This window comes from Oncorhynchus clarkii, chromosome 7, assembly GCF_045791955.1.
Source record: "Oncorhynchus clarkii lewisi isolate Uvic-CL-2024 chromosome 7, UVic_Ocla_1.0, whole genome shotgun sequence".
Taxonomy (NCBI): Eukaryota; Metazoa; Chordata; class Actinopteri; order Salmoniformes; family Salmonidae; genus Oncorhynchus; species Oncorhynchus clarkii.
The window spans coordinates 46738176-46794107 of NC_092153.1; the positions used below are offsets into that span (position 1 = coordinate 46738176).

A 55932-nucleotide genomic window follows, 5' to 3' on the forward strand; every position below is an offset into this window, starting at 1 on the left:
TATCTTCACTTTCACTCAAGTATGACAATTGAGTACTTTTTCCACCACTTCCACAACACAACACCTTCTGTCAGTGGCGAAATTACACGTATGTTCTGAGAGGGGTGCTACTTCTGTGTCTGATCTACACAGCTCCTTTTGTGTGCAAGATTTTGAATTGCCAAGGACCTTTATTCGTTTTGATAACAGGGTAGAGACGTCTCCCTCTGCCGTATTTGTTCGGAACAGCATGACGTCAGTACGTGAGGACTGAATGAAACGTCATCCTTACGGCTGCAGCTTTGGTCCTGAAGTGGTGCGTGGCCTTTCTTCCTCTCTAGCTTCAACTTAACAATTAAGCAAATTATCTTTAAGTTTAATTTTATAACCATGGCGCGAAACATCCCCTTCTTCGCCGCACCCATTTATCTGCTCCTTATCACTGTACTGTGTTATCGAGTGGCTGCGGACGGGCTGGTGAACGAGGAGGTGAAACGAACGGTGGACCTGAGCACGCACCTTGCTAAGATAACAGCAGAGATTCTTCTGTCAAATCAGGGAGACTCGGCGGTGCATAACTTTATCTTGGCGGTAGAGCCCGACCTGGCCCCCCACCTCGCTTATGTCGGTGCATCGGTAAGTGATTTCAGAATGAATTTGCTGTAAACCACATTTTGCCAGATAGCTAGTTGGCTAACTAACATTAGCTAGCCGGATAACATTAGCTAGTTAGCTAACATGAACATCTTTGTCCAGGTTCGCCCAGTCAAGGTAAGGAAGCTACAGTACTTAATCGCTAGTAAATGTCCACTTTTGTTAAATGGTGGATCTACCAAACTGTGGAAGGGCTGTAGCAAAAACATTTTAATAAGTACATTTATATGACGGTGGTGTGGAACTGTTTGAATGGGCTAGCGGGTGCACTTCCGCAACACGATTTGTTCCGTCAGTGGCTAAATGACACGTATGCGCTGAGAGGGTAGCTACTTCCGTGTCTGATCTGAACAGCCCCCTTTTGTGTGCAATATCTTTAAATTGCCTAGGACCTTAATTTATGTCAGATAGTAGGGGAAATCATTGTATATCTAGCAACTATCAGTGATTGTTTACACAATGATTGTTTTCCCGTGGGGAATGAACACTCACTCTACATTCACACCGTTGCATACTCACTCACTCATTCCTGCCTGTAAATGAATACACCTCATGTCCAGTTGTAGTTGAATTGTAGCAGAATGGACAGACATGTAAACGTGTGTCTTTGCTAGGTGAAGGGTGATGAAGAGGAGGATGCCATGCTTGAGCTCAAGCAAACAACAATCCAAGGTCAAAGGTGAGAAGTTTATAATATATTGTGCATCCCTGTTCACTAAGGTTATATTGCATTATCCATTGTATGTCATTAGACTGTAAAGTTTGTAGATATGCACATTTTCACCATGTTAAACTTCACCCCTTTTTTCCAGTGGAGTTTCTCTCACTGTTTTAGTTTGTCCCTTTGTTTTTAGAACCATATATGTTGGTGCTGGTGACCTGACCCCTCTCCTATCTGCAATCCTCTTACAGTGGGGAGTTTTACAAGGTGCAGTTACCCTCCAGTCTGGGTGTGGGTGCTAAGCTGCGGGTGAAGGTGGAGACTGTCCTGAGCCACATCCTGAGGCCCTTCCCCACCCACATCACCCAGGCTGAGCGTCAGCTGGTGGTGTTCCAGGGTAACCACTACCTGTACTCCCCCTACCCCACCCGCAGCCAGACCACCCGCGTCCGCCTCGCCTCTAAGACTGTGGAGAGCTACACCAAGCTGGGCAACCCCAGCAAGAGCGATGAAGCTATTGAGTATGGCCCCTTCCGTGATGTCGCCCCTTTCAGCGAGGTAAAGTGTCTCTGAAGTCCCTGACTGGATTTAATATAATTTTTATGTATATTTTCTGACTTTATTGAATAGATAGATAAAGAGGATGACAGTGGTGAAAGATGGACATTGTGTCAAAGGGTAGAAGGCTGGATCCTACTCATACACATGTGTAGATGTGTGCTGGAGGCTCCGGCTGAGACCGCTAGGCCATGTCCTTGAATGGTTTAAGCACTTTTGGGCCAGCTGAATAGCGGACATTGGCTTAGTGGAGTCATATTTGGTTTAGAAGCAAAAGGAGAAATGTGTTTTTTTTTGTTATTTTTAGGATGCCATGAAGGTCCATTATGAGAACAACACACCCTTCCTCACCATTAGCAGCATCACCCGCATCATCGAAGTCTCCCATTGGGGAAACATTGCTGTGGAAGAGACCATTGACATGAGGCACACAGGTGCATTCCTGAAAGGGCCTTTCTCCCGTTATGACTACCAGCGTCAGTCTGACAGTGGCATCTCATCAGTTAAATCCTTTAAGGTGTGTTGATTTTTAAAGACTCCTTTATTTCCATGGATCTTGGGGCATTTTTAAATCATGCTCGCAGGAGGACTTCTTAAGATTGTATAATAACTGCATCTCCTCACTCTCCCGAAGACCATCCTTCCTGCATCAGCCCAGGATGTGTACTACCGGGATGAGATCGGCAACATATCCACCTCCCACCTACAGATTCTGGAAGAATCTGTGGAGGTGGAGGTTCGGCCCCGCTTCCCTCTGTTTGGTGGCTGGAAGACCCACTACATTATCGGCTACAATCTGCCCAGCTATGAGTACCTCTACACTCTGGGTGAGTTGCGTTGGCTAAATTACCATGACTATTAATAACCAGAAGTCTTTAAAGAGAAATGGCCCGAAAGCTAAAAAATGCTAATGCTTGAATTCATCCCATTGGTTCTCAGGGGATCAGTATGCTCTGAAGATGAGGCTGGTTGACCATGTATATGATGACCAAGTCATCGACTCCCTCACTGTTAAACTCATACTGCCAGAAGGCGCCAGGTGAGCATGCATGATGTTCATGTGCACACACTCCTTTAGTGTCTGTGGAAATGGACAGATCTCCTGTTTCATTCTAATGATCCACATCTTTTCCTCTCAGGAACATCCATGTGGAAACCCCCTACCCCATTGACCGCATTCCAGACCAGCTGCACTACACCTACCTGGACACCTTTGGTCGTCCTGTGCTGGTGGCTTCTAAGAACAATCTGGTGGAGCAGCACATCCAGGATATAGTGGTGAGCTGCTGGGCCCTAGTGGAAGAGGGAATTGGAGACTTTAGGGGGGAGGTTCTGGGGAGAAAGGAAGGCAGTTTGTTTGTATGAGTTAACCAGAGTATGCCATTACTATGACAGGATTGTTATAAGCAGTCGCTCCAGAGATACACCACTGAAACCCTTGCAGAGAAATGTTTTAGATGCAATGTAAGATTAGGTCCCTCATTGATGGTGCAAGTTCCTCAGTGTCTCGCTCTCTCTCTCTCATCCCCCAGGTGCATTATACCTTCAATAAGATCCTGATGCTGCAGGAGCCTCTATTGGTGGTGGGGGCCTTCTACATCCTCTTCTTCACAGTCATCATCTACGTGCGCCTGGACTTCTCCATCACTAAGGTACTCCATCCTCAACATACTCTGCTGCTCTTATTATGAGGAGCACTTTAACTCTCCTGTCATTACTCCCTTCTAAGTTCATCTTCTTTTTTTCCCTGTATGCACTTCCTGACACTCCCCTTCTCTCTCCATCTTTTTATCAAGGACCCTGCTGCAGAGGTTCGTATGAAGGTGGCCTCCATCACAGAGCAGGTCCTGACTCTGGTCAACAAGCGTTTAGGGCTGTACCGCCACATGGACGAGGTGGTGAATCGCTATAAGCAATCCCGAGACACGGGGGCCCTGAACAGCGGCCGCAAGACCCTGGAGGCCGACCACCGCACCCTCACCAACGACATCAGCTCCCTGCAGGCCCGCCTCAAAACAGAGGGCTCCGACCTCGCAGATAAGGTGTGTGTATTCAATTGCGTGTACGGTATTTGTATCTACCTGTGTGTGTACACTGCTGAGCCTTACATTTCACTGTGTGTTTTTCAGGTGGGTGAGGTGCAGAAGCTGGATGGCCAGGTGAAGGACCTGGTGGGTCGCTCCTGTCAAGAGGCTGAGCGCCTGGTGGCAGGCAAGGTGAAGAAGGAGGCCTACATCGACAACGAGAAGACCCTAGCTAGCAAGAGACTGGAGCTGGTGACGCGCATTGACAGTCTGCTGGACACCCTGTAAACGCCACAATACACACATGATTGTGTGCAGTATACACACGCTATATACACACACACACATAAACACACGTGCTGCCCCAGCTACACATCTGTTGAACCGCTCTTGCACTCATTTATAATAAGGAACATCGACATTTTCACTCTTATACCCCGCAAGCTCAATGTCCATCCTCTGAGACTCAGACACAAAATAAACACACTCGCGCAAAGTAACCTGTAGGTGCATACAAACACTCGTGCCTTTGTGCCCCGCTAAAAACATGACGGCATTATGCTTAACACCACAGTGAGTGCTTGCGTCACACCTTATGTGGTAGAGTCTAGTGTGAGTTAAATTGCGCGGAAGAGTGTTGCTCAGAGTAAATGCAGCATTTTCATGTTTAAATTTGGAATCCTCTTGTATTGTTTAGTTTTCACTCTTTTGTATGATTTTTGGAGATGAACAATAAATAGTTTTACTATGGATAGTCAAGTTACTCTGTAAGGGTTGTCTCATACATGTCTCATCTGTCCCATGTCTATACTCCCTTGAGCCCTTCCAACCTGTGTGCTCCTCTAAAGGGGAAGTAGTCATCATTGCCGGTGCCCCTGAAATAAGGGGGTCCATGTGAGTCAAACAATCTCTAATTGTCTTTGTCGTATTCTTTGCACTTACAAACCACAATTGCTCCTTCCCCCTGGCCATTACATTTTGTATATTTGAACAATGTTGAAGCTCTGAAACCGTGTAGAGCCCAATTCAAAGGGTTACCGTCTTTATGTTAAGTTTCTAATTGTTCCTCTGTAAAATTTCTAACATTTGTATGATTTCTTGTTTTGTAATGGTATGTTTTCTTTGATTAGTAAATGCATGACAGGCCATGTGTGTGGGGAAGAGTATGTGGCAATCGAAGACATTGGTTGATAACGTAAGTAAATCTGTACCCGTAGTAAATTAAATGGGGGGAAAATAACCAAATTTGAAATAAATCTGGGAAAAAATACAAATTTGTGTTTTTTTTAATTTTTTATATAAAATGTGTTGAAACATTGTCTGACAGCAGTGTGAAAACCAAATGATTGATACACCTTTGAAACTCTTCAGGGAAGTAACCTAGTTCCACCAACTGAGGGCAATCTTGCTCTCCATATATTTTCCCACCTCTGTTGGTGACTGAATCATTCAGCTTTTGACTTTGGGAAGTGAGAGTACAAAGTTGAGCCTAACTTTTTAAAATTCAATATGTATACAAATATGTGCACAATCCATGTTATCTACAGTATCTATGGAGATGTGGTTTGCTGATTTTAAGTTCCTCATCACCAAGAATAATAATTGGTTATTTGATGAAGACATTTAAATAATGGCTCACGTGTCAATGAGTATGCAAGAGGGCAATGGTGGGTTGAATTCTCCGTTACATTTAAAGATATCACATACTGAATGACATTGATTACATTTCCCTTCTCTCTCCACACTCTGGGAATTTGCATGAATTTCCAACACTGATGTATCATAGTGTGCACACCAGGCCTCAGGAGGTTGATCCAAACCTCTGGAGGAGGGTGGAGACCTGCTTAAGTCTTCCAAATCAGAGAGTTGGACAAACAGGAGATATGAGACAGGTCATTCTAAGGTCGCTGCTTTCCCTTTAGGGTCATGAGAGGTTGGCTTAGTTCATTTCCTGTGCCATAATAACAAAACTCATTCTGGTTGCCATGATAACATTAACTTATTGTATGTGCCATACAATAATCATTGTGAAAATACATATTGGAGGAAGGCAAAGACAATGTCTGTTAGCACTGATGTTCTGTGGTGTTAAAAGGCTCCACAATGGCGTTTTTGTTAGTGTTTGTGCTTCAGTGGAGATTTGGAGCTGCAGGGCTGGGAGACCCTCTCATTCTCACACCAACAAACTACTGCAGACAGACTGTAGTAGACAGTTTCCCTCGCTTGTTTGCTATGTCAAACAAAATGACTGAGGTAATGTAATGCTTCTTACAATCTAATGACACCATCACATCGCAACTTGGTTACAAGATTGTCAGATATTGTATCCTTCACCAGGTTGAGTATCATCTGTATACTTTATACTACTGTATACAGTGTTTTCTTGTAATAGCTTAGTGTAATTTACTGTGTGTGGTTGGTTGATACAGTTGAAGTCGGAAGTTTACATACACTTAGGTTGGAATCATTAACTTGTTTTTCAACCACTCCACAAATTTCTTGCTAAAAAACTATAGATTTGGCAAGTCGGATAGGACTTGTACTTTGTGCATGACACAAGTCATTTTTCCAACAGATTATTTAATTTATAATTCAATGTATCACAATTACCAATTACTCAATACTAATTGAGTGTATGTAAACGTTTGACCCACTGGGAATGTGATGACAGAAATAAAAGCTGAAATAAATCATTCTCTCTACTATTATTCTGACATTTCACATTCTTAAAATAAAGTGGTGATCATAACTGACCTATGACAGGGATTTTTACTTGGATTAAATGTCAGGAATTGTGAAAAATGTAGTTGAAATGTATTTGGCTAAAGTGTATGTAAACTTCCGACTTCAACTGTATATGCAGTAGATGGACGCAACGACAACATTCTCAATGATCTTTTCCTATTTCTGTCTCCCTTCCACCTTTTCCTTCATCAATTTGAGACAAGGTTTGAATAGTGCTGCATTTTTTTTAAACAAAAATAATGTATATATGTTGCTATTAAAGTCATGGGATAACTATAGTTCTAACTATGCTTTGTGGAAAGTAACTATTTTTCCGGGGGAACAAATAGTTACTTTTGAGGTGACTACAACTATTCGAGTACAGATCTCAGAAGGTAACTACTTTTGTAAACAATTTGAAAACAGATTTGAGAACTACTTAAAAAAAACATTTGATTACATTTCTCGTGAAGTGACTACTTTTCGGAAACTTTTGGATTGGCTGCCTTCATCAAATGGCAGGGCTGTATCTGGAACTGCATGTTGAAGATAGAAATAGAATGAATAGAGCACACACAATCTCTTATACTATTCTAATCTATCTGACAGTCATATTTGAAGTTTCATTCCAGAATGCTACAGTGCCTTCAGAAAGTATTCAAACCTCTTGAGTTTTAAATCGATTAAATCAAGATTTTTTTTGTCACTGTCCTACACACAATACCCCATAATGTCAAAGTGAAATTATGTTTTTCAAAACATTTTTACAAGTGAATTATGAAAAGCTGAAAGGTCTTGAGTCAATAAGTATTCAACCCCTTTGTTATGGCAAGCCTCAATAAGTTTAACCAGTCACATAAGTTGCATGGACTCACTCTGTGTGCAATAATAGAGTGATTACCTCACCTCTGGACCCCACAAATACGTAGTCGAGCAGTGAATTTCAAACACAGATTCAACCACAAAGACCAGGGAGGTTTTCTAATGCAGGAACATTCACGGTCTTCTTGGTAAGCAACTCCAGTGTAGATTTGGCCTTGTGTTTTAGGTTATTGTCCTGCTGAAAGGTGAATTCATCTCCCAGTGACGGGTAGAAAGCAGACAGAACAAGGTTCTCCTCAAGGATTTTGCCTGTGCGTAGTTCCATTACATTTCTTTTTTTATCCTGAAAAACTCCCCAGTCCTTAACGATTACAAGCATAGCCGTAACATGATGCAGCCACCACTATGCTTGAAAATATGAAGAATGGTACTCTGTAATGTGTTGTATTGGATTTGCCCTGAACATAACACTTTGTACTCAGGACAAAGAGCTTTTCACGGTACTACTTTAGTGTCTTGTTGCAAACAGAATGCATGTATTGGAATATTTTATCCTCTTTACCAGGCTTCCTTCTTTTCACTCTGTCAATTACGTTGGAATTGTACTGTAACTTCAAGGATTTGATCCATCCTCAGTTTTCTCATGTCACAGCCATTATACTCTGTAACTGTTATAAAGTCACCATTGGCCTCATGGTGAAATCCATGAGAGATTTTCTTCCTCTTCGGCAACTGAGTTAGGAAGGATGCTTGTATCTTTGTAGTGACTGGGTGTATTGATACACCATCCAAAGTGTAATTAATAACTTCACCATGCTAAAAAGGTATTCAATGTCTGATTTTTTTTTTACCCATCTACCAATAGGTGTCCGTCCTTCTTTGCGAGGATTGGTCAAATTACAGTTTTACCTTAAATCTACTGAAAATCTATGGCAAGACCTGAAAATGTTTGTCTAGAAATGATCAACAACCAATCTGAAAGAGCTTGAAGAATTTTGAGAAGAATAATGGGCAAATGTTGCACAATTCAAGTGTGGAAAGCTCTTAGAGACTTACCCAGAAAGACTCACAGATGTAATTGCTGCCTAAGGTGCTTCTACAAAGTATTGACTCATTGGGTGTGAATACTTACTATATGTACATGAGATAAGATAAGCTAATTTATAACAAATTCTGAAAATGGATATATAGCATTTTAGAATGAGCTCTTCATTTGATCTACAAAATACATGTCTATCTGAACATTTTGCAAATGTCCATTATCCTGATTGGCTATTGCCCCAGGTGTACATAATCAAGTCAAACCAATTAACCAATTATATTTTGAACAGATTACAAGTTGTAATGCTCAACTACTGAATGACTTTTTCAACAGGCCACTGAAAAGGTTGAAATCTGCAATTAATTTTATGTTACCTGAAAATACTGCAGAATAATTCAAAGCCATTTGAAAACATTGCAAACAGCAAGTTGGATGCATAGCAAGAACAACTTCAAACCTCTTTACCCATCTGAGAGTAAGTGTTATTGTTTTAAACACACACTATACCATCTTTAAAGGGATAGTTTACTCAAAATGCAAACTAACATGATTTTCAACCTACTGTACCTTGGCTGTAGTTTATTCAAGAAGGCCGTTTTGCGATATTCTGGTTTCATTTTGACATATAATAGCCATATTGTGTTACTGTAACAAACTGTACTTGTGCCTGTTTAATCAAACTGTAATTACTTTTTGAACAATGTTTTATTAGCTTGTTGTTACATAATACTTTGGTAATTGCATACTTATTGCATATTAATGAGCTGAGAGTTTTTGTAACTTCTGCACACCAGAGGAATAGTGACTGTTCCTTATTCCACTTAGCTATGTAATAACTCTTGTAATGATCACAAAGAATTAGAATTTGATGTGAAGTGTTACTGTATTACCTTGTCTCACTCATTATGAAAATATATTTGTTAGTCAAATTGAAGCTGCAAAAGGGGTCTGCTCTAATGTTGAGGTGATTCCATGTCCTTCCTGTATCCAAGCCATGTGCTCATGATCATACATTTAGACGAATTTGTAGTTTTTGGTTCTTCATCAAATATTTGGCAGCCATCAAATCAATATTTATTTGTTTTCAAATACCCTTGCGGTAACACTTTACTTGACACCCAGTATCAGCACACGCACGCACACACACGCACGCACGCGCACACACACACACACACACACACACACACACACACACACACACACACACACACACACACACACACACACACACACACTTACTTCCTCATCTCTCTCTATCACTCCTGATTAAAGTGACAGGGGCACTTCCCATTGGCTGTGAGAGTGGCCCTCTCCTTTCCAGGGCAGCCAATTTCCCCCTACTCCAGAGCTGATAGGAAACTTTGATTGTCCACTGAGCTTATGAGAGACAAAGACATTTTTCCTCTCACACTTCACATACCACTCTATTTCATCTCTACAGTGAGACTCTCATTATTTCCGTGTTTTCTCACCCTCTTTTTTGTCAATCTGACATTAACTCTTTGTTGTCCCCTTGGTACATGGCCTTACATTGTGAACCAGATCTGACAGGCAGGAAGTGTCACCGTGCTAACACCTGGTTCCTGCACCCCAGTTAACTTACACCTCAAGCAACCTGGCGGCCTGGCAGCTTGACCCATTGTCCTCTTCCCCACAACCCCCTTAAACAAACGTATCATATACGGTGGCTGTGTGAATTCACATGAGGAGTTTGAAGGGGAACATTTCAGAGAAATAGGATGGATTCAAAAACGATAGGCCTACAAGCCCTAAAGTGGATGGGGAGTGAAGCATGGCAAAAGACAGATGGATAGGTAGACAGAAAAGTTAGAGAGAAATGTGTTGAGAGAGGGAGAGCAGCTAACAGGAAACAGCTCTCTCTCCCCACCCAGTACTAGCCCTCCCAGCAGACTCTTCCTGTCAGGACTCCACTCTCTTCCTGTCCAGCCATCGGGAATCCCAGCTGGAACATTCCAGCTGTGCAATGGCCTTTTGTATGGCCTCTCTCTCTCGCCCTCCTCTCTCTCTCTCTCTCTCTCTCTCTCTCTCTCTCTCTCTCTCTCTCTTTCTCTGAATTTATATCTGGAATTAATTTCTCTATATTTTATCTGTCTCTCTATCTCTCGCTCTCACACACACACACACACATGCACTCTCTCTCTTTCTCTCTCTCTGTGTCTCTCTCACACTGTGTCTCCATCTCCTGCATCTCTTCTCTATGACTATGAATTTCTATCTGGCATGAATTTCTCTCTAGGTTCTCTGTCTCTCTCTCTCTCTCTCTCTCACACACACACACATGCACAAAAAAAGCCTTTTAACAGACGACTTAAACTCATGCATGCGTTTTATGTACGGGTCATGGAATCTAATCCACTATTCTGGTGTCTCTAAGGTACGCACGCACACTTCTTCACTTTCCTCATTTGAATGAGTCTACATTTGAATCATCATTTTATCACTAGGGGTCGCTACATAACAGTACAATAGGGCCCGATTGCTAAAACCGAGCGCTAGCGGGTTGGTAATAACACAAATAGCCTGAGTAACCCCTACAAGCCTTGTTCTGTCTTTACATTCATTCACCATAAGTCACAGAAGATCCCTCTTTATGATGTTGATATTTTGTGGGCAGGGAAATGCTGAAGGCCATTAAGTTAATGACTGTTGGCATACGAATGAAATGGCACACGAATGCATATATGTATGTCCATGCACTCAGGGCCAGGGTGAAAATTCCAGGTTTCATGACTTTGTGTCTGACCTTTTCGGAAAGAGAGCTAATCCCGGGATATAATAGACTCTGGTGCTGATATGGAAAACTGCTGCTACGTTATCTTGGTTGTCTAGGAGACCATCAGAGCACGGGCCCGGTGGATATGCCCCATCAATACAACGTCTATTCCAAGTTGTTTCATTGAAATGACGTGAAAATAACGTTGATTCAACCAGTGTGTGCAGTGGGTCTTTATTAAAAGGGGAGGTTGTTTATACTGGATTTTTTGTTGTTGTCATAAGTGTCACATAAATTGTAGATCGTGTTCCATGCTCGATTGTGAATGTAAATCTGGTTTCTCCCACTTACAAAACATTGGACTATCTGTGCGGTCAAACGATTCATGTAGACTCTATGGCTACAGCAAAGGGCAGTCATGAGATAACTGGGTGTCCATGGTGCAGTTTTTGCGGCTAATAGTGTTTGCGAAATATGCGCTCATAAAGCCATCAATAATGAAATATCAGAGTAATATTAGGCCCATACCACACAATGTCTATCGTAACCTGTTAAGATTTTAGTTCTACTCATAAGACAGTGAAAAATAATTGTGTTTGAATTTGAATATTTTATTCTAGTGGTAAGAAAGGCATTTGTTAGAGAATACACATATACAAAAACAGCAGGAACTGCTTGTCTACTTGCACTAATAAACTTTTGGCATTTCGGAATCTTTAGTATATCTTTAGTAATACAAGCCTATTTTATTTGTTATAGTATATATTGTATGTTTAAGTCGATATTGAAGTGAACATTATTGCCATTGATAATACTGTGATTAATAGACGTAATAATTATATTTTATACCTATTATTAGGCCTATTATTATTATCATAATTATTATTATTATTATTATTAGTAGTAGTAGTAGTAGAATAGTAGGCCTGTATTATTGTTGTTGTTCTTCGTTTTACTTAGCCTAAGCTAATAATATGACAGTATTATGTTATTGTTTATTTCATTGTTATTTATGGCCATTAATATTGTCATTGTTAATTGTTATTATGTGTTAGTTATTATGTTACATTGTGTTTCAAATTTCAACGGTGATAGTTAATATAAGTTATAGGAAGTAGGCTGCCATTCAATATAGAAAGCATATCTGAAAACGCATGCATGGCTACATCCCAGGCAAAGGAGTAAAAAAAACACATTTAGCCCTACCACTTTGCCAATGTAGAGACAACAACCGAGGAGACAGGATTAATCAGTCAGATAACCATCATATCACTTCACTATGATATATGTTTAATATAGCGTGTATTGATATGTAAAGTGTGTGTACCAAAGGCCTATACTCAATAAACTAATTTAAAAACCCCAATGGAGCTAATATTGGCTCCAACACCGGGCGCGTAAAACCTGTAAATATTTGTTCATTCTCTGCATCTATCTGTCTCTATCAACCTGCGGGATCTTCCCCCCACAAATGATGCATTAGATGCATTGAATGTATTTCTTGTGCAAGTTTGAAAAGGCGGCGATAATCTGGGAATGAGAGATAAGGAACACCAATTTATTCAGCGGCACTTTGGTCCCTGCTTCCAGCTTCGTTCGGTGCTGACACCCCCAGCAGTTTGCTGATAACGATTAGGCCATTTATTATCTTCACAGAGAACAAAGATTGCCTAGTGCCGATGAAATATTACCCCTGGTAGGCTAATAATCGGAAGAAGAAGGGCCCTGGCATCTAATGCAGCATGCATATATAAATAATAACGTCTCTGCCAAGCGCCGTGCAGACACTTACGACAAAAAACCTGCTGCAGAACATGTTGAAAATGATAAGAAAGAAACATAGGCTAAATAAATGAATAAATACACAGAATACATGTTCATGTGCTTACGTGATTATGATGACCCCATGAAAAATAGTATTATTCAATTATTGTTAGGCCTATTATTATTATTAAGTCCTCCTCCTTATAATTATTGTGGTTAATCTAGAACTATAATTTCGTAGGCTATGTTGTCATTACGCTCACCTCAAGATAATTTGCTTTAACATGTTCATAATATAAACTATAGGCTAGATTTGGATGGATAATGTGACATGTCATATTGTCTATCTATGAGATATATATGTTTTATATATATTTTTTTACAGATGTTACAAATAGGATTTGAAGCTCTGGGCTGATAAACTTTAAACGGACGCTCAAACCAAGAGGCTGTTATTTTCGCTGGACAGAGATCACAAGGCTCACGCTGCTCATGCCTTTATTGATCTGTAACTAATAGGCATTCTAATTGGCTTAACGGTATGGGTATGTTGCGAAATTCTTAATTTACCCAACCATTTTTTTGGTCAAGTGATGATGGGCTACCATCTTGTAAATAAACGATAATCTAAACGAAAATAACTATTCGTGATGAGTGTTTGATCATAATTATTAACATTAACAAGTATTATCATAAACTTTGCTGTTGTTGATGATGTAACTTTATGTGGCCTAAAAGAAAGAACTGTTGCTTTTGGGGTGGATACAGTGAAAATAATGGACATTCAAATTGATCTCTTATGTCGGCTCCAAGTTCCCAAATGTTTAGTGCATTTTCAACTTCTAATTTGAATAATGGGATAACAACATCCGGACAGGGGTCGAGTTTACATTTCAAGGAAGGTATAGGCAGGCTAGAGTCACCACTGTATGCAAGGTCTAAGTCTATAATGCTCTATCCAGTTTCAACAAGAGATGGTGTCTACAATTGTGCGCGGTCATTGAATTTGATATTGTACAACAACATTTTGAAGAAAATGAAAGCCTATGCGCCATACAGGCTATTTAAAATATGGGCCTATAGGCACAAACTTTTGTATGGCGTCAAAATACAACAACCGTGTAGCCTACATTGGGGAGCTTTTTCTGCCTCCACGGAGGGTTGCCATAAAGCCATCTTAAGATAACATATAAGTTATCTCCTGTCTTTTTTTCTCCAGCTGTTATTCTTCTTTATTTTGTGAAATTCTGATATATGTAGACCAGACCGATTATTATCCGTTTATTTTTCTTTCGATTATTTAATCAACCAGGCCTTTGGGAGTGACAAATACACTAGTGACAGTGTGTATATTATTTTCTGTTGTTGTTTTTATCCAAGGTCTTATTCATGGACGCAAAACAGAGGTATTTGCAGAAGCGATTTTGAGCATTGAAATGAATGCAAGTAATTCTGTCAAAGTTCAATTTTTCTTTATTTTCTTTATGCAAGCTTGGTTTTCTCCTCTTTTTGTGTGTGTGCACTCTAGGGGACACGGCCCGGGATGCAGCAGTCCTTGCACCTGCCTGGCTTTAGCTGCAGCGCACGAGCCTAGGTCGCGTGCAGGAGATTTTGAGGCTTTGCATGTTTTAAAGTTGGTGTTAATGTGTGGGACAGAGTAAAAAGAAGATCGTGGGAGGGAGGGTCGGTCATGGGGTATACCGTATTTCAATCAAAATGAGCGGGGAAGGAATTCATTACACCGGATTGCTGTAGGCCAATTATATTGTGCATGTAGTTTTAGTTTGCTTGAGAGCCCAGCAACCCAAGATAGTCAACTAAACTCAATAACCTGATTGGGAAGATGTTTGATCCAAGTGGATTGGATGACAATAATGAAGCAGTGTCTCTTTAGGAAGCGTGTTTTTCGTATTCACTCACTTACTGGGTTACTCACCTTACACGGGTTGGTTGAGTGATGATACTGACGTGCCACTCTCTCTAACATTCCATAAGGAACTGTTCTGCTTCGACTATGAAGTGGAATTGTTGGCCGGATAAACCATATGATTAAAAGGGGTTTAAGAATGAAAACTAGATACTGTGCGCCCCCTCTTTCACAATCCATATCAAAATGCTCAAAGAAGTCACGACCCGGAAGACAAGATTGAGACTGGTTGACGCACCATAAAAACATACATTGCTCCTATGTCTATCAAGTTTTTTCCCCCTCGTTTTCAGCGGAGCTATAGAAAGAAAACGGGGGAGAGAGAGAGATAAATAGAGATAACGGGAGAGATGGAGAGAGCGAAAGGGGGGGGGGGGGGGGGGGGGGGCGATGCTAAACTGCTTGCCAACTGACATAACTCTTTTGGGACAGAGGGACATAGCTTCCACAGCAGCATCACTAACAAACGCGGATTGATTTTTAGGCAGTCCAACACCCATAACTGCGCATAAAGGGAAACGTCAGCGAGAACTACGTAGTGCCAGGCAGGCGAAACCGAGCCCCGGTTATAGGCTACCGGACTGAATCTCTCATTACTCCTCTCCCAGACAGAGCAGGACCGAGTCAGTCTGGTGGTAAGAGATATTCATTATTTACTATTTACTATTGTTGTAAGTGGAATTATTTCGACATGCTGTAAATTCCTTGCAATCGTGTTACTGGTTGGGGTACATATTTAAAGACTAGTTGTCCATCAACTGAAATGAAATATGTGAGAGTAGGCTATCCAAGCGTAAAGCTTCTTTTTTTTAACCATCTGCCTATATATAATTTACAATATACTTGCCTCATAATGATGCATCGTTGACTGCACACATTACAGGCTACAGAGAGCCCTAGTTGGCACCGCACTTGGAGTGGCACCGTCACGGAGTAGCCGTGTTAGAATGTGGGAAGAACAAGATAACATATAAACTATCATAATAATAACAATAGACTACAATTTCACTGCATTTTATGCAAACATTTTCTCATGTGTTTATGTCATTTAGTCTTTCGTTTATAAGAATTCGTTACGCAGCATGTAATCTAATTCTGCTATTATCTTCTGCTTATGCACTGCATGCACTTCCCTGTAAAATCTATAATTACTACTATCAAACACCACGGTTTTCTGGCTTGCAAAACAATAACATCATTTTTTTTATCAGACTAAATAGAATGCATAGAAACAGTATGCTATAGCTCCTTTTAGTATTCGTTATTACTTGTCTTTGTAACTATTGGGCTGTATAAACTAGGAATACAACACAATGTGATTCATTAAACATGAAGTAATCTGGTAGAGCTAAGGTCCTCCCAAAGACATACCTTCCGCACCATCGATTAGGCTATCATTTGTCCAGATTCAATTCTTCATGGTTTAACAGTGTTATTACATGGTTATTACGAATAGCCCAATCAGTTGAATGAACTGACTTCATGTGATCTGTTTTCTACTAGATGTTCGTGAAGTATTAAAAAGTTAATCATAATTGAACTTTAATTAAACGTGACAATTGCTGTGGCCGTGGGTTATGGAATTGTGGAATTGTGCAGATCTAGGCTAACCAATCACGGGTGTGAGATTAACATCAGCGTCATATTAAGATGACGATTTATGTATCCACTAATCACCTGTGCTTTCAAACGCATTAAGACTCCAGTAACCAACCCCCTTTCATCACAAGAAAGGGCAATAACGTCATGGTCTCAGTGGTCGAATAGAAACAGGGGCGGGACTGTTGTCTCGAGCAGGCAGATTTATTGCCCTCGTGAGACTGTCATCAGCTAATAAAAACGACACTTACACTCGAAACTCAGCATGTGGCCCCTTACCTATCAGTCACCTCACATGCCATACCAGTTAAGCATCCCTTTTCTGATGATCACTTAGACCTAATATAAATACACTCTCAAATGATATCAAGGCTACCAGTGAGGCCCATGGAGCCAAAATGTACAGAAGTCCATCCAATAATGGGCCATTATACTATGAACATTTCCTTTGAACATACAGTAGCCAGATTTACCAACTCAGAAAACAGTTAATGCATCTAGTTTAATATGAGGGTGAAAATGCATTGCTTTCACAACCCCATTCTGGGTTTGCACTTCCACTAGGATGGGCTGTGTGCTGGGTGCTGTCTGCTTCTATCTACTCTATAGCCCCCAGTGCCCTGTGCTCGATGTAATTACCCATGAGTAAAGGACAATAATGCTTCAGCTGGTTTGTGTCATTCTCCTCTCCCCAGCTCTGCTTATCTTCACAAACCCCTCTGTGGCTTTCTCTACCCCCCCCCCCCCCCCCCCCCCCCCCCCCCCACCCCCACCCTCACCCCTCTGAATAATGATGGATGTTGACCATAAGCAAGGGGAACAAACAGGTAGAGAAAGGCAAGCTCATTTCATAGCAGCACCTGTTAATTATTGGAATGGTCTCTGTTGCTCGTACACCGACTCTGGTTCAGTAATAACCATGTTGTGTTGTTGTCATGTTGTGTAGCTACCATGCTGTGTTGTCATGTGTTGCTGCCTTGCTGTGTTGTTGTCTTAGGTCTATCTTTATGTAGTGTTGTGTTGTCTCTCTTGTTGTGATGTGTGTTTTGTCCTATATTTTATTTGTATATTTTATTTTTAATCCCAGCCCCCGTCCCCGCAGGAGGCCTTTTGCCTTTTGGTAGGCCGTCATTGTAAATAAGAATTTGTTCTTAACTGGCTTGCCTAGTTAAATAAAGGTTAAATAATAAATAAATAATAAATAACAACCGTCCGGTCATTCACCTTACCATAGCAATGGTCATAGGGCTATCTTCAACATGAGATGTGCCTTTTGTTAAGTAAATCAGGTGTTAAATGGGGTGAAAATGAGACTGGAGTAGGACTTTAAAGCTGACCACTAGACCACTAGGTTTGTAGATAGATCTACAAACCTACGGCAGAAGAAAAGAAGCAACCTGAATTGACATGGTTTTGCTACCATCGTATTGCCTCTTATTCATAACAATGCCTGTCATTGCCATGTATAGCCAATTAACATTTCTTATGGGAATAAATGTTTTTCCTCAGCCATAGGCAGCAAGGAAGGGTTCATGTGCTTACCTCCAAGGGCTCTACCGCTCTAGTAGGATAGCATCCCCTGTGAGACAATGCTGCTATGTCCTTGAGCGAGGACCACCCCCCCCCCCCCCCCCCCCCCCCCCCCCCACACACACACACAAACCCATCATCCCATCCTTTGTTCCAGCACAGATACAAATGGGATTAATGAAGGTATAAATTACAGAGGGGTAAATCCCGTTGAGTAATCCATTTGGCAAACATGCGAAACAACAATGGAGAGGCTGCTTGCTGGGCCTGACCCACCCAGTCCCAGCCACACAGCACAGAGCAGGCTGCGGTACAGAGGAGCACAGCACTGAGGACAGACAACCACAGACAGACAAACAGCAGCGGTGATGTAAGGGGAAAAAGATGACCTGCTATGATCACTATTAGGGTTTGGTCAAGACAAGATTTGAATTCCTCTTGCTTTACATTGAAAACATGTAGTCGTTGCATTGCTGTTAAATTGATGCATCATAGTTTAGAGAGATCTCTTGTGTTGATGCTTTTTTATTATTTTTTCAGGGCAGTCCTGTACTTTTTTCATTGAAATATCTTTAGGGAATTCAAATGTATTTTGTACTTTAGACCAAAGTGCCATAGAAAACATGTAACTTGACCTGCTCAATGAATGACAATTGACAGAGTTGCAAATTATTTCAAAGAAACCTATTTATTAAGACAGATGTCCTCGCTACACCTGACATTTTCAGCTGCTACAGCTCTCATTTCAGGAGAATGTCTGTTATTTGGGTGATTACATAGGGAGACCCTTGGGTGTGTTATGACCCCACATACACTAATTTGTTGATTTTAGAAGTTGACAAGCACAGAGAGCTGAGCTCATCATGTCATGCCCTGACCAGATGCCAATGACTGAATGCCAAGCCACACACACTCTCGCTCGCTCGCGCGCAAGCACGCACGCACACAAACACACACACACCCTGCAAATATCCTCATATCAAAGCCCAAACTGTCCAATTTCCCTCGTTCTAACATTGCGTTAAGCTATTCATGCATCGTTTTTTTCACAGGTTGAGTATAGTAGTCTAAGTATGTAATTATTTTATTTAGGCTTGGCCAAAACATCACTGTATTTCTATTAGAATAAACACAACTTGGTCGTAACTGATCTCGAGGCTTTTTTGGAACAATTGTGAAGTCCATGCGCTGAGATTTTTTTCTGTGACGTCTAGTCTGGGCGTCAGAGAGGCGGCCAGTCTGGGCCCCGAGCTCCCTCCAATTATTGTCTGTCAATCACGCACGCACACACACACATTCTTTATTAAAAAAGAAATTCAAACATTTTCTTTTTAATATTTAATATCGTGATGTATGGCACGAAATGCCACATTTTTACTATAGAGGTTAAACCAGTACGTTTCGACTGGCGATTTTATCCTGGATGCTCTTTCCCCGTATTATTTTGATCAGGTACAGACAGGCCCATAGAATACCTGTGCAAAAGTGTGTAGGCTACAGTATTTCATCACATTATAATAAAATACCACTTGAAGGCTAAACCTAATAACCTCATAACAAGCGCTGGATTATAGACTACATTTTAGGAGGTTCAGTTGGTAGCCTATTATTCAATAGGCTTTTGCTTATGAGGCCTTCCAATCTATTCCTGGCTTGAAATAAATCACAGGTATTTGGGTATGTAGACAGGTATTTGGGTATGTAGAGCGGTTGTAGGAAAAAGCGCTGGTTATACCTGCGCACTTGATAAAAGGTTATTGGCGACACTCGGTCTTTATGCCTGTGGTGGACAAGCCTTCTTGTTTCAGCCATGAGGTGAATGTAAACAAGAATTAACAAAGTGTTGCTAATGGTCACCAATTGGTTTTACACAGGTGAGGCGGGCCTGACGCCCTTTCTGTACCACCAAGTGAGAAAAAGGCGACATTAACATGCAGAAAGTGGTGACTGCTCTAGATCTTAGGCAAAACCAATGTTTTCACAAGAGGAATGTCGTGACTAATAATCAAAGACAATTAGGCGCTCACAACAATGGCCCCACTTTCGAAGTCATAAAACGGATCCTCTCCTATTAATCCTAGAGGTACTGAAAATTGGGTTTATATACATTGCAGGTTCATGTGATCATTCACACTTGCAATTGGTGTTGTTCTACAAGAAATGTACATCATTGGCATATAGAATCCTTGTAGAATATGTCCAAACTGCCGATGCAGTTCTCCACAAGGGCCTATGCTGTAAAACAAAACTTGTGAAAACCAACCACTTGACTGTTGAATACAGAATAATAACCAAAAGACTGCTTAATTATTTTATGATGTTTGATAGCATTTCAATTAGCCCACTAAACATGTTGAACATCTAATCTGGTTGGTTTCATTTAACTAGCCTATACAAAATAGCATTGGCATACACTTTGAATTCAAACTTAGCATTATAATGTTGTGTTTTCTAAAGGCTAAACAATCTCAAGGTGGTATGCAAGGCTAAGTGACAACAGCCTACAGGCTACTGCGTTTGCCAGATAATGTAGGCCTAGTTGACTGTTACAGAAATTGTCAGGCTTACAATTTACAGTTTCAATTTGCCTCCATCTGGGCTGTCCGTCTCTGAGTGTTGGTAAAAGAAGACATTATCAGGGGCAAATTGCTCATTCTGCGAGCTTCACGAGAGAGAAAAGTCCCCCGAGAAATTACACCGCTGATTGATATGTCTTTTAGTTTTTTGGTCCGGGGCATTACTGTTTCGAATGGAAACTGAAAGAGCTGGGATACATGAGCCAATTGCAGCTATACTGATCTGTGATTGGCTTACAGGAGGTCACTGCTCGCCCTTGACTCCGCCCCGACGCGCTTGATATGGAATTTACTGGCGCCAGTCGCATCAGTGTACTGCCACAATTCAATAGGAAAGTGCGCCCGGGTACCTCACGGATCAGGCGTTTCAGAGATTAAATTGTGTTTGAACAGCTGATCGTAGTCATAGATCAAACTTTCAACAGGTAAATTCAGAATAAATATTTTTTTTCTCCAGTGGAATAAGATTGGATGCATGTGTTATGAGTATAACATTGCAGCAATGGTGCAATGCACTGTAAGTAGTTTTTAAAAATTACAGTTTTGTGGTGAAAGCTGTTTGTAAAAGGTCGTCAGTATGCTGGCTATACAATGCCCCTGGGATGATTGAACGTATAGGGAAAACAACAATCTCGTAAATTTAGCATACATCGTCGAAGGATGTGTGCAAAAGAGTGTGGCACCAGGTTGTGTATTAAATTATAAAATGTTGTTGTGTTTCATTGCAGGTGCCAATAAAACGGATCAAGGATTCGATTTCTGAAGCAAAGAACCTGTAAGGAGAGTGTGCCGAAAACCCGTATGACATCACTACGTCCAACCTTTTCTCCACATTTCGGGACTGTAAAAAGTGCTTAATCCAGGAGAAGGACCACATAAAGATAACTTATATTTTCAGAAAAAGTACGACGTTTCGGTGATATCTTGGATAAAGTTATCGACGATTTAGGTATGGAAGTCGCAGCCGATCAATCTCGGTGGATGGCGCATCATCACGCCGTGTTGAATGGGCAGCATCCAGACTCGCATCACCACAGCTTGGCCCACAACTACATGGAGCCCATGGCGCCGCTTTTGCCCCCAGACGAAGTGGATGTGTTTTTAAACCACTTGGACTCTCAGGGGAACCCCTACTATGCCAACTCCCGGGCCAGGGTTACATACAGCCAGGCACATGGTAAGACGCGCTCAGCCTTGTGACTAAACTGTATTAATTAAGTCTGCTTTATAGCCTTTAGGTAATTGTGAGAGGGTGCAATAAGACAACATGTATCCAACCACCCAGGCTGTTGCTTTAAAACTAATCGATGGTAGGCCTATATTATTGCCATAACTGGTTGTGTGATGTTTGATGCACAATAACATTTTCCCATTACCAGTAAAAAGTCGTCCATACAGAACCTTTTAAAAGAACCGTATTTAAAAACAAATCTAGATATGGTATTTTATTCAATATGTGAGAACATAAATGATGTCAATTGAAATATTGTAAACACATAGATATATGTCCATACGCGTGGCTGTCTCTGGCGTACGGCATTGAATCATAAAACGAGCATTTCTAGCAAGAGACAGCGAGGGGAAAGGGAAGTATGTCATTTAACCCCTCTGTTGGAGCAGGGTTTTCTAGAGAGAGAGAGAGAGAGGGGGGCACTCCCGGATATAAAATCAAAACGCAAAATTACTAATAACATTGTTTAGTCCGAGATCTGGAACTGAGCGACCAACAGGCCATTGGCAAATAGCAGTTCAGTCGAGGCCTCTACACTCCCATTTTCTCTCCGTGGATTTTTTGTCTCCCATACATGCTTTCGACAATAAGAGATTGTGTTGCAACAAGCGTAAACATTAACATCTGTAAATATTTTTGTCAAGTAGTCTATGGTACGGAGCTGTAGTAGCCTAACTATTGTTTTAGATTTCGCTGGGGACTGTCGTGGTTTTAAAGTTGGTGCCCTGTAGGCTATTTTAATAACTTTTACACTAAGAAAAATATACCTCAATGTCGAGTTTAAATAGTTTGGAATTGACATCAACAGGTGAGGAGACAGCACTTTACGCAGTGTGATAGTACTGGACACATCGCTTTCGATTTGAAAAAAAAAATCATAATATTTCTTATTTACAGCTCGCCTTGGGAGTCCGGTTTGCCGGCCACACCTCATCCACAGCCCCGGCATTCCGTGGCTTGACAGCGGGAAGGCGGCCCTCTCTGCTGCCCACCACCATAACGCATGGGCGGTCAGTCACTTCAGCAAGCCAGGAATGCATCCTGCTAGCTCCGGCTACCCTTGCAGTAGCAGCTCCAGCACTGCTCCGGTGTCTTCCCTCACCCCTGCGTCCCACTGCAGCCCGCACCATCTCTACAGTTTCCCTCCTACGCCTCCCAAAGACGTGTCTCCGGACCTCGGCCCTACTTCTCCAACCTCCACCTCGACAAGAATGGACGAAAAGGAGTCCATCAAATACCAAGTGTCACTGGCAGAGGGAATGAAAATGGAGGGTTGCAGTCCTCTCCGCAACAGCCTGGCTTCAATGAGTGCCCAAACTCCCGCAACACACCACCCCATCCCGACCTACCCATACTCTCTCCCAACACCACACGAATACGGCGGCAGTCTCTTCCACCCCGGTAGCCTGCTGGGTGGATCTTCATCCAGCTTTACGCCGAAGTGTAAAAGCAAAGCCCGGTCGTGCTCAGGTGAGTTTCATAAGTCTATTCTGCGCATAAAGAGTCTGGTATAGCCTAATTATGTACTTTTAAGGTATACAAATATTGGAAGTCAATGTTAGGGCAATATAAACCAGTGTCAGGTCTATGTTTTGTCAAAACGCTTTGGAAGTGCATGGATTTCTGTCAGGGCCCAAACAAGAATGAACATTTAGCTTGTTCTAAATGTATTTTACTTATAGGGGCTATGAATGCTTTAATCTTCAAGAAATATATTGGGTGGTCCTGTAAGTGTTTCGCTGTCGAACAGTTGCTGTAATAACTTCAGGTTGTTTTACCTACAGCGCTTCTCTCCTTCCCAAACCTGTCCCAGTGGCTCTTATCTCTGTTCCACTTGTGAACACCATCCACTTAAATGAAGTGATTAAGCATTTAACATGAAACGACTAATATTTGAAACGCAAATATTCAGGTTTGAACATGATTAAAACACTTTTGAGTCGAGGCAAGGAGATAACAGCCTAGTCAAACAATCACCAAAATTAAAATACGGAATTCAACGTGAAACATTCGTTTATTTTCAATAATTTGGCTTATAGGCTAGATGGCAGAATTATTATGAAGAGGGTTCTGAATATAATAATATTTCAATAGAATATGTAATAATAGTTATTGTGAATGTTTTTATTAGTAGGTCTGTTGAAAGTGCTACGTGACTTAGGCCTATAATAAGCATGTCAGACAGGCCTATCCAGATTTTAAAATAACGTTTTTGTTATTACAAAATTGCACGAATGCTAACCTAATCATTATTTTGAAAACATATTCTATGTGGTCGTGTTTATGTTTATCGGGCCTGGTTGGCTGGATGCTGAGAATAAATGCCACCAATGCCCTTGTTTGGCAGAAGCTTAAAAAATGTAGGAGTCACGACGCTCTGGCGACTCCTGCCATATCCTGTATACCTTGAGTGAACAAATCACGACCTCCACCGTTCACTGCTCGCCCCAATACTAACAAAGCACTGTCGTGACACGCTGTCACAGGCGACAGAGCCCTGCTGTTTGTGTTTTTAAGCATGGCCTTGGCCCAGTGCGCTGAGATAGTGAGAAATAATCAAGCCCGGGGAGATGAAAGGATGCTTAACACTAGTAGTAATGACCATATCGAAGACAACAAAGTCATAATACAATAATAATAATTGATAATAAGGTTATGATATTGTAATAATAACGTTTCTCTTATAGCAGTTTAGGTCCCCCGGAAAAGAGCACATCACCTTCAGATAAATGTATACAAATATTAGATAGTTAATTACATAGTTAATCAAGCCATCACATGAGCTCATAGGGAGACATTTATCATTACATTTGCTCAGACTAATTAACTCAAAATTAATTATGTTGTGGGCCTGGTGTCCAAAAAGTATTTGAATGTGGAGTCTCTCTAACTGTTTGTTAGTGTATAGAGAGAGATATTAGCAAGCAACTGTCTTCATTTGGGTTATCACTACAGATCAAAGTGTTATTGTCTGATGTATGCTCAGTAGTTCAATAATTTGTGGATGGTAGATTGGTTATGCAAATATTTTAATTAAAACGGTATCCACAAATCCTTTAAAGGGATTATTTTATGCAAGAGCATTGTAACTATCACAACAGAGAAAAACACATGAACTTGAATCTTCCCTTACAGATCCAGAATCAGTAACTCACATAAGGCCTGCCATTCCTTTATCAGTCCCAAAGTCTGATGGAGCCGTGATTGATTGTTGTATGAAATGCCACAATGACATTTCAGCAGTCAGCACATACCTTACACAACAGTGTGGCTTCCTGTTTAAATAACCTTAAACTAGCCCTATCCGCTCACCTACATACCTCCTCCCTGGAATGGCAATGGCCTCAGTCTCTCTACTATACTCTCGGCCAGGGGGATTTCAGTGTTCTTTCCCCAAGGAACTTCCCAAATTACACAACAATTCAACAGATTTGGTCATTCTGGAGCTGGAAGGCGATGTTGTATTGATACTGGTGCCTCTGCTGGACTGACAAAACGGGGAGAGAGAGTCAAACACTCAGAATACACTTCAAAAGGAGCGTTGCCATTGTCCAGAGCAGATCCCTTTCTCAGGTTTAGGTGGGACTATGGGTGTTGCTGACATTATAATAGGAATAAAGGCACGATGCTCTAGGGAGAGGGAAACATGAATTAAACAAGGCCATTTTGGTCGAGGTTCAGCAACGGCCCATTTGACTGAGCCTGTGCATTATACCACAGTGCAACCTGTAAGAGGAGAGAGAGAGAGACAGGCAACGCCCACTGTCTTTCTGCAGCTGAAGATGTAGAAGTGGGTGAAAAGACTTGAACCCTGAACACACCAGAAGAGGGTCACCACTAAATGGGTCACAGTAGCTGCCAGGCACACAAAGAGAAACCTATAACAATGAAAAGATTTTGTAAATAATTTCAAAAGTCATGAGTAAAGGGAAACATAGAAACCGGGCTGGTATAAAGTGATACAGAGCTATAATATGGCCACCTATTTGTTGGAGACCACAATGTGGTCAGGCCCACATTTAATACCACCACCAGCACCACACTCTTCTGTTTCCTCTCATGTGTGCCCACAGCACATGAATTATGTAGCTCTAATTTGATGGTGTCTCACATTCATCTGTTTGGACACCTTTGGACACGTCCTGGCTGTCTCTGTGTTTCCTACCCTGGATCACTTTACATACAGGTGTCTGTGTCCATGGCGATTCGCCCTGAACCAAACTGTACAAATGACAGTCATATGGGATTGTCTTTGGCTGGTACACCTGCACACTGATATGTACACTGAGACACTGTCCTCCCAGTGTGTGTTTGTGTGTGTGTGTGTGGGGGGGTGTGGGGGGGGGCGACGAAGACGACTTCATATTACACTACTAATGAAGAGTGTGTCCAGTAGGCTCATGATTTCCTCTGTGTCCTCCTGGCGGCTATTGTCTTCAATGTGAATCCATTACTGTTTAGCTTTTGTTGGAGTGTGAACTTTTTAATTATATAAATGTCCCTTTGTCTTCCCTCCACTTGAATTCTGCTCAGAGGGGCGCGAGTGTGTCAACTGCGGTGCCACCTCCACCCCGCTGTGGCGGCGGGACGGGACGGGCCACTACCTGTGCAACGCCTGCGGCCTGTACCACAAGATGAACGGCCAGAACAGACCTCTCATCAAGCCCAAACGCAGACTGGTGAGTCCCCATCTCGCTCCCGTCTACCCTTCCACATCTGAGAAAGGGGGCCAAAATAGAGCACGAAGCAGATACCGCCAGGACAATTCCAGGAAAGTTGTATTTTCCCTATGATCTTCCTGGAATTGTTTGTCCCTCTCACCCCCTGGTGATTGCCTCCACCGTCTGTTACAATACTGCTACTATTGCCATTTGAACTGCTATCATTAGTGCTGATACTGCTGATACTGTCACTGATCCCAATGCCCATGTTGCTTTGGTTATCACCACCCTGAAGTGAGTGAAAAACAGTGCACACACATAAATACTTTGTCCAGTGTTTCTGCACAGGCATTTAAGAGCAAGGATTATTCTGAGCCTTGTTATTTCTAATGCACATAAGCCTATATATTTTCCTTGTCTCAGGTGGGCTGAATTATTACTGTGTTTAATTTACAAGTTATTATTACAATACATTTTTTCCCAAATGATAATGGTTCCTGATTATATTGAAAAGGTCTATTTGTTCATTTTATATTCAGACCTCTGATTAGGATTCATCATTTTGACTGTATAGGATAGACATACTTACCATCTCGAACTTTTTAAGATATTCAAGTTGTGAGAAGTGACATCATTTCAGTGGCAGTTCAAGGCACATTCCAAATGCTAACTTTTGGGTAGCTCCAAGCATTTTCGCATTAATATGCAATGGATTTAGATTGATATAAACTTTAAATTAGATATTTACATTATGCTAAACCATATTTTACTTTATTTATATAAGGAACTTTTCTACCTTGTTTCCCTCTGAACATGTTAATGATCAGTAGGGGTTTACCCGCCATACCTCATTTCTGTATAGGCTAGATCTGAATAGTTTTGTTCTGCCATAATTAAATCATACTACTATACATAGGCCTAATGGGAATATTTCAATCAATAGCTTATATCTCGCTATCTAATTAAATGGACACTCGTTATGCAGTCATCCAGTCATGCAGTTCCAAAGACGCAATAATAGACCAAATTGTAGCCCAATTCACTCGTGTTGTTAAATGTAAATTCGTGTTATAATTTACAAGTGTAGCCTAACCCACGCGGTGGCCTATTTGAAATATCGTAATTGTTTAACACATTGCAATGGTTGCCTGAGTTTTTTATTTGTATTTATTTTATTTCACCTTTATTTAACCAGGTAGGCTAGTTGAGAACAAGTTCTCATTTGCAACTGCGACCTGGCCAAGATAAAGCATAGCAGTGTGAACAGACAACACAGAGTTACACATGGAGTAAACAATTAACAAGTCAATAACACAGTAGAAAAAAAGGAGAGTCTATATACATTGTGTGCAAAGAGTTTGTCTTTGGCTAGGTTATCTTCCATTGAGATACATGTAATGGGATGGAGAACATTGCGAATGTTGTTTTTTATTTCTATAACTCTCTTTTTGAAATATATTGTAACAGACTGTATTAGCGTTATTGCCAGCATTAGTGGAACAAGTAGGCTACAAGTCATTTTAGCGTAGCTTGGTGTAAATAAGCGCGCCTCTGACTCGTTCTCTCGATGAGAAGTCCATTACATTTTCCATTGGTCGGTCTGTGGCCGCAGCTTTGCATTTTCAACTCAAGTGTTTTCAGAGTTCTGTTCAAAGGGCATCCAGTTGTTTCCTATTCGGATATCTGCCCCGGCACGATAAGGAAGCCAGGCTCCCGGGTGTTTCCGCCTTCAACAAATACCGCTGCATTTTGTATGGACCCGGCAGGCCAGACTTTTACAGTATACTGTAAAGCGATTATCATAACACTATAGGACCCAGTTATGTGTGAAGAGAGAGAGAACGTGAGGGGCGGGATGGTGGTGGGGATTGGAAAATAAATGTATTTATGTTCTTGGTCTGTTGTTTGTTGGTCATGCACGGTTGGCACTGGCACATGCTTTATGCCCCGGAATGCGATGTGGTTTTTGTTGTAGTACTATTCTATTTTTCTGTTTTTTTAAATTCCGTCCGTCGCCATCCTAGTTTTTATTCGGGATGTTTTGCATGAACCACTGTCATAAAACCCTAAATTAATAAAAAATAAATACATAGGCCTACATGCAATGTTATTGTATTGTGAGCCTAAATGTTTCTTATTATGTATGAAGAATAGATCTGTAATGGACACAAAGCGCACTGGCAGACAGGGTCCTGATCTTATAGACGCCGGGTCGTTTGATTCTCTGGATCAAGGGAAGGGAGAATCATGCATAGAGACGGTATAAATTATTAATGTGCCCTATCTAATTTTTTTATTAAATGAAATATGACAGCAGAAATTGGTACAAGACAGAAACAACGCATTTCAGAGAAACAGCTTTTGTAGCATTGCACAAATTGGAAAATTGAATTAAGCTTGTATAAATCATAGAATATATTCAATTAAACAAATACAGATGTGACTCCCTGTAAGCAATTTCATGAGTCTAACTGGCGCTGGCCTGGCTTTGAAGTTATTTGTGAATGTAGCCCGGAGAGTGGGACATCACAATAGGCTATAAAACGAGAGGTTTTAAATTTTAAACGCAAAAATATCCTATTGGCAAAAAAATGAACATTTGAAATGTATAGGCCTAATCTATATTAGGCTATGCCTTAGGCTACGCCTACATGGCCATGGTAGTTAATTTCAATAATCGTATTCATGTCATGTTCACTTTCCTCGTTGATCTCTGTTGCCTAAGCTAATACAATCGTCAAATCAGCTAACATTTGAATGGCTTTATTCATAATGTAGCCTATTAACGTTCTGCCTTTTTCTCCACCACAGTCCGCTTCGAGACGAGCTGGCACCTGCTGCGCTAACTGTCAGACCACCACCACCACCCTTTGGAGGCGTAACGGCAATGGCGACCCGGTGTGCAACGCCTGCGGGCTCTACTATAAACTGCACAACGTAAGTAGCCTAACCGCTTACATAGAAACTGCGGGGCGAGCTGGTCAAGTGGGCGGACAGCTTGTATCGATTTAGGAGCGGGGGCGAGAGATGCAAAGCCTGCTTTCCCTGTGAAGCAGAACCCGCGGTCGTTTTTTTCCCTTTTTATTAATCCATCTTTGTTTCAATGGTGGGTGTTTCTCCCAGGAGAGGCTGGAGGGTGGGACTGTCATTCTGGGTAACGCGTCAGTTACATTGATGTCAGGGTAACACGGAACCCAAACCGGCTGCGCGCTTTTTCATCTTTGAACTTATATGGTGATTGGCATCTAAACTTTCATAGTATTACCACAACGACCGGCAAAACAGTTTGTCTTTCAATCACCCATGTGAGTATAACCAATGAGGAGATGGCACGTGGGTACCTGTTTCTATAAACCAATGAGGAGATGGGAGAGGCAGGACTTGCAGCACGATCTGTGTCACAAATAGAACTGACTTCTATTTTAGCCCTTGGCATCGCAGACGCTCGTTGACGGCGAGCAGTGTGGGTGCAATAATTGAATAACATGGATTTCTAAAATTATTTAGCGACGCTTGCGCACGCGACGTGTCCGGTCTGGTCAGCATGTAACGTGTAAGTTACATTTATGTTATGGTAACGCCGTCAGTTACATTGATGCCAGGGTAACGTGTAAGTTACATTGATGCCAGGGTAGCGCGTCAGTTACATTGATGCCATGGTAACGCCGTCAGTTACATTGATGCCAGGGTAACGTGTAAATTACATTGATGCCAGGGTAACACGTCAGTTACATTGATGCCAGGGTAACGCCGTCAGTTACATTGATGCCATGGTAACGCGTCAGTTACATTGATGCCAGGGTAGCGCGTCAGTTACATTGATGCCATGGTAACGCGTCAGTTACATTGATGCCAGGGTAACGCGTCAGTTACATTGATGCCATGGTAATGCCGTCAGTTACATTGATGCCATGGTAATGCCGTCAGTTACATTGATGCCAGGGTAACGCGTCAGTTACATTGATGCCATGGTAACGCCGTCAGTTACATTGATGCCAGGGTAACGCGTCAGTTACATTTATGCCAGGGTAACGCGTCAGTTACATTTATGTTATGGTAACGCCGTCAGTTACATTGATGCCATGGTAACGCCGTCAGTTACATTGATGCCAGGGTAACGCGTCAGTTACATTGATGCCAGGGTAACGCGTCAGTTACATTGATGCCAGGGTAACGTGTAAGTTACATTTATGTTATGGTAACGCCGTCAGTTACATTGATGCCAGGGTAACGTGTAAGTTACATTGATGCCAGGGTAGCACGTCAGTTACATTGATGCCATGGTAACGCCGTCAGTTACATTGATGCCAGGGTAACGTGTAAGTTACATTGATGCCAGGGTAACGTGTAAGTTACATTGATGCCAGGGTAGCGCGTCAGTTACATTGATGCCATGGTAATGCGTCAGTTACATTGATGCCAGGGTAGCGCGTCAGTTACATTGATGCCAGGGTAGCGCGTCAGTTACATTGATGCCATGGTAACGCGTCAGTTACATTGATGCCAGGGTAGCGCGTCAGTTACATTGATGCCATGGTAACGCGTCAGTTACATTGATGCCAGGGTAACGCGTCAGTTACATTGATGCCATGGTAATGCCGTCAGTTACATTGATGCCATGGTAATGCTGTCAGTTACATTGATGCCAGGGTAACGCGTCAGTTACATTGATGCCATGGTAACGCCGTCAGTTACATTGATGCCATGGTAACGCCGTCAGTTACATTGATGCCATGGTAACGCCGTCAGTTACATTGATGCCATGGTAACGTGTCAGTTACATTGATGCCAGGGTAACGCGTCAGTTACATTGATGCTATGGTAATGCCGTCAGTTACATTGATGCCATGGTAATGCCGTCAGTTACATTGATGCCAGGGTAGCGAGTCAGTTACATTGATGCCAGGGTAACGCGTCAGTTACATTGATGCCATGGTAACGCCGTAAGTTACATTGATGCCATGGTAACGCCGTCAGTTACATTGATGCCATGGTAACGCCGTCAGTTACATTGATGCCAGGGTAACGCATCAGTTACATTGATGCCAGGGTAACGCGTCAGTTACATTGATGCCAGGGTAACGCGTCAGTTACATTGATGCCAGGGTAACGGCGTCAGTTACATTGATGCCAGGGTAACGCGTCAGTTACATTGATGCCAGGGTAACGCCGTCAGTTACATTGATGCCAGGGTAGCGCGTCAGTTACATTGATGCCAGGGTAGCGCGTCAGTTACATTGATGCCAGGGTAATGCGTCAGTTACATTGATGCGAAATTGTCTGAGAGTAGCCCTTTCAGATCCAGCATGGCTTCCAGTCCTGTGTATTCATGTTTAGTGAGATAATTATATGCAATAGCCTTAAAGGCTCATGCCATTTATTGTGGCTTGATCATACAATGCCTGTTAAACCTGTTCCACAACATTTATGGCACATCAGATTTCCCCCCTCATGTTTATTAAGAAGGCAACATGTTTTCCATCATAGTTGTTTAGATTTTTCTAAATGATCTAAAATGACAAATTACGCTTGACATAATTGAATATAAAATCACTGAGAGTGCAAGAAAATATCCAATGACTAATCATTTAGAAAAAAAGAAACGCTGTTTAAAAAAAAACTTTATTTAACTAAGCAGGTTAGTTAAGAACAAATTCTTACTTACAATGACAGCCTACTGGGGAACAGTGGGTTAACTGCATTGTTCAGGGGTAGAACGACCGAATTTTGCCTGGTCAGTTCAGGGATTTGATCCAGCATCCTTTTGGTTACTGACCCAACACTCTAACCACTAGGCTACCTGCCACCCCCAGGTAAAAACCACATAATATTAATATGAAGCCTGTATATATATATATTATTGAACTATATTACTCCAGGCTTGTCTGACTACTCCTTAGCTAACATCCCTCCTCCTTGGCCTCTCCACAGGTCAACAGGCCAATGACCATGAAGAAGGAGGGCATCCAGACACGCAACCGCAAGATGTCCAGCAAGTCCAAGAGGGGCAGGCGTTCCGGAGATGGCTACGATGAGCTGTCCAAATGCATGCATGACAAGTCCTCCCCCTTCGGCGGTGGCCCTGGCCTGGCTGGACACATGACCCACATGGGCCACCTTCCCCCCTTCAGCCACTCCGGACACATGCTGCCCACTCCCACTCCCATCCACCCTTCGTTCGGCCATCCTCACCATCACTCCGGACGGTCGCCGGCTTGGGCTGAGCACTGAAACCTCCTGAAGCCCCTCCATCACCCCTCCACCATATCATCACCACGAATGCTTCTGTCTCTAGAGGGGTAAATTGGGCTCACTGTCAGTAGCACATTGTTTTGCCTGGCCTCATTTAGAGAATTGATTGAGAGGAGACGTGACTGAAGGGAGAGAGAACGTGAGTGTGCGAGGGTGAAGCGGAACATGGGCGTGTTGAGTTGCTCCCTTCAAGTTGCCTTTTTTTTTACTGAGTCACTTTGGTACCCCTCCCACCCTATGAGAGAAAAGATGTGAGGTATTAGGAGAACCACTGCTTTCCCCTCCTGAACCTCTGTAGTGTAATGAGACCAACCTCCCTCTTCCTGTTGTGGACAGACTGTTGACACCGTGGGTATGAGAGACTTTCTGAACCAGCCTCCCCACACATGCATACACACACACACACCACTGACCCCTCACCCCTCACATGCTGGAATACACACCACCCGCCTGGTCCCCCTGGACTTTATTGGAAAAAAGAAGCAAGCAAACAGAAAGTTTATATAAAGTTAATAATTGTTATTATTGTTGTTATAATTGATGTTATACTAGTTGTTATGATAATTTATTTTCACTCTTTTTGCTTTCTTCAGAACACAAGGATATTGTTACGATTATAGTTTCAGTGTTATTATGTAAAGAAAAGAACACAGACTTATCTTAGACGAGACATTGTTCCTAAGCTGTATGTTTTTAACATTTTGTCCATCTCACAAAATAAAGGAAATCAAGTTTTAATACTAAATAATGTCACTGAGTCCTTTAAATGTGAAATGTATCGTGTCTCTGTCTCTCTCTCGCCGTCTGTGTCTATTGGAGTGTCAGTGTGAATTCCAGTGTTGGTGAAGAGGTTTTGATTCCTGCTGTATTTCTAAGTGATATCAGATGTAATGAAGCCAACTCTATGATCCCCAAAGTGCAGTAATGGTTTTGTTGAGCTCCTCCCCTGAGTGATGTGCTGCTGTTTATAGAAGGCTTCTTTGTGGAGCTCACGCCCCAGGGTGCACCAGTGTGACCCAGACAGCAGGCTCCAAACCCAGGGTGAGCACAGGGCTTCCACGTCACACACTAACGCGTACACATGTCCTACAGAAATACACATTTTCGGTTCATATTACAGTTTTTTTCTATCGCTTTGGTGCAATTTTCACAAGTACAGTATGGGGTACATTTTCACAACACTTAGTACAAAACAAGGCAGTTGTTTAAAAACTCTAAGCACATTTTCAATTGACTAAGTACAACACACAAAAATCACAGTCCCTTTTTCACCAAACTTAATCAGTGTTACATCTCAAACTACATGTTTCACATTGGAATAGATGTTCATATAAAGTAAGTTGCTTTTCACAATGCAATGCTCCCATTACCTTTGATATGATCGTCTTCTCATTTGTTAAAATACATTTGACTATTACTTAATCCGACTGCTCTTAATTAATAATCACTTAACCATTTGGTAAACCTACAGCTTTTAAACTGGTTTGCCTGTTTCACACTGCTTCACAACAAATTGTATTGGCAAAAAGAGTACTGTAATACTTTGATATATACAATTTACGTAGAAGACGCTTTTATCCAACACGAAAACAGTCCACAACTCTGGTGTTGCTAGCGCCATGCTCTTATGAACTGAGCCACGTACCGGACCACTACCACACACAAGTACAAACAATACTGTAAAATACAATACACAGGTTCAATATAGATGGAAGATGTATGATTGCCAAACCCATGAGCGTACCACCCTCCTTCATCCCATAGACGAGGCATGCAAGGATTTCAATCCAGACCTATGTCAGGCTTTCTCCCCAGGTGCATGAACAATGAGGACATTTATGCCGATTCCGATGAGAACTCGTAGCCAAATGCTCAAGACAAGCTTGATGCAAACATTACGTTTCTTTCATTTGTTTTGTTTGAATACATTGTGAAAGATGTCTTCAGTGGAAATGTGATGTTCAGTCAATTTTAGTGGGTAGTATTGCCTAATGTGAACAGTGTAATGTACAGAAATGTACAGTGCTGTAGCAAATTGCATTCAAAGGACACTTTTTAAACATTTTCTATTTCTATATTTTCTATTGAATTAACTGGTTGTTGTGTGTTTTGGTGATTAAATCGATGTTCTTATGTTATTTTACAGTAAACTTATTGTTTGGATCAATGGCTGTGCAGTAAAAGATGTCTCATAACAAAAGTAATGCACAATAAATGGTTTTGAATATAATACTTGCTGCGTTACAAGTATTAACAGTTTGGAGTTTTGTACTAAGAGTTTGGAAAATTAACCACATATTTGTGAAAATAGCACCAAAGCGATTGAACAAAAACGTTATTCCTTCCTTATTTCCATCTCGATTCCTCGTGTCCCTCTCCCAGAATGCCCCTCTCTGGGCCACAGCGCGGTGATTGGAGTGAGAGGAAGGACAGAAGGTCTTTAGTGGGAGAGAAAAGAGGAAGGAAAGGCAATCAGGCGACCTGTGAGCAAACACATGGGAGGTTGTTTGGACCCCTCACACACAGATGTGCTTGCAGCTGAGGACTGCAGGAAATAGCTCTCAACTCTCTCTCCCTCTGTCTGCTGTTTTGTCTCTCTCTCTAGCCCTGTTTATACCTGCCGTTAACATGCTTCCTTCATCCTGGTCTTGTTCTGATCTTGTCGGTTTACACGGATCACAATCAGATCACAATGCATCTTTTAATCGTCTACACACAATCAGAATGTGGACAAGATCAGGACCTAGGCTGCATGTTAGAACCAGGTATAAACAGGACTTCTCTCTCTCTGTTTGTCTCTGTCTCTGTCTCTGTCTCTGTCTCTCTCTGTCTCTCTGTCTGTCTCTCTCTCTCTCTCTCTCTCTCTCTCTCTCTCTCTCTCTCTCTCTCTCTCTCTCTCTCTCTCTAGCTAAACGGAGGAACAGAGGAAACCATCAGCAGAGCCAGCAGCTAATGAGCCGGGCAGATTAGGGCCAATTCAAGGTCATCCTCACTGACCGCCTAGCTGCCCTCACACACCCTTGGCCATGACAAACAGGTCCTGGACAGACGCCATCAAACAGAACGAGTGCCACCCTATCCGAACTTAGACCACAGCACTACCCACCCTGTTACCCTGTGTAGTACAATCAGCTTTGTATCTATGGGAATTGGCATGTTATGTAAAATGGGCAAGAAAAAAGCCTGCATCATTACTCTATAATAAATAACGCCATGTCGCTACAAAAATGTGTTAATATATGAATGAATATAATGTACTGTATCCATAAAGGGCATTCTAAAGTGCTCAAAGTGCTTTACATTATAAGGGGGGCAGGGAATCTGACCACATACACTATCAATACATGGTGATTTCCAGTAACGTGTGTGTAAAGATGTCTGAGCCCTAGAATGAGAGCCTGAGATCCAGCCCTCCTCAATGAGGCCCTCCAGAGGGAAGGAGAAGTCCTCCCAAAAATAATACAGTAGTCTGCCAAAGTCTAAGAGACAGGAGAGACGGGAGGGAAGGAGACAGCTGCTCTGTCCTGCTGCATGGAAGGAGAGGGTTGCACTGGTATGGGTAGCAGACGCCATACTCATCGAGAGTGAGGGTTTGATCTAGTGATAGTTATAGGTTCCTCTTCAGAATTATTGGCTCCTTGACACCTTTTAAACCTGAGTGGATGTACATAATAAACAGTTTGTGAGTGGCTATGTGTATAAATCAGCATGGGGTGACATATCATCACATTGGACAGAACATTTAAGGAACTTGAATCTCTCTAAGAAAGATAATAACAGGATCAAAAGCAGTGATACACTTCAGAACAACTACAATAACCAGCAAGTATTTATAGCTAATTTTACCTTCACCCCCAAGGTAGCATTAAACTAGAGCAGCAAAGCTACATGAAGAAAGATGAAGATGGAACATGACCTTTAGATGAGGAGCATGGTGAAGATGCTGGTTGTCTTCCTCAGAGTTCTGAGAGCTTTATGAGTCTTCAACCTGGGACTTTTATGTCCCCTCTGTCCCACTCTCCCTCCCTCATCCTCCAGATCTCTTTCCTTCTGTATACCCCTCTCTGCCTTCACCCACCTCCCCCCTCTCCCACAAACCCCTCATCTGGCTCTCTACAACATCTCCACCCCTCCCACTCCCGATTATTTCTCTTCTCCCTCTCCCACTCCTTCCATATATTTGTTTTTCTATCAAATTGAATTAGCAGAATCAAAAGGTAGTTGGCATTTCCCCACACAGAGTGGAGTTAGGCAGACAGGGAGGAAAGATGAAAGGAAGTGCAGCTCGGTTCAGACAAAGTTCTCCTGGACTGGATACATGTGTGTGTGTCTTTGAGGGTTGGGTCTGACCTTCACACTAGCCTAACTGAAAAAGCACCCTCCCCTTCTCCCCCAAACCCCTAGTACGACATGAGGATGTTAAACGGGGTCTTTTCTGGACTATATTTAGAGCTTTAAGGAATGGGACACGCATCATTGAATGTTACACTTCCTATATAAATGATGTCATCTATGATTAATTCAGGTCTTACGTTTAATGTAAAAAGATGGTCTTACGTTTCATGTAAAAAGACATCACTGTAGTGGATAGATGCCGTCTTGTAGGCTCCTGAGCAATTCTGCCATTTTGTGTGTTTTTTTACATAATGTTTCCTCCATCGTTTCCTATGACCGAAAACAGAAAACACACACCTTGATTTGGATGAAGATTTCTACTTCAATGAGTCAGCATCTATGGATGTTATGCTTACGAACTGGACAAGCTTCTTTCGAGACTGTCCTATCAACGGGACCAGAAGAACTGTACTATCCTATGTTTCTCAGAGTTGTGTTTGAACAATGACATGGATAATATACACGTCATTGGCTTTTCCATGCATCGTAAAGACCGGACGGCAGCTTCTGGGTAAGCTGAGAGGGGGAGGACTGTGTCTCTTTGTTAACAGCAAATGGTGAGCGATCTCTAATGTTAAGGAGTTAGAATACCTCATGAAAAGCTGCAGAACATACTATTTACCAAAACAATTTTCATCTGCTGTACTGTATATTTTTCGTAGCTGTTTATTTACCACCACAAACAAATGCTGCCACTAAGACCACACTCAACGAGCTGTATAGAGCCATAAGCAAACAAGAACATGCACATCCAGAGGCAGCACTTCTCGTGGGGTTTTTAATGCAGAGAAACTGAAATGTATCTTACCTCCTTTTTAACAGCATGTCACCTGAGCCACTAGAGGCAACACAACTATAGATCACCTTTACTCCACACACAGAAACACAAACAAGGCTCTCTCTCGCCCTCTCCCTTTGGCAAATCTGACCATAAATATATCCTCCTGATTCCTGCTTATAAGCAAAAACTCAAACAGGAAGTACCAATGAAGGGCTCAATACGGAAGTGGTGTGATGAAGCGGAGGACAGATTTGTTAGCATCATTAATAAGTGCATCGACGACGTACATACATATACCAACCAGAAGCAATGAGTAACAGGCAACATCTGCACTGAGCTGAAGGCTAGAGCTGCCGCTTTCAAGGAGCGGGACATTAATCCAGACACTTATAAGAAATCCCGCTATGACCTCCGATGAGCTTATGTCGCTTATGCCTTGAACTGGCCCTGTTTTTACTGCATGATAAGTCATGTACTCCCCGTCACAGAATTTTGTCCCACTATGCCCCACCTCGGTACAGCTACTGCTACAGCTGCACTTAAGCTTGGTTGCACACATTCTTCCAAGCACCAAGAAAATAAAAAAAATGAGAAGTGGGAAGTTCAAAAACGAAATACTTATGCAGTATTATTAGGACTGATTGAGATCCAGAATCTGACAAAGGCAGGGTGGTACAAGATTTATAAACAGAGAGTTGGGTAGCTTACCTCATATTAATTTGTGACATATTCAATACGTTTGTATAAATCAATTTTTTAGTGATTGACAGGATAACAAGAGATCAACGATGAGAACGACAGAAGAGAACCGAAAGAGGGAAAGAAACTGAGAGTGTTTCATATCATTGAGAAGTGGTTAGTGGTAAATCCGTATTGCTGTTCCTTGTGGGTTTCGCAATGGGAAGGCCAGTAATGAAAGAGGTTGTAAAGACCATCGAAATGTTGTGCTTGTGGTCTTGGTATAGTTGGAAAGCAAATTAAGTTGTGCTCCCCTATGATTATATACTCTTCAGAATGGTGTTGGGCATCTCGTAACCCCCACTCTGCAGATAGAGACGTTATTGCTGGAATAATATAGGGCATTACAAAAACCTGGTACAAAAACCCAACATTATTCAGCTCCCTAATCACATAAACGTCATTCAATTCAGACTGACCCCATTAAGAATGAGCATCAATCATATAACTGTTTCCATTCTGCTCCATTCATGCATTCTGTTCTACTGTTGAGTGGGGTAATTCTGGGCCTGAGTAGTAGTGGCTGTTGCAAGGCGCGGACACCAAGGAAACCGCCCTCCCCTTGATCCTCTACGAAATTAGGTCAGACCTCCTCTCACCTGGGACGGGCAGCATTCACAGCATTCACCTGGGACAGGTAGTGTTCAGGTGCCATTCAGGTGTAGCGTTCAGGCAGTGTTGAGGCCCTTCTGTTCCTTTGTGAGGCAGACAAATTCATCCCTGCTGTCTGCGGACAAACAAGCCCATTCATCTGGGGCTCCCATTTACAAACCAGTGGGGAAGTTCAGTACTAATGCCTGGGAGGGCTCGGGGGAGTGGGCATCTGGACCTCTTATCCTCTTCCGCGCACCCTCACAATGCCCCCCCCCCCCCCCCCCCCCCCCCCCCCAGCTTTCACTAGCAGGTAATTGGAGAACTGGAGTGGGGGGAATCTAGGGCAGCCGGGCCCAGTGCCAGGGGTGAGGGCTGGGGGACGCAACCCAGGATCCAGCCCCTGGATGCATGGTCCCCAGGAGCCTGAGGAGGAGAGATGACGAGAGGAAAGTAGAGGAGTCACAACCCACTGAGACTTCCTTTTTCTCATTCATATTAGTTAACTGTTCAGGGTCTCTTTTGTAGAGTCCCTAAATATTGAGAGGATGAGCAGGTTTGTGGGCTTGAGAAAAAAGACTTGCAATGTAGCTGCTATGTTTCTAACTGCGACCTTGAACAATCCTTATTGACTCAGTGGCCTTACCTACACCGGTCTACACACAAAAAGAAGCACATTGGGATAACCAGCGTAGGGCGTTCAGACCAACTACACTGAGTATACAAAACATTAAGAACACCTGCTCGTTCCATGACATAGACTGCCCAGGTGAATCCACTTGTTAAATCCACTTCAATCAGTGTAGTTGAATGGGAGGAGACAAGTTAAAGTCATATTTTTAAGTCTTGAGACAATTGAGACATGCATTGTGAGGGTGAATGGGAAAGACAAAAGATTGAAGTGCCTTTGAACGCGGTATGGTAGTAGGTGTCAGGCGCACCGGTTTGTGTCAAGAACTGCAACGCTGCTGGGGTTTTCACCCTCAACAGTTTCCTGTGTGTCTCAAGAATGGTCCACCACCCAAAGTACATCCAGCCAACTTGACACAACTGTGGGAAGCATTGGAGTCAACATGGGCCAGCATTCCTGTGGAACGTTTTCGACACCTTGTAGAGTCCATGCCCCAACGAATTGAGGCTGTTCTGAGGGCAAAAGGGGGGGGGGGGGGGGGGTGTAACTCAATATTAACGTTAATATGAATGTTTTGTACACTCTGTATATGTTTTCCTGCTGTAGCAAACTGGCTCAAATTAAGATCCTACATCTGTATGGTGCTCATTGTGAGCCGGCGTCGGGAGCCAGTCGGTTAGGCATCATTACAGTCCCCCTTGGCTTGTCACTCATGCAGAAATGGTGCCTCAGGTGAGGGCATTCCTAGACAACACTGCGTATTGTTTGTCCATGGCTGTAGTTTTTGTTTTGTCTCAGCCCTCAGCACCCCAGCAAATCTATGTAAACAAATGCTATCGGATCGTCTGATCCACCCCGCACCCTCACATTGAACCCCAAAGGGCGAGAATGAGCCTGGTGTTACTTGGGACAACTCCTTGGTCCCAAGACAGAGGTCCTCTCTCCCAGTCTCACCCTCACCCTCACCCCACCATGGGGGAGGGGGGGAGTGTGTGTACCTGCGTACCAGACAGAAGCTTGCCTCCCTTGGAGACAGAGATTATCACAGCCATCACACAGAGTGAGTGGGGATATGTGGGAGGGAGAGGTGAGGGAGGTGAGACACAGCAGGCAAATCTGCTCAGGGTCGGTATGAGAAGCGTTCTGCTCACTCATTGGCTCAGTGGGATGCTGCAACTGCAGCATCTACTGGTTCTTATCTCCCTCAGGCAGACTGCGCTGTCTGATATGCATCTGGTAAAATTGGTTGGAAGTAAGAAACACTGCCGAAAAAAATAAACAAACTCCTCTGTGGTTTATGCATGCGGTTGATCATTTGCTTATACATTGTGGGTGTGACACCTCCCTGCGCAAGGGTTCAGGTGTGTTTACAAAACGTAGAACTGTCTTGTGTACATACTGTACATGTGTGTTTGCTCGGTTGTACATACTACATACGAGTAGGTCTGTCTGTACGGGTTTAAGTGTGTGTGAGTAGGAGGGTGAATAATATGATTGTCATCATTCCATCACCATCGCCATGATGACAGATACGACCATCTCCTCGTCATTGTGGCGTTACATCTTGTCCATCAGCTGATGTGGCGCTCACTGTTGCTGGGTGGGTGTCTATCAGGACTATATCTGTAGTGATAAGAGGAGAGACGGGAGGAGAGAGTGACCACAGAGCATAGCATGGCATATCTTAAGGCTCTAAAGACATAAAATGTCAAGGTCTCCTTTACTCATGCACACACGCACACACACACACACACACACACACACACACACACACACACACACACACACACACACACACACACACACACACACACACACACACACACACACACACTTCGCCAGTATAATATCCTGAAGTTTGGTTACATATTTAATCACCCATGTGAAAATAAAGACAAGACCAAATTTACTGATTTAATTATTCCATTTACTCTTGTGATTAAAACATGTCTGTACTGTCATGGTCTACTGGAGAAAGAGTAAAAAACAAAATAGGGAAATTAATTAAAAGTCAGTGATGTAAATGGCTTCATTCAACTATCAAACAAGGGGAGGGTTCAGAGTATGATAAGTAGGCTGTTCAGACAGATCAAATTAGCTTGAAGAAAAAGCATTTCATTTAGTTTGCCTGAAACTCTTTAAAGGTCAACTGCACTTCCTGATTTGGCCTTGTTTTTCCATCAATGCTCATTAAGAAATGCTAGCGACCATTACAGAAGGCCAACAAGAATAATCTTGGGTGTGTGGCTGGATGTGGGTGTTTCTTGGGTGTGTCTTTGCCATTCAATCACAACAAACAAGGCCAGTGGTACAGTGAGGTAAAATAAGCTAGCTTTTCTATGGAGAGAACAAATTTTGAAGTTGAGGACTTCTCCCCTCCTGTCTGACTGGCCTTGTCAAGATGGTCAGCTAATTCAGTTCTATGTGTAGGCTAAAGCTTGCGCTGACCTTGTGTTTAGTCAAGCTGACAGCAGCTAGCATAGCTTGGTGATAGCTTAAAAGCTGGCTTTCCAATCTCGCTGATATTTCTCTGTCAAATTAGTTACGGCAAGATAGCAAGAGCCAGTGTCTGAAATGTGTTTCATAAGACACTCGTTGTACAACGCCTTCCTACGAAAGTAGCTTGTAACTTTCATCATACCATGTAATACATGTTACCGTAGAAACGATATCAACTACTGCAAGTTTAATGCCTACGGTCTTCAGTCAGCTCAGCTGTCCAACAACACAATATTCTATAACTGGCTAGTTTGTTCTCATCTCTCTGTTCTCTGTTAGATCTTTCCTGGAGGACAAATGCCAGAATGAATATCCCTACAGGTGTAGGTTACATGTGAACATTGTACAAATGTTATCGCCCAGCTTGAGTGTAGATACATCAACTAAAATCAATGGATGTGTTCGTGTTACAAAGACAAAATATTTTCTGCTGCAAATATCATGTTGATGTGCTTATAAAGACAGTATGCCTACACTCCACCTAGCAAATCAAAATCCGCTGTGTGTCCAGTACAACTATCTAACCAGAACTAGAATGGTTTACTATTTCCATGGTCTATTTGCCCAAACTGAATGATTTTGCTGTCCAACACACTGACACACACAGCTCTCTGTCTGTCCAACACACTGACATGCACAGCTCTCTGTCTGTCCAACACACTGACATGCACAGCTCTCTGTCTGTCCAACACACTGACCTGTACAGCTCTCTGTCTGTCCAACACACTGACCTGTACAGCTCTCTGTTCTGTCCAACACACTGACACGCACAGCTCTCTGTCTGTCTAATCACACTGACCTGTACAGCTCTCTGTCTGTCCAACACACTGACACGCACAGCTCTCTGTCTGTCCAACACACTGACACGCACAGCTCTGTCTGCCCAACACACTGACACGCACAGCTCTCTGTCTGTCTAATCACACTGACCTGTACAGCTCTCTGTCTGTCCAACACACTGACACGCACAGCTCTCTGTCTGTCCAACACACTGACACGCACAGCTCTCTGTCTGCCCAACACACTGACACGCACAGCTCTCTGTCTGTCTAATCACACTGACATGTACAGCTCTCTGTCTGTCTAACCACACTGACCTGTACAGCTCTCTGTCTGTCCAACACACTGACCTGTACAGCTCTCTGTCTGTCTAACCACACTGACCTGTACAGCTCTCTGGGTGAGGTTCTGTCTTCAAGTCTCCAGTGGGGTGATGAAGTCACTTCTATCTATGTAATGTATTACAGGTTATGGACAGGTGCAGTCAGGTGGAAGGAGGGGTGGAGTGTATCACACTTCATCCTGGATATGACAGAGTTTGCCTCAATCCATGGGTCCAGCAGGCAGAGTTCAGTAACTACAGGCAGAGTTCAGTAACTACAGGCAGAGTTCAGTAACTACAGGCAGATGTGAGATGCAGGAGGATGACCATCTTCTTGTACTGTAGAAGCAGTGTTCTGCTGATATAACAATGTGCAAATATTACACTTGTCTTTCATATTTCATGTCTTTCATTCACAGCTGATACAGATACTGTACCTATTAGCATTTTGTCTGGTGGTGCTGGGGCTACCTTGCCAAACATGTCAGTCGTCATACCTTCCTGTATGGCATCCCATTTTATTGCTGAGTGCAATGTCTCTCTCCATTCAGAGACATCAGCATCAAGCCCATCTGTCCGTCTGGACTCCATCAAATCATATTGCAAGTCTCAAAGGTCCTGGCTGAATACAAGTATCTATGAACATATACACACATAGTTCTATTACCAATGGCAGCTGGAACAAGCGATATCTGACACACCAACATATACTATGTTGAAGCTTGAACAGGTCAGACTAAATCTGCCTAATTCTGTTCGGTCGACGACCGTTGGTGAGCAGGCAAGAGGTGAGGCTGGAGGTGTGGTCATTGCATGAGCCTCATTGATGGGCATAGCAGCGTAGATCAGCTCCTGGCCCCTCATCAAAGATACTGGTCGGCCGCGCACACACACACACACACACACACACACACACACACACACACACACACACACACACACACACACACACACACACACACACACACACACACACACACACACACACACACACACACACACACACACACACACACACACACAAGCACTGATTACATTATCAATGGTGGTCATGATTAGCCTGGTGGAACTAACCTTATTGTTGCATTCACTTTTCTATTTCACTTCAGAAATCATAAAATGTAAAATAGAATGGTGAAGACAGCAGTCAGGCTGGTTCCATCAGGTTAGGTTATGCCCTGGACATTATATGCATCTAATAAGTAGAAAATAAGCAACAAATAATATCAGTTTGCATAAATTCTGCTTCATAATTGGGTTATCAAATGTATCAAAGTAATGAAGCAGGTTACCTTCTGTATTTGTACAAATGATGAGCCTGTGAAAGAGGATCAACTGTTTCTTGGGACCTAGAACTAGCATCTCTGTTTTGTCCGAGTTTAAAAGTAAAAATGTGTCGCCATCCACTTTCTTACGTCTGAAACACAGGCTTTCAGGGTCGGCAATTTTGGGGCTTCACCATGTTTGATTGAAATGTACAGCTGTGGATCGTCCACATGGCAGTGGAAGTTGACATTGGTTTTCCGAATGACATCACCATGAGGTAGAATATATAGTGAAAACAATAGTGGTCCTAAAATGGAACCTTGAGGAACGCCGAAATGTACAATTGATTTGTTCAGAGGACAAACCATCCACAGAGATGAACTGATATATTTCCAACAGATAAGATATCAACCAGGCAAAAACTTGTCTGTGTAGACCAATTAGGGTTTCTAATCTCTCCAAAATAATGTGGTGATCGATGGTGTCAAAAGCAGCGCTAAGGTCTAGAAGCACGAGGACAGATCAGATCCTTGCTCTGACACCATTAAAAGGTAATTTACCACCTTCACAAGTGCAGTCTCAGTGCTATTATGTGGTCTAAATCCAAACTGAAGCATTTCGTATACATTGTTTGTCTTCAGGAAGGCAGTAAGTTGCTATGCAACAGCTTTTTCTAAAATGTTTGATAGGAATGGGAGATTCAAGATAGGCCGTTAGTTTTTTTTACATTTTTCGAGTCAATTTTTGACTTTTTCAAGAGAGGCTTTATTACTGGCACTTTTAGTGAGTTTGGCACACATCTGGTGGATAAGGAGCTGTTTATTATGTTCAACATGGGAGGGCCAATCACAGGACTTGGCTCTTTCAGTAGTGTAGTTGGAATATGGTCCAGTATGCAGCTTGATGGTTTAGAGGCCATGACTATTTTCAGGAATGTGTCAAGAGATACAGGATTAAAAAACTTGAGTGTCTCCATTGATCCTAGGTCCTGGCGGTTCTGTGCAGACTCAGGACAACTGAGCTTTCGAGAAGTACGCAGATTCAAAGTGGAGTCAGTAATTTGCTTTCTAATGATGAATTTATCACTGCTGAAGTGAAAGCTATCCTATGTTGTTGAATGCAGCTTTTTAGTTAGCTTTGCGACAGTATCAAAAATAAATGTAGGATTGTTCTTATTCTCCTAAATTAGGTTGGAAAAATAGGATGATCGAGCAGCAGTAAGGGCTCTTAGATACTGCACAGGACTGTCTTTCCAAGCTAGTAGGAAGACTTCCAATTTGGTGGAGTGTCATTTCCATTCTAATTTTCTGGAAGCTTGCTTCAGGGCTCAGGTATTTTCTATATACCAGGGAGAACATTTCTTGTGACAAATATTTTAAGTTTTTAGGGGTTCGACTGCATCTAGTGCATTACACAAGGTTCAATTAAGGTCCTCAGTTTGGTGGTTAACCAATTTTTGTACTCCGAGGTCCTTGGGTAGGTGGAGGGAGTCTGGAAGGGCATCTATGAATCTTTGGGCTGTCCGAGAATTTATAGCACGGCTTTTGAGGATCCTTGGTTAAGGAATGTTTATATGTTGATGCCATATAAGCCGTTTCAAAGGGATGAGCTGGTTTTCAGGGGCAGTCGTTCTTTAAAAGGGAAATACGTCCTTAATGAAAGGAGAGCTTCTCCATACAAGGAAAAGTCTCTCCTGAAGGTGAAGAAAGAGTATTTTACTACACCCCTCCCGCCAATAGGCAAGTTCGCTGGACACGAGTATAGCCACCCCAGGGTCACTTCCCAGAAGTCTTTGGGAAGTGACAAATCAAATCAAATTGTATTGGTCACATGCACATATTTAACACACAAGCTACAGTGGGGTGTGTAGGGACCATAGTTTCAAAGCGCAAATGGAAGGAGAGAGAGAGAAAAGCAGAGCGAGACAAAGAAAAGAGTGGAGAGAGAGCTTTCTGATTAGTTTCCTTGGCAGGAAGACAAAACCGTAAGGAATGCACGCGAGAGGGGAAAGAGAAATGATCAAGAAAAAGAGAGAAAAAAAACAAAAAGAAGGAAGAGAGGAGGAGTAAAGACTGCTGAATAAGCCAGGATGTTTAAAAAAAAAATCATTTCCATTTATCCAACCCGCTCTCCCTCTCTGTCTTTCCATCCATTATTCTCACTCTCCTTACAGCTTTACAAAGCTTCCTGTCCCTGTTCACTCTTCTTCTCCCGTCCTTCCTTAGACAGAAACAGATTTTCCCTCCATCCTGTGTGAGGAGAGGTGGAGGGGTAGCACATTCTGACTGCTGCTGGACTCACTCCAAGAGCAGAGCAGAGAAGATGGCAGAACAACTTGTCATTGTATCTGCTGTATGTGGTGTCAGAGGTGAGGATGGAGATAAAGAGCCTGGTGTGGCCATGTTTTGCTCATGTGCATGCATGTACACTGTACAAGTGAGAGTACTGTAAAGATATTTTGTGTTGAAAAATGTATTGTGTGATTTTCGTTTTAAGTGTACATGTACACAATACATTACAAAGTAAATCCATATATGGTAATAACAGACAAAAGGCATAGATAATTGAGCATGCGTACACTATTGATGCCCGGGTTGACTCATAACTCTGGTATGGTTTCTGTGCAATTCATATCTATAGGCTACATTGAGGTTTTTCTGGCATTAGTGCGTAGCCTAAGTTTTGTGTCTAACTGTAGTGAGCCAAATACACGGCAATTTGCCAAATTCTTTTAGGAACTTGGGGGGGAAAAAAAGTTCACGTCAATCCACTGAGGCAAAAAGGACAATGTTAGGAGATCATTCAATAAGAGAAAAGCTGTGAAATGGAGAGCTGAGCACAGACATCTTTTCAATGCCTAGTTTTGGCTGAGTGGTCAACGAACGTGAATTCAACGTGAAATCATCAAAACAATGTCACAATTCCCATTATGTTGATAACTTCATGCAAATCAAATCATTTCCCCACATTGTTTCGTCGTCATCACGTAGATTTTTTTGTTGTTGAAATGACGTGGAAACAACGTTGATTCCACCAGTTTTTGCCCAGTGGGGAGGGCCAGAACAGTAGTCTAATGTTTGGGAAATATTTGGTGAAGTAGTAAAAGAGGAGTGGTAACTATGTTATGCGTGATGATTGTGAGGCACTATACAAATTCGACAGTCACAAGACTTCAACATGGCAAATCAAGGGAACTGTACAGTTCAGATGCGTTAAATGGAATAGTAGCCTAACTGAAATCTGGACACTGATTGTAGGTCTATGACCTCTCACATAGCCTAATATAATATTAACTCCTTCAGATGTAAGCAGTTCTTGCAGTAAGATGATTTACCATATGCACATTTTGACTTGGGAACAGGAGTGGATAAAATTGCATTTTTTGTCAGCATCTTGTGAGAACGTTAATGTGAGGTTAGGGACCGTATGGGAAGGTGCTATCTTTATCAGCATCATAAAAGCTGATAGTATTTCATCCATATAAAATATGCATCCAAGTTGAACTGAAATCTCAGCAAAAACAAATCCGGCTTTAAACTTATTCACAACAGTATCTCGGACCTGCCTGGTGTGTTCCTTGTTCTTCATGATGCTCTCTGCGCTTTTGACGGACCTCTGAGACTATCACAGTGCAGGTGCATTTATACGGAGACTTGATTACACACAGGTGGATTGTATTTATCATCATTAGTCATTTAGGTCAACATTGGATCATTCAGAGATCCTCACTGAACTTCTGGAGAGAGTTTGCTGCACTGAAAGTAAAGGGGCTGAATAATTTTGCACGCCCAATGTTTCAGTTTTTGATTTGTTAAAAAAGTTTGAAATATCCAATAAATGGCGTTCCACTTCATGATTGTGTCCCACTTGTTGTTGATTCTTCACAAAAAAATACAGTTTTATATCTTTATGTTTGAAGCCTGAAATGTGGCAAAAGGTCGCAAAGTTCAAGGGGGCCGAATACTTTCGCAAGGCACTGTAGAAACAAGTTGACTAACAAATAGCTTAACAGAATGTTGGGAATTATAAGCACATTTTATAAAGTTTTAAAAGCAAATTTCCTGCAATTCTACACATTTTGCCATGTTAATATGACATCTGAGTGTCAATGACTAACAAACTCTATGGGGGCCCGCTGGAGTTCAGGGCCCCTGGGCATGTGCCCTGCGTGCCCGGTTGGTAATTCAGCCATGATTACTACAAGCTTAGATAGCTGGCTAGACTAACTAGACTAATTTACCAATCCCAAAATGTTTAACTGACATGGGCAAATTGACTGACTGTCAGTGAGTGACATATAACAAGAGGAAACTTTAAACCCCGACTGAGTTCCTGTTTTTAATTGGAAAAAATATAGGACCGGACCATGGTGTCCTCGTATGTAGCTACGGCCCTGTACACACGCACACACACACACACACACACACACGCACACACACACACACACACACACACACACACACACACACACACACACACACACACACACACACACACACACACACACACACACACACACACACACACACACACACACACACACACACACACACACACACACACACACACACACAGGGAAGCAGCCGCCCCTGTCCAGCCCATTTCACAGCAGCTCCTCACAACCCTGTGTTGAAGGCCTGGGGCCAGTTGTCGCTCCAGTACTAAGAAAACATTGCCACCTCTGCCTCATACACTCCCACACACACTCAGTCACTCATTTACACACAAACCCACACTGTTGAACAAGCTGTGTGATTAATGGACGGAGAACATGGGAGATGACAGCATCATGAAAGGCTGTGTGATAGAACGCCACACACAGCAGCCTCAGTTCCCCCTTCTTTAATCTGTCTCTCTGTGTCTCTCACTTTCTCTCATTTTTAAAATTTCATTTCACCTTTATTTAACCAGGTAAGCTAATTGAGAACAAGTTCTCATTTACAACTGTGACCTGGCCAAGATAAAGCAAAGCAGTGCGACACAAACAACAACACAGAGTTACACATGGAATAAACAAGCGTACAGTCAATAACACAATAGAAAAAAAGTCTATATACAGTGTGTGCAAATGGTGTGAGGAGGTAAGGCAATAAATAGGCCATAGTAGCGAAGTAATTACAATTTAGCAAATTAACACTGGAGTGATAGATGTGCAGATGATGATGTGCAAGTAGAAATACTGGTGTGCAAAAGAGTGGAAAAGTAAATAAAAACAATATGGGGATGAGGTAGGTAGATTGGACGGGCTATTTACAGATGGGCTGTGTATCATTGTATCACATTACTGGTCTTAAGTAATAAAATAAACCGGATCAAGACATATCATTGGTAGATGCTCACCTATAAGCATGACTAGGTGGTTCCACTCACCTCAATAACAGGAAATAAGAATGACAAATAATAAAGGTTAGACTACAATAAAGTTAGAGCTTCACCTTGTACCAAGTCCAAACCTGTGTCCAAAACAACCCATTTTCATTTCACAGATCTAACCATTGTAATGTACTGTTAAATGTTCTTCTGGCTGCACTTAGTGCTTATCGAATCATGTTGACCCGTGTGTCTTTTCAGTAGTAGAGAAAGTGATGTGGGTATGCTGTGTTCTGTTGTGTTCAGACGGTAGTTCTCTGGGCCTGCACAACACTGGCCCTGGTCATGAGTCATCATAATATAATAATATAATACTCTGTTGTTTGAGTGGAGTTTGGCTGCAAAATTTGTCCATCATGTGACACGAATCAGCCAGTGTACCCCCTCAGCCCAACCCACCACCACGCTCCCTTCCCATCTTCTCGTGCCTGTCTTCCCCCCTCTGACCCCCCTCCTGCTGGCGCCTACACGGTTAGTTAGGGGTTGCCACAGGGCATCATGTGAGCAGGGAGACATTTTCCAAACACACACACAAACACACTCCCACAATACACACACACAGAGAGAGAGAGAGAGAGAGAGAGAGAGAGAGAGAGAGAGAGAGAGAGAGAGAGAGAGAGAGAGAACGGAAAAAAGAAAGTGACAAAGAGGGAGAGAGAGGCAGAAGCACAAACATTTAATGTGAAGGAACCAATGTAAGCACTATTATGCGCACATACACACACACATATCAATCTGATGTTGTAACCTTCTCCGTTGAGAGGATCAGTTCTTTCATGTGGGGTGACTTTGAGGGCCAAGGAGATCTCCAACAATACTATCCATTATACTGCCAGCGTCAGGGGTTTATCTGTCTCTCTGCAAGTCAAAGAGCTGGTCAGACACACCTCAGGGCTAAATGTCAGAACAACTTTGGAGAACAACACTACTCACAGAGAAGCCCTTTGAATGCATCACGCCACATTTGGGTTTGTTGGTTTTCAGGGAGTACGTTGGTCGTATGGTTGCCTAACAAATCACATTGCAGCTCTCTAACATGTACCGCGTGTTGCATGGAAAGCCAGGCCTATAGGGGAGATCCCTTAATGACATTAGGTCTGAGATCTCAGTGTCTGGGACTTAGACAGGAAATATATTCGAAGGCTTAACTGGAATACATGCAAGACACAATTTTGCACAAATATATTTCTCTCTCTCCTCTCCTATTTACCTATCACCCCCCCCCCCCCCTACCCCCTACCCCCTGGCAGACCTCCAACGTCTGAAACCCTAGACGCCGCTGGTTCTGCACTTTCTACAACTTTTAGGAAGCCATTAGCCACATCAAATCATTACCTCGGGAAGGGAGGGAGAGAGGGATATGGAAGTGAAGGAGATCGAGAGAGAGAGAGAGAAAATCGGATTGGGAGGATGGTGAGAGAGGGAAAGATATCAGATGCCCCCTGTTTTCAGTCACTCAATTACAGTAATGTGCCATTTAACTAATGCATAATAGCACATTGATACCCATAATGAACAGTATTATACACTAAAGACTGCCCAAATACACAAACATGCACGCACACACTTACACTCTCCTCCCTACCCATTTTTCTAGCCTCCCCCTCTCTCTCTGACCATTTACTTGTTGCACTTGGAGATTAGGTATCTATCCACATTAATTCACCTGTACATCTATCACTACATGACAGCAATATCATGTCAAGGACACGCAAGAGAACAAACAGACAAAATGAAAAGGAAGTCATTCTAAAAATGACCAACTTTCCAATATAGACAAAATGGAAACATTACACCCTCAGGCAGTCTTGGACAAAGCCAACAAAGTTCAATGTAGAATGAAACATAACTTTTCTTTCACTAAACCCCATTCTTCTTCCTTCTCTCTCTCATTACTGCCACCCCAACACTAATCCAGTTCAAATGTAAACAGGCTTAGGTCTTCATTCCACACGTAAACCGTATCAAATGTATCAAAGCCGGGGCTCAGTAGCGTCCCTGGCTATAGCAGGGTCAGACTGGGGCCACGCGGGGCCACACACCCAACTCAATTAGCCTGAGAGCCAGTTAGTCTGTCCCACCAATACTGTGTGTGTGTGTGAGAGAGATAGAGCGAGAGAGAGAGAGAGAGGAGGGGGGGACTGAGAAAGAGGAGAGAGTGTTTGTGAGACTGTGTGCATGGTGGTGTGTAAGATCAGGATTTGTAATGCTGTGTGAATGCATGTGTGTGTTCGAATAGCCATGGTGGTGTGTATTGGGTTAATAGGTCAGGTCACGGTGAAAAGGAGCGTGTTAGAGTATATGTGTGTCTGTGTGTGTGTGTGTGTGTGTGTGTATGTACACGTGTGTGTGTGCGTTTCAGCACGTGTGTGTGTATGTGTGTGAAAGAGACAGAGACACTATACTTCATCAACTAAGAACTGTGAGAGGTTGTCTGCAGGCCAAGGACTATAATACGGACGCCGTATGCAGCAACATTATTTCTCTCTGAGGGAAAAAAACTCATCAAAGACCCCTCTATGGCTCCTGCAGAGATGTGACCATACTGCCCACAGAAAACAGAAGGAACAGAACAGCGAGGACAATCCTCTCTTAGATAAGAGATTTCCAAACGCGTACAACCTACCTCACATAATCTCTTGCCATTTTACTGTGACCAATTACAAAAACACATAGACAACCCAAAGTTTCAGCTCAGAGCAAGGAGGCATCAACAACAGACGAACCACCAGTGGGTCTCAAAGAAGCTGATGAGAGCCAGAGCCTGACGTGAAACAGGTCTTTGAGCTCTAGTCAATTTGGATCGCGGAAGCAGTACAGATTGAGCGATAGAAATGTAAAAGTCGTTGAGTCGATGGAGCCGTCATATGCAGCGTTTAGCGTGTGGCAGTCTCCGCCGCATTCAATTTCAATCACAATGTAATGATGAACTTCCTCGATACGGATTGAATAGAGCCCCTAATTCTCTGTTCTCTCAGCCCAGTCAAAGCTCTCCTCTGTCCTGGAACCCCAATGGTGGAACAAGCTTCCCACTGAAGCTAAGACAGCAGAGTCCCTTCCCATTATCCGAAAACAACGGAAACCCTACCTCTTCAAAGAGCATCTTAAATGTAACATCTCAGTCTTCTTTTTGTGTACTTGTCCAACTAGCACTGAGTTTGCTGATAACTTCTGTATTGAGGAAAAATGTACTTACTACGATTGTGATATGTGGTTGTCTCACCTAGCTATCTTAAGATGAATGCACTTGGGTAAAAGCGTCTGCTAAATGACTCAAATGTTAAATATGGCTGGATATTTGGGAATTGACCATGTCCTTATCCGCCACAGACTCCCCTGTCCTGCCCGATGCAGGTGGGGTCTCAGGAGACCTTCGTAAAAGCCTGTTCCCATCCGCTTCCCTAGAGCCAACCTCTTCACCTCTATCAACTGCCATATTGTGAAAGTTTAGCCCAGCTAAGTAGAGACTAGTAGAGCCCAATCAGGCAGCCCAGCTTAAACCCAGACAGCATAATTGTGCTAAGTACATCTCACTCCACTGCACCCAACCCAATTCAATGAACCTATTTACCAATGCGCAATGCATCTCCCAAATGTATTCCTCCCAACCAGAAGGGGCAATTCAGCTTCAATCAAGCAATCATCAGGATCATCAGGGTCATCCTAATGTTTGGAGGTCACTGGTTCTCCCACAGGTTTCCAGTAAGGGTACGCTACCCTCCCGGCTCCAGTCCCAAGCCCATCACTCTTATTCAGCCACCCGAACTGTCAATATGGCCCTGATCTGGGAACAGTGTCTTATCTGATCCCTTAGGACTCTCCTGGGGATGGTGCATCCCAGCCAAGCCAAGCCAAGCCACGCCATGCTTCTTCATGCCTCCTGCCTCTCCATACACACACCACTCTACCTACCCCCTAAACATCAACTCCAAACATTCCCCTGGAGGTTACTGACCGTACTCCTCCAGAACCTAAACATTACATCACAACTACCTGCATTGTCTTGTGTTTAATGCAACAATTTGTGGACAAACTGTCCAATGACTGCAGTTGTATAGGTGTGTGTGTGTGACTCCTTGGTGTCATAGGGTAGCCTTTGTGCATTTTCGTTTGCATGTACAGTACCCGTCAGAAGTTTGGACACACCTACTCATTCAAGGGGTTTTCTTTATTTGGACTATTTTCTACATTGTAGAATAATATTGAAGACATCACAACTATGAAATAACACATATGGAATCATGTAGTAACCAAAAAAGTGTTAAACAAATCAAAATATATTTTAGATTTTAGATTCCTCTAAGTAGACACCCTTTGCCTTCAGGACAGCTTTGTACACTCTTGGCATTCTCTCAACCAGCTTCACCTGGAATGCTTTTCCAACATTCTTAAGGAGTTCCCACATATGCTGAGCACTTGTTGGCTGTTTTTACTTCACTCTGCAGTCTAACTCATCCCAAACCATCTCAACTGGGTTGAGGTCAGGCGATTGTGGAGGCCAGGTCCTCTGATGCAGCACTCCATCACTCTACTTCTTGGTCAACTAGCCCTTACACAGCCTGGAGGAGTGTAGGGTCATTGTCCTGTTGAAAAACAAATAATAGTGTCACCAGCAAAGCACCACCTCACCATCAAACCTCCTCCTACATGCTTCACGATGGGAACCACACATGCGGAGATCATCTGTTCACCTACTCTGCGTCTCACAACGACATGGCAGTTGGAACCAAAAATCTCAAATTTGGACTCATCAGACCAAAGTACAGATTTCTACTGGTCTAATATCCATTGCTTGTGTTTCTTGGCCCAAACAAGTCTCTTCTTCTTAATGGTGTCCTTTAGTAGTTGTTTCTTTGCAACAATTCGACCATGAAGGCCTGATTCATGCAGTCTCCTCTGAACAGTTGATGTTGAGATTTGTCTGTTACTTGAGCTCTGTGAAGCATTTATTTGGGCTGCAATTTCTGAGGCTGGTAACTGTAATGAACTTATCCTCTGCAGCAGAGATAACTGTGGGTCTTCCTTTCCTGTGACGGTCCTCATGAGAGCCAGTTTCATCATAGCGCTTCATGGTTTTTGCGACTGCACTTGAAGAAACTTTAAAAGTTCTTGAAATGTTCCGGATTGACTGATCTTCATGTCTTAAAGTAATGATGGACTGTCGTTTCTCTTTGATTATTTGAGCTGTTCTTACCATAATATGGACTTGGTCTTCTACCAAATAGAGCTATCTTCTGTATACCATCCCTACCTTGTCACAACACAATAGATTGGCTCAAACTGATTAACTTTAAGAAGGGAAGAAATTCCACAAATGAACTTTTAACAAGGCACACCTGTTAATTGAAATTAATTCCAGGTGACTACATCATGAAGCTGGTTGAGAGAATGCCAAGAGTGTGCAAAGATATCATCAAGGCAAAGAGTGGCTACTTTGAAGAATCTCAAATATAAAATATATTTTAATTAGCTTAACACTTTTTTGGTTACTACATGACTCCATATGTATTATTTCCTAATGTTGATGTCTTCCCTATTATTCTACAATGAAGAAAACAGTAAAAACAAAGAAAAACCCTTGAATGAGTAGGTGTGTCCAAACTTTTGACTGGTACTTTATGTATGTGTTGTCATGTGCATGTGTGTGTACATCTGGCATGTGTGTGTGTATATGTATGTATATGTATGTGTGTGTATGTGTGTATATGTGTGTGTATATGTGTGTATATTGTGTGTGTATGTGTGTGTGTGTGTGTGTGTGTATGTGTGTGTGTATGTATACGTATGTATGCGTGTGTATGCGTGTGTATGTGTGTGTATG

At 42.4% G+C, this 55932-nt stretch overlaps 2 protein-coding genes across 5 annotated transcripts; both read left to right on the plus strand.

Moving 5' to 3' along the window:
* The first annotated feature begins 229 nt into the window (after nt 1-229).
* LOC139413397 (dolichyl-diphosphooligosaccharide--protein glycosyltransferase subunit 1-like) lies at nt 230-5150 on the plus strand. Its single transcript, XM_071160728.1, has 10 exons — nt 230-615; nt 1248-1312; nt 1546-1852; nt 2160-2369; nt 2487-2679; nt 2792-2891; nt 2992-3130; nt 3385-3504; nt 3649-3894; nt 3982-5150. The coding sequence occupies exons 1-10, from the start codon at nt 370-372 to the stop codon at nt 4162-4164; spliced, it is 1809 nt and encodes a 602-aa protein (XP_071016829.1). The 5' UTR covers nt 230-369; the 3' UTR covers nt 4165-5150.
* A 10169-nt stretch (nt 5151-15319) lies between these two features.
* On the plus strand, nt 15320-33483 carry LOC139414282 (GATA-binding factor 2-like). Of its 4 annotated transcripts, none has more exons than XM_071162189.1 (6): nt 15320-15524; nt 21323-21771; nt 22723-23295; nt 26359-26504; nt 29298-29423; nt 32418-33483. In XM_071162189.1, the coding sequence occupies exons 2-6, from the start codon at nt 21546-21548 to the stop codon at nt 32715-32717; spliced, it is 1371 nt and encodes a 456-aa protein (XP_071018290.1). In that variant the 5' UTR covers nt 15320-15524; nt 21323-21545; the 3' UTR covers nt 32718-33483. The 4 variants fall into 4 exon arrangements, with proteins under 4 accessions (XP_071018290.1, XP_071018289.1, XP_071018288.1 ...); XM_071162188.1 differs by lacking the exon at nt 15320-15524 and adding an exon at nt 20904-21111; XM_071162187.1 differs by lacking the exon at nt 15320-15524 and having other exon boundaries at nt 21420-21771; nt 22723-23294; nt 26346-26504.
* Nucleotides 33484-55932: the final 22449 nt, after the last annotated feature.

Bases quoted from the DNA above. Each gene is read 5' to 3' on its own strand.
- LOC139413397 (XM_071160728.1), top strand. From the start codon at position 370: ATGGCGCGAAACATCCCCTTCTTCGCCGCACCCATTTATCTGCTCCTT. The intron at 1,853-2,159 runs GTAAAGTGTCTC...TGTTATTTTTAG, and splicing joins ATGTCGCCCCTTTCAGCGAG to GATGCCATGAAGGTCCATTA. The intron at 3,131-3,384 runs GTGAGCTGCTGG...CTCATCCCCCAG, and splicing joins AGCACATCCAGGATATAGTG to GTGCATTATACCTTCAATAA.
- LOC139414282 (XM_071162187.1), top strand. From the start codon at position 21,546: ATGGAAGTCGCAGCCGATCAATCTCGGTGGATGGCGCATCATCACGCC. The intron at 23,295-26,345 runs GGTGAGTTTCAT...TTCCCTCCACTT, and splicing joins GCAAAGCCCGGTCGTGCTCA to GAATTCTGCTCAGAGGGGCG. The intron at 26,505-29,297 runs GTGAGTCCCCAT...TCTCCACCACAG, and splicing joins TCAAGCCCAAACGCAGACTG to TCCGCTTCGAGACGAGCTGG.